We start from the raw sequence: 72,089 nt of genomic DNA, 5'->3' as shown, positions 1-72,089 counted from the left end.
ATTAAATGAATTTGTCTGAGGGAAAGACCAATTTAGAATAAAGCAAATTATAGACAGAAACCGTTTCAGTGAAGCTACTATATTAACGTCCAAAAATATAATATGTTTGACAACTAGTCTTTCATTCCAGCCAATGCAAACACCTAATTGGGCACCATGGAGCAACTGTTTGCAAAAAGCAAATATAGCTACCACAGTGGGGTTTGTGCAGAAACATCCGCTCATACAGTATATGTGAGGCGAAAGACGTACATTCAGGGGGCAGCCCACTGGAGACGTTGCACACACTCAAACACTCCTCAAGATTGCCCCCAATAAACGCATTCACAGACATTCATGCGTTTCCGCATCTGCAATATTGATCATGTAGCAGAGGCGGGTCGGAGGTTTGAAAGCTTTTACAGTGAAGGGAGCTAAAAATGCCTTGTGGGCTCCTTAAGGTGAAATGCTGCACGTCGCTTCAAAAACGAGCCTTTCCCATCCCAGAGGCCCCAAGAGCCACGGCAGCAACTCTACACGAAATGCTCAATTAGAGCGGCACATCCAATATTTATCCAGTACACTGCCAAACTCGCAGCTCAATTTACTAGACACAGCGATTTACAAGGCATGTCCTGGTTCAGCCATTCCTGAGAATTTTTTAACTGGTTTGTTTTTGTTTGTTTAAAAAGTGAGTTTGTGCTTGCTTTGCTGTTATTGTACATAGATACTAAACTCACTGATTCAATTATTTTTGGAACTTAGTTACACTAACGCATTAATGTTATTTATGTTATATTTATGTGGGAGGGTGGGGATCATCTTCAGTTGTCTCCAGTCATCTCCAATCTTTCGCCTATTTTTAATTCTTCTACACAGTCACATCTTCATCCCTGAAACCTAAATTGCACCTCTGTACAATAAATGTTGCAGAGAGAAGAGGGGAGTAATTAGTTCTTTTAATAAGCAATAATTCATAGCTCACTCTGCACCCTGTCAGATGCAGAGATGGAGCAAGCCACCGTTTTGCCTCGGGGACTGAAGGCAGTCTCATTAAAAGTGCATTAAGTGCTCACACACACACACATGTGAACATGGAGTTATTTAGTATTTTATGCACTCTCTCATAGATACTAATAGAAGTATTTTTCATTGCGTGAATGCGTTGTGACAGCGTGGTTACAGTTATAATTATAGTAAGTAGTTTGTCTGGGATGAATTTGTGCAAAAAATGAACACATTTGTGTTCGGAGATCCTAAACGTTATTCGATTGGTCTGTGGCGAGGAAGAGTCTTTTGCACTTGCACACATGTTTGTGTGGAAGAGAATGCGGCAATCCAGGACTGTTCCACTGAGCGCAGTGCTGACGAGAGCTGAACAGACAGGCCAAAGCAGGAAGCCCTCAAGTCATGCAAAATGCAACACAAATGCTCCTCCATGAAAGCCCACTGATGGCACAGATACTAATACGCGCACGCAATAAGTGAGTCTCAAACACATACAAATATTCTCCCTTTCTTGCAGATCTAAACACATGAACAATATGATGATTCTGATGAATTTCACACTGGTACTGAACTGAAATGAACCAAGACTTAACTGACTTGAGCTTACTAATGACACTATTGGCTTCTCAGAGCTGCTTTACTGCAGAATCTGGTTTGTCTCCATAACTGAGTTCCCATAACTGATTCAGCAATTTTACAGTTTATTACTGTAAAGCAGCGTAACAATCTGTATTAAGTGCTATAGAAATAACTGTGACTCGACTTCATAAAAAGCACACACACGTACAGATGTACAAAGTTATAGTGATTCATATTAAATAAATACCTGCAAATAATCTTTCACTTGAAATGTACATAAAATCCTTAGCTTGATGCACATGGCAAAATGCCTATTTAGACTGCTCTACATTACGCAATAAAAGGTCAGTATTCAGCAGTTGGGGAGCTCCTGAAATGGTTATTGAGGCTGGAGAAATTCATTCAAAGACATATGAACAAAGGATATGCCTTTCAACCTCGGGGGTGTAAGTTTGGAACCAAATACAGTTTGATTTTTTAAAGCATTTTATATTCATCTGTGAAGCTTACATTCTTGAGTTTTCATAAAAAAAGTACCTTGTTTATATCATTCCAGTATGTGCTAGTAATGTTTAAAGGTATAGTTCACCCAAAAATGAAAATTCTGTCGTGAATTACTTTATGTCATTCCCAACCTATAAGACCTTTGTTCATCTTCGCAACACAAATTAAGATATTTGTGATGAAATCTGAAATATTTCTGACCCTCCATAGACAGCAGTGCAACTGACAAGTTCTCTGTAAACCCTATAGAGATGGTTGTGTGTGTGAAAATCCCAGTAGATCAGCAGTTTTTGAAATACTCAGACCAGCCCATCTGGCACAGCCATTCCACGTTCAAAGTCACTTAAATCCCCTTTCTTCCCCATTCTGATGCTCGGTTTGAGCTTCAGCAAGTCGTCTTCACCACATCTAGATGCCTAAATGCATTGAGTTTCTGCAATTGAACAGGTACTTGTACCTGATAAAGTGGCCAGTGGGTGTATATTATTTTTTGATTACAATAAATACTTTTATCAATACATTTGAGTGTTAAGAGAAATATATTCTTGTTTGTAAAAACATTATTTAGACTTGTAAGCCATCTTGGATTTATTTCTGCACTGAGCTCATCAGAGTTTGCCTGCTCTGCAGAGGATACATGTACAGCTGCCTGACCAGAACGGGGTATTGTAAGAGTTAACAAATGACCTCAGATGCCTTATAATGGTATGTATGCAATACAGTATGTTATATAACTGAGCAAAATACTTTGTTCGTTCATGTGTCACATTCATTACCCTCAGCCTCTCTCTCTCTCTCTCTCTCTCTCTCTCTCTCTCTCTCTCTCTCTCGCACACACACACACACACACACAAAAAACACCACATATATCCACTTCTCCACACACAATTTGGCTGGAAGTTGTGGTTTCCACACATCACTATCCGGTGGTGTCTGTTTGTGTGTCTGAAGGTGTTTGAGGACGTGTCCATTGTGTGCAGCCCGTAATGGAGAACATTAATGATTTAGACCCACAGAGAGGGAGAGAGAGTGGGTGGTTATGGCTTTATAGTTAGCACTGAAACACAGTGGGATATCTATAATCTCTATTGTAGATTTTGGTCAACTGATTGCGATGAATTATGCATTGCTAAAAGCCTCCAGCTTCCACGGTAAATCTCCTTTTTTGATTCTGTTGTTGTTGTTAAAAGGCTGCACTTGCAACAACCACTTTATCAAAATCCCTGAATCCCAGCATTCACCTCACTTACTCACTACAACATGCAAACACACCGACAGAGACAAGCAAACAATAACCTTATTCATACCAAACATCGGCATACTCTTTGATGGTCAACTTAAAAGTTCTTCAAGACACCTAGCAGAGACCTAACGCTCTATTCCTTTCTACACCTTTCTACTACATCATCCTATATACAGAGTTCTGCTTTCCTCACACCAACAATGCTCCTAGACATCCACTCCAGTCCTCAGGCTGCTCTGAATTGTGAATCTCAGCTGAAATCAAAAAGTTGGACAGAGACACTCCCAGTTGTTACTGTTTGGCATCTACAATTCATCTGGCCAACATGCTTTTGGACTTTGGACAGAGTACCTCGGGAGAACATGCAAACTCCACACTCTCAGAAAACAAAATCTGTCACTGGGGCAGTACCTTTACAAAAGGTACACCTTTGTACCAAAAGGGTGCATATTAGTACTTTAAATGTATGTATTCATTTCTTAAAGTCTACCCCTCAATGACAGCTTTTGTATCTGTTTTTCTGAGATTGACAGAAAGGCCTCTCAAAGTCAGGACTCAAACCAGTGACCGTCCTTCTGTGAGGCTACACACTGGAAAGTGCGCACCATTTTTTATTTATATATAAAAATGTATTCAGAAATACCATACAATGCACTGTATACTACATATATACTAGTATGAGTATGACACCTCATTTCTTATGTCCTCAGGTTTGACGAACTGACAGTAAAGCTGCAGTGCCTCAAGAACCGAGATGCTGGGGAGAAAGGTTAAGCCTCCAAAGTTCCAACACAACCATTTAGCAGAGACCACTTCACCTCACACCAAATTAATATTTCAGCATTCAATCTATATTCATTATAGAACATTCTGCCTCCGACCGCCTGTTCTGCGGCGCGAACACAAGCTTTTATTTCTTCGTCTTATTTATTTATTTTGTTCCCTGAAGCAAGTCGACATGCTGCAATTATTGCTGACTATTAAAGGGCACTTAAAACATCTCAACCGTTGCTAAGGGCACAACAGCGATGTGAACTGAAGAGACTCCTGGATAGGGGCAGGTGGGTCTGATGTGAAATGACAGGTAGAAGTGGGTAGCTGGTGCACTTCAATTTAACTCTTTAAATGTATCTGCTTGTTCACTTGAAGTGAGTTTCTTTGTGTCTTACTGACTGGGTTTTATATGCGATTTAGACATGAGACTTTCAGAGTCCAAAATGACGAAGAATCACAAAATGACTTTTCAGAATAAGAATATTGTCCAATCAGTGATATTTGCTCTGTCAGTCACATGCCCACAACCACTGCTGTTTTACATATAATTACAACTTGGTAAATCTCAGGAACAGACTGTTCTGTTGTTTGATAAACAACATAAAGAATACAAAAATTTGAAAGGCTAATTAAAAACATGTATAATTTTTTTTACTTCCTTTCTTCTCCACAAAAAGACTGATGCAGATTTGTAAGCATCTTTACAGATTTTTACACATCTTTACCATCTTCTCCTCTTTGATTTGTATTATTTGTATTCACTCGGCTAAGAGGTCACACCATGATGCATTGATCTTTTATTGGTCACACATACAAACTCTCAGGTCAGAATTAATCAAACTTACAGTAAACTATGGAATGCAACAAAATTTGCATGATCTTGCATTACCAGGATTCTGCCTTTAAATGTGAATAAATGGAAGTCCGTGGAACAAAAAATATGGTGTGACTGCTCCTTTGAAGGAGTTAGTTCACCCAAAAATCAACATCCTAGTTGTATATGACTTTCTTCTGTCAGACAAATCCAGTCAAAGTTACTGTATATTTAAAAATTCCTTTGATATTTCATGCTGTTTAATACCTTTTTTTTTTTTTAATGGATGGGCACTTTTTATTTCACTTCTTTTGGACTGATGCACTGCAACACCCGCTGAGTGGAATTAAACAGCTTGAAAGATCAAAGACAATTTTTTATATAACTCTGAATGAATTCGTCTGAAAGAAGAAAGTCATATACACCTAGGATGACTTGAGGGTGATTATGGGCTAATTTTCATTTTTGGATGAACAAACCCTTTAAGGACTGTAACAAAGTGCAGGAGTGAAATATCATGATAAATGAATGATAAATATACAGGTTTGAAAAGTTTTCATGTACATTGTTTTTGTCTCAACAAACAATAATTTGAAAAGAACACCCTTAGTAAACATCCTGCAATTTCTCAATGTTTGTCAAATGAAACCAAAATTTCTCCTTAGTGTTGAACTTGTTGGTGTTTTCAGGTTAAAAGGCATACATATGACACCCTATCTTCTGTGTATTTTTTACATGGAGGTGTCTCAGCTCGGGCTGCAGAGAGTCTCTCACAGTTGAGCTAATCCCTGATCAGTGCAGCAGACAGTGACACAGTGCAGTGTAAGCTGTCTCTGGGGCCTCTTTCTGGAGCCTGTCACAGCTCTTGCATTTGGGTCACCTTTACTACATGCACATTTGCTTTGGCCATCACTTCTGCTCCATTGCCCACCCTCGTACAAGCCACAGCAAGCTGACTTTAGCTGGCAACTCCCCCTGGTTTATTGCTATGTGTGTGTTTGCATGTGTGCAAATTATATGTGTGCATTTGTTTTTGGGTGTTATGGTTTTTACATGTGCATTCAGCGTATTATTCTCTTTAAATTATTTAATATGTGGTTCCAAAACAATGTAAAATTAAAAGCATCATTGTATGAAAAAATAATTATTAAAACATATTTGGCCCTGCCAGCTTCATCCAGGTTGTCAAGGTAAACAGACATTTCCATCATAGGTTTATATCTTTACAGATAATTCTGAGGCCTTTGCATAAAAAATGCTTAGGAAAAGTTCACCCAAAAATAAAAATTCTGATATCATGTACTCACCCTCAACCTGATCCAAACCTCAGTGAGTTTATTTCTTCTGTTAAGCAATAAAATATATTTTAAGAATGTTGGTAACCATAAAGTTGATGATAACCAATGACTTCCATATTTTCACTAGCATTATTAAAATTGACTCACACTCACGTTGTTCCAAAACCTGCATGACTTTCTTTTGTCTGTGAAAAAAAAAAAAAAAAAAAAAAAAAAAAATTAACAATTAAAGTTGGTTTCTCCTGCCAATTTATAACTATTTGACATATTGGCGACCTCATTTGTAAAATAATTTGTACAATCTGTTCACACCCTAACTGAGGGTTGGGTTAAGGAATGGACCTTCATGCTAACGTTTTTACAATTGCCAAAAAAAAAAAAAAAAAAAAAAAAATTATTATATATATATATATATATATATATATATATATATATATATATATATATATATATATATATATATAGTTCAATTTGTTTTGAACTGACCTTCACTGTTCATTTCTTCAAAATATCTTCTTTGAGATCCACTGAAGAAAGAATGTTATACCGGTTTGAAACACAATGAAGGAAGGTAAAATAATGACAACATTAAATTTTGGGGGAGAAATACATCTTTAATTGTTGTCAGATCAGTAAAAATACTCTCAAACAGTTATAAAATATCTCTGGATAGTAGGTTGAAATATTCCACTATGGTTTTCTGAATAACTAAGGGCCAGCTGCTTATTAAATATGCCAATGTTTGTCTGTGTGAAGTGATTATTATGTTAACAACCAAGTGCTAATAAACACTGATAAAATTGTTATAGTCGTATAAATCACTGCCCACTTTATCTATCGCTTATAAATTAACGCACTCCCCACAAACCCAAGAAGCACACAAACACTCAGACACACACACTGTGATATTGTGAGTTTGAATGAGCTACTAAAAGCAGATTATTGATCAATGAGTGAGAGCAGAAGAGGACAGGAAGGCTGAGAGGAGACGGATTAGATGGTTAATCTCTAGAAAATAAAGAAGCCGCGGCTGGATCATCGACCGGGAATGGATGAGTGGAGGAATGAAGGACTTGTACTAATAATCATGTGAGTGAGAATAGTCATGCAGATCTATAAGTCCAGACACTGTCCAATGCCACTTGGGGCAGACTAATGCTAATATTCACTCAGAAAGAACAGCAGAGTCAATACACCTCCATTAGTGAATAGACACCCCTTTACTCCTCTCCTCTTTTATCTCATGCTCTTTCTCGCTCTTGCAAGGCCAAGGAGCCCCTTCTGCACCCATATAAATTTCACCCGTCTCTCTGCTGTTCACACACACAGTCTTACTCACAAGCGCACTAGTCACTCAATTCATTCCCCCATTAGTCTCAAGTTTCAGCACCGCTGTGTGTGGAACATTGATTTTGTCTTTTCTGTCACACTAAGTGAGCAACAGACAGCGGTACTGCAATGGGTCTGCGTACAAGTTTTTAGTATGAACATATTTGAAACATCAGACCATAAATTTGTGGCTTCATTTGATAGTTGATGTTTTTTTCTTTTTGAACATCAGCATATTGTGTTTATAATCCATTGGTCATCACATATTTGTGTAGTTGTAGTAGAGAATTTGTTTATATGGAACACCATTCGCTCTCTCAAAGTGGTCGCTAAACTTCCTGGGGTTTGCTTATGTATTAGATTAAAATTTATTTATAAATTAAATAAAAAAATAGGGATGAAGCTGCAATAACTGAAATTGTTAAATAGATATAAAATATTATGAATTGCACAAAATAATTACAAATACAAAACAAAGATCATTGTAAACATTGTTTACATGATTTTGATGAGTTAAATAAATTATTTAACTCTTTTAAATAACCTGTGAATTTGTAAGTGTATATGTAGATATTATATTTTTGAATGAATATGCGATTTTTGTTTGTTTTATATTCTGATATGTTATTGCATTAGTGCAGGTCTAAATGTTGTTAGTTTTATGTTTTATTGTGAAACTTTTTGTGCTGCCTTTTTGGCCAAGATATTTTGCATTTCAATGGGACTATCCTGTAAAAAAAAAAAAAAAAAAAAAAAAGGATACAAAATATATATGTATAAAAATATACTTTATCTACTTAAAATTGTTGGTAAGCATTTCCCAAGTTGCAGAAGCTCTTTATTCATAAAGTTTGTCTTTTGACACTGTAAAGCCAAATGTCTCATGCTCACTTGATATGTTTCATACATCAGTGTGTTAGATCAAAATAATTACGAATATTAAAAATTGTGCACTGAATATTTGGATGATGTCATGTCTTTTCCTGACAAATTTGGTGGAACCTAATGCATAAATCAGACACCCGAGCTCCCCAGATAGTCTAAACACATTTAGCTTTTCACCCTCTCCACTTTCAACTAACACACACACACACACACACACACATGTGCACATAGTAACAGATAACTTACAATCAGACAGAGAAGCTGCTGCTGGTGTTCATACATATGTGCTCCTCCTCTCTCTCATTCTTCTGCTTCACCGATCTTCTTTTCCAAAAGGCTCATTGTCCACTAACCCCCATTCAATTTCCTTAAGCGCCAAGCATCGCCCAGGCCACAGAAGTCTACTAAATTAGTAGATCAATAAGCTATCTGAAACTCTTTAGGGGGTATTGAAAAGCCCTGTTCTCTTCTCCAGTTGCTCGTCCTAACGAATAGGATGTTGTTTATGTTGTAATGTGCTGTGTCATGGAGTTCTTGTTACAAGTGTCCCCCTGGACCACTGGCCACTTCAGGGACTCACATGGCTCACTCTCAAATTCAAACTCATATTGGTTTATTGGCGTAACATACTTTTTTATATATGTATTGCCAAAGCACTGCAGATAGAAAATAATAATGATGAAAAAGCAAAACAACAAGAGGAAGCAAAGGCAAGAAAACAAAGATTGTGTGATTTTGATCTTGAAAAGATATGGATTGAGTTTAAATATTTTTCGAAAGTTAGTGCCCTTAACTTGTTAATGGATTAATCACAAAGTGAAGTTCATTTTCAGCGATGGTTAAAACATGGCATGTTTAAAAAAAAATGATGATGCTCTTGACTTCATTTAGGCTTTAATCAACAAATATGGACAACGAGGCACTGACTGCGAAAGAAAAGAAACATTGGACATTATTAGGCCTATTTGACAAGTTCCAGAGGGGATGCTACAAAAAGGAATCCGTTTGGGAAAGCATCACAAAATAAAATAAGGTAGGCATGTGTTTGAGAGCGAGTGTGTGAGAGCATGCAAAGAGAACTTTTTGATTGCCTTTGTTTTATTATTCATTGTCACGCCTAGTGTGTGGTTGCTTGGTTAGGACAAGATGTAGGCTATTGCTTAACATTGCTGCTAAAAGTTCCTTATCGTAAAGACGAATGGCTTTGGTTTGTCTCGCTTTCTATGTCTAACTCGCTCTCTTTTACCTTTATCAGATCTCTATATTTTCAACCATATTTTTCTTTCTTTATTCAGTATGTTTTTATAGGCTGTGTTCTTCTCAACCACATCTCTTTGTTTTGTCCTGTTCTAATGTTATATTTTTCTTCTTATCCTCCCCCAGCACCATATTAAGGACCCTTTGTGCAATGAGTGGTCTTACCCTCAGGCCAGAGACACAACCTTTACTCTCTGCGGACCCCAAAATCCTGCACACACTCTGTCCGACAAAGTCTGTCAACCCTTTTTCATCTTCTTCAAATCACATTGTCTTCAATTCATTTTGACGGTTGTTTTTGTTCAAAATTACACCCATTGCTGTGAAGTCAAATATGATGGAGTGTGTGCTTAGAATAAGCTTCAAACTCACTTAATGATTCTGATTATTTGATTGTTCTTTGTTGATGACAATTTAACACAGTCTTAGAATTAGTCAAAATATGTACTTGTGAATTAAATAGATGTCTGATGGGGCAATATGCATATGCACTGTAGAATTAGTATGAAAGTTAGATATGTAACAGAGTTAAACAAAGTTAACCTACTGTGCGATCAAGGATCTAGTGACGTGGTAAGGAGCATTGTGTGCCTACAGTATTTAAGGTGCTTTCCTTCAAAACTCCTACTTTTTCTGGTGCCTTCCTTCCAGTTGCCATTGGCAACGACCTCTGTCAGAGAACTGAGAAAGGCCTTGAGGTCAAAGTACTTGGAGGACCCCCAGAAACACAGGCCACTTCCTAGTCAGGCAGAACGGTACATACACACACATGCACACAGAAAGTGGAACAATGAAGACAGATGTACAAAGACGCAACCACTAACCCCAACTGAGGCTACTTGACCCAGAACTGTGCGGAACAATGTGGACAATGGAAGTTCATAACAGAATTGCTTTCCACACTTCTGCCCACTTTAAATTTTTAGTATTTATTAATTAAATTTTTTTGTATGCATGCTTACAAGTTTGTGTGGATAAATAAGGTAATAATCAATATTATATATATGATTATATTATATTATATATATTATTATATAAAGCATATTTAATATAATTTATAATAATTATGTATAGACGTATACATGCTATTATTATTATTAATAATGAAAATTTTTGATATGTGACATTCCCTTGGTGAAAGTTCATTTTGGTTCGATTTGGCAAGTGACTCCATAATCACTTCTAAATGGTCAGCCACACCTCTTCCTGTATCAGCTGTCAATCATGCAGACAGCATGTCTGCTTCCAGAGCTCAGGTGCCTTGTGGACTGCTGTTGTCAAGCGCAAGCACCAGAGCACTCGGAAATGTGAGAGTCTCTGGCGGCCGACAGGAGGCCACTTTAGGAGATGCTATCTCAAGGACCCAAACACCCGACACACTCACTAACGCACACACACCTTTATACAGACACTGATATTTGCACCTATGCGCACACACATAAATGCTCTTGGGTGTACCTGGGTAATTCAGCTTAAGTTTTAAGGGTTTGAGGTATTAATTGCATACTCTAGCATGAGACCAGAACCTGAAAATAGTATTTTAGCCTTGGTTTCTGTCAGATTGTGTCTTTTTATAGTGCTGTTATGTGTAACATTTGTACGTTGGCTTAGATAATAAATTTAACCCTTAATGTAATAAAGACTGACCTGTGTTTTTAATAGATATCAAAATAAAACAAAAATATTATAAATAAATGTAAGTGTGTGGAATATATCTGTTTCACATAAAAAAACATGTCATGTGACTCGTGTAACTCAAAACCATCATTTATTCTACAGTTAAAGGTGCCATCAATCAATACTATAGAGACATCCATAACTCGCTGTAGTCATTGATACCCTTAAACCTGTACATATGGCATGTTTGTGTTGTGGCTTCTTTGATCAGGTCTTGGTTTTAATGGATTTTTCTTCTCCTTTTGGCCATGGGACCAGAGAGGGCAGGGATATAAAGTGGAGGGGTGGAAGGTCATTTGAACCTTGTGGTTTTGGAGCAAAGTGCAGGACGACAGAAGGTGTTCTTGCTGTATTGAGACATCACTCTCTCACAGAGACAGGAAGTCTGCCCCCCCCCCCCACTTACACATACGCAGACTCTTCTAGACCATTAAAAGATCCCATGCGTTAATGGGCAGTATTGTAGCAATTGATGGATGGAGTTAGGTATCCAATACTGAAATCACAGTGATTAGCTTGCCACCTCAAAACCAAATCAGAGTGCCTCCCTGGTTGAAAAAAAAAAATGGCTTGAGTGAAGTGGACAGCATCACTGTACTTTGGCACTTTGGCCCTAAATGTCCCAAGTGCTTGGTTACTTCACAGCCGTATATGCAGAAATATGAATGTGTTTATGAGACTGACAGTGGTGGTCGTAGAAGTCACTATTGGCCAGTGGTAAACCAGTATGACTTTATCCATATTGTGCCGTATTTAAAACCGCATTTTGATTATGTGGTTACATTATTGATACAAAGCATTCAACCCATTAATGCTTATGTGTGTATATAGACCTATATAAAGATTGAAGTATAAAGCGTTTTTCCATGTGTGAAAAGGCTGCATGCTGTAAAAGAAATAATATGTCACATTATCCAGCAAGTTGTCAAAAGCTTCCAAAGTTTTATTTTCTCCATTCAGATGGTAAAGGGCATTGAGCCTTCAGTAACTTTAATCCATGATATATTACACAACATTCTATTTAATTGAAATCCACATTTACAGTAATGCGATTTATATTAATCCAGATTAATAGGTTTAAGTATATAAGTAACATTTTGAAATTAACTTTAGATTAGCCATTTTTAATTTTTGTAAATTAAAAAAAAATGATTTGAATTAGTCGTTTTTCAACTTTGCTTTGCTATTGTTGAAGTTCTGTTTCATACGGGTTGGAAGTGTTCTGTGAGAAATATCATTTCATTGACAGAAAACATTCCAACCTTTTTGTTAATAATCATCCCAAGATCTGTGCGACTTTTTTAAATGATCATGTTGTTTGAGAGCCTGTACTGTAGGCTACTGTATAAATAAAGCAACAGTCAAGACGTTTTATTTATTTTTTCTTACATGTTTAATTTTAAAGTCAATCTGGGTGTATTGTTTATCATTTAAAAATCTTCTAGAATAAAAATGTTGGAATGATATCGCTGTTTTCATATTTTTATATGACTGAATTGTTTTGCTAATTGCTGCATTCGAGAGTATGTAAACCTGAATCCGCAATGGTTTGTCGGTGTAAAATGAGATTATCCTACAGCGTTTTAGCTTGTTTACAAACAACTACTTTTGCTGTTATCCAGGAAGCTGTTGTTAACTATCTTTGCTGTTATTTAATGTTTAATAAAATTAAACAATTTAACCTAAGGTAGGCCTAGTATCTTATCCTTGAGCCAATAGCGTCTGTGAACTCTATTCCTTTTCGGGAGAACAAGTAGCTATCTAGCTTAGCTTTGTAAAACTTTAAGAATGACTTACCTTACTTATTTAATAACTTTTAGTTATTATTACTGCGAGAGAGAAAGAAGAGCAAGACCTCGTTTGCCACGTTTTCAATTCGGCGGCTGAAAGAATTAAATTAGGTCAAGAATCTGTGAATCACAGAGCTGACGAGCAGGACCCAAATGACAACAGACGCCTTCTTAAGATTCATTCTTTCAGTGGAAACTGTACCTTGGCCTAACATGACCTCACTAGAAATGAGAATTTGTGGGCCTAACCGTTACCAAAATTATTCTTTTCAAGGTATAGGCCTTAAATTACAAATGTATGTATGTATATCTCACAACGATGTAAATTAGGCTAATCTAAGCTATTCATTTTAAAATGTGTTAATGGACACTGAGTAAAGTTTACTCCAAGATTAGGTTACAACGTCAAGCAGGCTGATTTATATTAATAAACTGAATGTAAAATGCATGTTTGTAAAACTTTGTAATGCCTATTTGCACGAACGTTTATTGGCACTTTAGTTAACTGTTAGGCAATGTATATTTTTTATGTATTTATTTTATTTTTATTTTATTTTTTTACATAGTTATTGGATATATACTTTCCTCAGGTGGAATAGGAGGTATGTAAAACCTAAAACGTGTTCCGAGTATAATAGGCTTGGTCTTCGGAACTTTGTTTTCCGGTGAGATTTTGTTGGCTTGTTATAGATAATTCCTCAAGAACATGAGACTCTAAAGATTGTTAATGAGACTCACGTGTTTAATAAAAACCCGTGAGTGTGACCTAATTTGTAATGATAGTTTTAACTGATTCAGTATCAAAACACTATAGCGTTCTTAAATGGATAAAACCCAACAAGTTACTAATAGCTACAAAAAAGCCAGGACACAAAAGTTTTCTTTTGAAGCAAGTGTAAAACAGAATATTTAATGACACTCTGGTAGTATAGTCTTCTTAATTGGCAAGGTTATGCTGAAAACGATAAAAAGGAATAAACATACAAACATGCGCTAAATGTAAAATAACCAATACATTCACTTAAATACGTTTTAATTGCTCATTTTGAAATTAGAGGGCCATTTAAAATACAAACGCATGCATCAATAATCGTTCTTTGGCGGAGATGTAAAATAATAATAATAATAATAATGATAATGATAATGATAATGATAATGATAATGTAAACAGTAAAACATTTGTGTTATAATGTCCTGCCATGTGACAGAGTGATTGGCACTGGCAATTCTGCCAGTATGGCTGCTGCACTGTAATCGGGTTATAATATGCTAGGTGTTATTATTTAGGCCTATATAAACTTTTGTACAACATACAATAAATAATATAGGCTTTTGCATAGAAATACAAGCCAGCTTCTTTACTGACCGATAGCTGAACAATGTTCTCAGCAAAACACACAAAAAGGCCGACAATGCTTATCAAAATTTGAGTTGGGCCATGTTGTCAGTTTTTGTTATTAGAGCTATGCGTCCCCTGTGCGAGGGTCTTTTCTAAGTCATATATCTCCATCAAACAGGCTGAAATACTTGCTGGCGTTTGAGAAATAAAAGTAAGGCGCGCTACCTCCAGGATACACGACTGGTAGAGGCATTGGAAGCACGCACCTTCCGAGCAGATTATTCTCTTTAGTATATAAAGTTGGCAGCGGCACCGTCTTTCCAACATCACTGAAATCACTCGTCGGTCCTTCCAGTTCAGTAGACAGTTGTCTTTTTAATTTATTCCGTCGATTCTGAAACCAAATTTTGACTTGAGTCTCGGTAAGCTGCAAAGAGTTCGCCAGGCACGCGCGCTCCGCGCTGCTCAAATAGCGTTTCATGTCAAACGTAGATTCCAGTTGGAAGATCTGTCTTTTTGAAAATATAGTGCGCGTTTTCTTTTTCGTCATTAGTTTACTCTTCTTGCCGTTGTTCTTTTGTTGCCCGTCGTCGCAGCTGTCCGCGCTCTCGCTGCGCGTGTCGACGGTTTTGAGCGCGTCCACAGTCCCATCTCGCTCTCTGTTGACTTTATCTGAAAGCCAGTCAGATGCTATTGATATTTGTTCAAAATTACAGTACAACTAATAATAAATGAATGCAGATTTGTGCCAAAGTTAAAAGCAGTATCTTACCAATGGTGTGCAATCGTGCATCAGACCCTTCTTTGCATGGACCCTCGCTCTCTCCGGGATGATGCAGACAGCCATCCCGACACACTACGAGCGATGTCTTTGAATGACAGCTGTCAAAGTTTCTGCTGCTCGACTTGGAGTTGAGGATGTTGTCAATGGTGAACTTCAAAGAAGCCGGCCGACATGACGCGTCCTCCTTGCTCATATTCTCCGTTAGATGCGGGGTCTTTGTCGTCCGTGTCTCCTTTTTGCTGTTTCATAAACTAAGGTCTCTAATCACCGAGCACCATCGCTCCACGACTTGCAGTGCTGCTGCGCTCGCGTAGACTGTTAGTCCACTGACCGGAAGAATACGATTCTCCATCGTTTATTGGTCACGAGAATCAGACAGCGCGACGGCCAATGGCAGAGGAGGGTGGGAGCTAGAGCTCAGACCTATCCCGACATCTGGCACACATACTTCAATATGTGAACAGCACCACTATTTTTAATGAGAGCTCTTAAGAAAAGGAAAGAGATTTCAGCTTTTTGTAAGAGGCGCGTATTTTGCCTCTTTGGCCTTCTCTAGCTCCTTTGATGACGCTTGCAAAGGGAGGGCAATGTAGCTTAGGTGATTAATTATTTTTTTTTTTAGATGAACTTTCAGTTCTAGCAACTTCATCGTTAAATTTATGATTTTGCTTCTTGCACTTCATATGTGTGCGAGATAATTCCAAATGTTGAAATATGTGTAACCTATTCTCTGGTTGTTTAACAAAGTTTCGCTGTATTTTGCATTTAGTATTTCAATAACTGTTTTTATTTTATTGCGGTGTTTGTGGCAGAAACATCCTGTATTATTATTTTGAACTATCTTGGCCGTGCAATTAATATTATAAAAAAATGAACGATACACTTTACATTTTCCATAGTGATTGTATAGTTAAGTTGATATTTCAGGGGCATTTAATAATTTATCTAATTCTTGAACACTGAAAGCATTCATGGACGATAATTTTGTAATAAATATTATTTTTACTGAACCTTTAGTCCGTCACCACAATTAAGATGTCATTGTTATATAATTATATGATTTTGTATGTCTTAATGTAATAAAATAATGCCCTAAAATTGCTAAATCGTATTTTCACATAATTATTCTTTCTGTTGTTAAATAGGAAAGTAAATATGCCTGGTATAGTTGCGGGCCTACTATTAAAGGGATTTATTTGTATATGTAGCCTGTATATTTGATATTTAATTATAAATATTGTTGTGTTCATGTATTATCCATCAATCGGTCTCTTCCATGCTTACGATATCCAGAAGTAATTCAGTACACCGTGTTTTCTGTTGTGTTGTGGCATTTTGAAACCACACATTTTTGTTTGTGAATAATAGTGCTGCACTGATTTACTGTGAAAATGTAGGCTAAGAATTTACATTTAGAAAAGTAATCGAGATAATCTTGACACCTGTGGAAATATTTTTGCTTGATACAAGATTTAGGCCTATGGTTTTCCCCTGTCCCGTAAAGTCTTGACGTCATCTAGCATGGTATAATCTCTAAGTAGAACCTGTGTACAAGACAACCATACTTGCGTAAAAGTGATTCGTTTATTTACATTTATAATGTGGAAAAAGTGTCAAAACTTACAAATCGGTGGTTCTGAATAAAAATATATTTGCACAAAGCAAGTGTTGCCCTTATATTTACATACACGTGAGGGCCCATGCACAGACAGGAAACAGTGACAATTAACACAAACTTGTCATTTCTCATGTGATTTTATGATAGGTGTTTTCTTTTCTTTGGACACAGGAGACATCAGTTTCCAGCAGGATATAAGTTATTGCACCTTTCAGAATGATTAAAACTGTCATTGGACCACTTGTCAATTTACTTCAGACAATCAGACAAGGCCTGTCATTTGCGATGCCATTAAATTCACTGAATGAGAAAAAGGTGATAAAGGATAGTTCACTGAATTTGAGAAGCCCATGATTGGTGGCGAGACTTGAGACACGTTAAAACTGAGAGTCGACATGGGTGTCGTTTTATCGTGGTACAAGATGGGCACCCGTACAATCCGCTGGGAGCTGTGGTTAAAGTGAACAGCCTCTAAATCCGCGGTCAGTTGTCTCTTCCATTTGTTTCTGCGGTTCTGGAACCAGATTTTCACCTGTGTCTCGGTCAGGTGCAGGGAGGCCGCGAGGCCGGCGCGCTCAGAGCTGCTGAGGTATCTCTTCATGTCGAAAGTGGATTCTAGCTGGAAGACTTGGCTTCTGCTGAACACAGTTCGGGTCTTTTTCTTCCTGGCCGAGCCTAGCTCCGAATTGTCGGGACCGGAGCGCTCGTCGAAAAGCTGCCGAGCATCCTCACCCTCATCAAGCACACACTCGCTCGTTTTTCGGTCCACCGCTCGATCAAGAAGCTCAGAGGCCACGAGGCTGTTTCTGTCGCTGCGGCAGTCTTCACTGGAACGGAGGCTTTCTCCTTTTGGACCTGATAAAGTAATGATTGAACGTGTAAGTGTTGGAGAAATGCATGTTTATTATAACCTAATTGATCAGACAGATGTTTGCCAAAGTGATGTAAAAAATGTGCTCTAAATCTGGCACGTTCCCAAATAGCTAGCCTTTGCAATATTGGTGTGTCTTCGCTTCCAACTCTCTTCCTGTGGCTTTCACAGCTTTACAGAGAATCAGACAAACCATTTGCACTCTTAATCCTTTAACGAGTTTGTTAGGTTTTCATTGCGACCCGGCTGTTCCGCACCTCCGAGTTGATTTGTTGGTTTTACCTAATGAGGCTTAACACGTGAACCTGCCAGTAGCATAGGTTAATTGATGCTGTACACCAACACGGAAATAGCCTAATTATTCAGTTGGAAACTAACAATGCGCAATTTATCCTATTCTATCAAGAAGAATCAAATCCATTGGAGCATGTATTCTCATTTAAATTAAATAGACTAGGCCTATTTAATGTAGGCCTTAGATATCAGTTCAGACTAAAAATCTCTATATTATTTTCATTTACGATGTTTAACATAATTCTGAGTTTTATACGATATCTGTGTATCCCGCAACTTACTCTCTGATGTTTCCCGTTCATGCCACTCCAGAGGTGGTTGTGTGCTCCGACACATGTCTGTCTTGAAGCCTGTGCTGGATGCTTGACTGCACATTTCCTTGCGATGCGCTTTAGTGCCGCGCTTAAGACCCATCTCTCGCTCCATGCCATCGTTATCCTTTAAAGGACGGGCGGACTTTTCTGTCCTACAAGAGCCAAGTAAATTCTCGATAAAAAACGACGAGCCCCTGGATGTGGTGGAGGTATGCTGTTGATGGCTTTTGTCGTGCATTTCTCGTACAAATATAGCCTACTAGTCACAGCAATAGCCGGGTGAGTCGCGTATAGCCTATTTCTAAGCAAAAAGTAACGAATCCTTCCTCTCCGGATATCCCAGCTCAACCATCGCTTCAGCAGGATGAAATCCTTCCTCCGTCAACGGCTCAGCACAGAGAGAAGCGGGTCTGTGGTAAAGAAGAATCCAAGTCAAGTAAAACGCTTAACGAGCGGAGGGCATTCTGCTATTGGACGAGCACAATAGCAAATGGGATTACTCGTGAAAGGGTAATACCGGCTTCAATTCGACTTCGCTTTTGATCGTGCCTCAGGGCCGGTGGAACCCCTGTCACAGTGGGCTTTATTTGGGTCAATTAGGGAGCAAATCAAAATACAGATAGTGGTTCAGCGCATCGCGTCAGCCGGGGATCTCGCAGAATCGGATGCTGCTCCGTCTATTGGTCGGATCGCTCGCTACATCACAACGTTACAGCAAACGCCACTGTTTGGCAATGAGACAGCCTTCATCGGGACATCCCAGGATATGTTGTGCTCGCATAATGCATTTAAATATGTCAAATAATATGTTTAGCCACAGTTAAAATATTCAGGATTTTTGGAGCTCATATGTAAAACACCGAGCTTTATAGATCAAGCCTATTAGAATATATTTTTTTCGAGCGTTAACAGGCTAATTTGCAATAAATATGTTCCTGGCCCTGACAGTATAACTGGACAAATAGCCTACATTGATGCATTTGGTTTTATTTAAATCAGAGACTTGAGAGCATATAGCCCATATGGCATTTTCAAGCATTTGTAGACACAGAAAATAGAAAAACAGAACAGTTTGAAATCATTTAGATAATGGGGTTGATTTATTGGCTATGGCCTAAATATAGGCTTTTTTTTTTTACAGTAATATCGAGGTTTTGGGCCTGTTAAGCGCTGAAAGCATGAAAATATTAGGCCATGTAAAGTCAAGTTCTTTTTCTTTAAAATTGTAAATGGATAGCTGTTACCTGATTCTTAAAAAACGCTTCTACTTTCATTCGGTGTAACGTGATATTTGTCTTGTTTCAGTTAGGCTATATTAAATACTGTATTTATCTTAAACTTGGTTTTAAAAACCATGTGATTTTATCACATGACAGACATTTTTTTAGGTATTTGACTAAACATTTTAAAGCATCTTTGTGGATATCAACCTTTACAATAATTGTAGCTACATGAAAATAAAATATAATTATGATTATGATTATAATTTTATTTTGTAGTTAAATTTTTTTATTGGTTATATTCTATGTAAAACAGGCCTATCTGTAAATTGACGTCTGTGATCGTACCGTTTCTGGAGAGCAAATACGTAAATATGCTAAATAACGCTCTGGCTTAAAACCCAGCATAAACTTAATTCAGTAATTATTTAGTGAGTATACACACCCTTATCGTCTTCCGTTCTTTTTAGTAATTTTTCATTTTTAATAGAAATTGAGAACTGTAAACCTGCAATTTGAAATGTGTTAGCACTAGGAGAAGTAGCTATAAAACACATACAAATACACAAAATTGTATATGTATATATATTTAAATATAGCCTATATTTTTTTCGATTTCAGTGTTTTGAAAGTGAGCTTATGGACGATTTCTTAATATCTAAGGGTTATTTATTTATTTATTTTTGCTTTCTTATACTGCGACCTGTTAAATTAATTAATTAACTATTTAAAATAATTGTTATTGGGATAGGCTCGGTATAGTTTAATATTTATTTCAGGAGCCTTTTGTTTTCTTTTTTTTTGTTTGTTTGTTTTTTTTTTTTTTGCTATGTGTTTCTAGTTGTTCATAAAGACATAATAATAAAATAATAATAATAATAATAATAATAATAATAATAGGATAAAGGTGCTAGCTCACTGCCTATTATTTTAGTTACAGTTTGAACTATAGTTTAATTACGTGACGCATAGTTTATTTCGTCTGATGACAAAAAAGTATTAAAAAAATTCTGTAGGCAACACATGCATTTTAAGATTTTCGTATACACGTAACAAACTTAACAGTTTTCAGTAGCCTATATAAATCACAGTGTTGACGCGCTAAATTCCCTTTTACGTCACTGCTATTGATTAAGGGTTTTATTAAACAGATTTTCTAATTTGTTTTTTAAAGTGCAGGTTTCTATTTCCTAAAATGACCAAATTTAGAAGAATCGAATTTTATATACACTAGTTATAAACAGTTTTGTCAAAGGAGTAGCGTATATTCCTGCTTTTCTTTTACAAACAAATATATAACATAAAAGTAGCTACAGTAGTTGTTGTATTCGTTGACAAATTGTAGTCGTTGTGAAATAATAGTCTCAGCAAAAACTAATCGAGTAAGTCTTCTTAGTTTTTAAATTAAGCATTTTTTTGTATATATTTTTCTTCTTTATTACTATTATTTTTATTAAAAAAATATTGTATACACTGATTGGATTGATATCCTGCAGCAGGCATCAACAGAAAAGGCAATATCACAGGCATTTATTGTAATTAAACAGGCTTCAGTGTTTGAAAATCCACAGTGTGATACTTAATTGTTAAATTATGTCTAATGTGTACTTTGTGGACAGTGATGCCTGTTTGTCTTTAAACAACGGACACAAATCTAACCCGCTCACTGAGGTTTTGATGTATTGACTGTGGTTGACTTTTCACTTCTCTTCTTTCCTTACTTTCTGCTTCTTCTTTAGCTTGTGAGTGAGAGGCAGAGATTATTTAGCTCATATTACTGTGTATTTCAGCACTCTCTCTGATATGGCACCAAGTCCGACCCCCTGTATGTGAGGGCAGACATCCCCTGGCCTCATGGGCACATAACACCACTGATCCTTATCCAGACTGGCATGGCCTTTTCACACTGGTGACCAGTATTCAGACCTTTAATGCTCTCCTCTCGCTCTCCCCCTCTTTTTCTTCTCTCTTTTACATTTTCTTTTTTAATACACATTATCTTTCTTCCATTTATTTAGCTACCCTTTGCCCTCGTTGTCATTCACTATATGTCACATTTCTTTCCCATCACATGAACTCATCCCTCATCCATTTGTCCTCATGTTCACATGAGGTCAGTATTCTACTAATAAGCATGAACAATATTTGTTTTACCACATGGTATAACCATGTTTCCTGCCTAGGATGGGGCACAAAAGGAAACCAGGCCAAAGGAATTGTAATCAAAGAAAAGGTATGGTTTTCCACTGTGCCTTCATTTCAGCCTCGGTTTGTTAAGCTTCTTGTGTATTTTCCTCTGGGCATGTTGTGATGGTTCAGTCTAAGGTCTCCTCAGGGCCGTACAGTATTATATGAATCGAGAGTATCAAAAGGCTAAAAGATAGATTAGCATATGACCCACTTCATGTTGATTCTTCATCCAACCTGTCACTCAGTTTCATCTTGACACAGAAACTAAAGGTGATTTAGCACTGTATGATCTTTAGTCTCCTCTAGTAATCCAGTCAGGATATCACTATACTGCTATAATGCTACTGCTATAATGAATATAATGCTCCCACAGCTGGGTCATTTTTACAAGAGCTACAGTATTTACCATTTAAAAAATACTGCATAATTTATACAAGATGTTAAATAAATGCAACTTTAAAGGGTTAGTTCACCCAAAAAGGAAAATTATGTCATTAATGACTCACCCTCATTTCGTTCCAAACCCGTGAGACCTCCGTTCATCTTCAGAACACAGTTTAAGATATTTTAGATTTAGTTCGAGAGCTTTCTGTCCCTCCATTGAAACTGTGTGTACGGTATACTGTCCATGTCCAGAAAGGTAAGAAAAACATCATCAGAGTAGTCCATGTGACATCAGAGGGTCAGTTAGAATTTCTTGAAGCATCGAAAATACATTTTGGTCCAAAAATAACAAAAATTACGACTTCTGTTGTGAGCGCATTCACTGCAGTGCAGTGATATCCTGAATCAATTGATGTAACCGGATCTTCTTGAACCAGTCCACCAAATCGAACTGATTCGTTTGAAACGGTCTGCGTCTTCAATAAGCATTAATCCACAAATGACTTAAGCTGTTAACTTTTTTAAAGTGGCTGACGCTCCTTCTGAGTTAAAACAAACCAATATCCCGGAGTAATTCATTTACTCAAACAGTACACGGACTGAACTGCTGTGTGAGCAGTGTACGTTACATATGTGGTGCAGCACGAACTCGATGTGCTTTCACACAGGATGCGTTTGCAGTTCGCTACTCGGTACGTAAACGATCAATGCACTGCTGCAGACGCAATGCTCCTGGAGCGCAACGGGAATCCGTTAACATGGGTGCGTAAAAAAATATGCAACGCATACGCACTGCAGATGGAGTATGTGTGAAACAGGAGAAAGGTTGTTTGCACCTTGTGCGATGTGCAATTAGTTTACAGCTTTTTCAAGCACTTTGTGATGCATTTTGGAAACAGGAGATGAGCCCCTTTTCTAATGCACCTGATAAACCCCTTCTCAAAGACTTACTGTTTGTCAATTTTATTTGGGTAACACATATTCTGAATGCCGCCGGCAGAATTCGAATGAGCCATTTTAATCTCACATTGAGATTAATCTAGATTAAAAAAAATTAATCTATGCCCACCTCTAATATATATATCACAATTAACACATTCATAATGATTAATATGATTAGTATTCCAATCTCCCCAATCATGTTGCAAATTATTTATTTTTTAATACTGTGGCGTGAAAATGTTTCTGCCCCCCTCCTGTTTTTTTTTTTTTTTTTAGTTTTTGCATATTTGTCACACTTAAAAGATTCAGATCATCAAATTATTTTAATATTACACAAAGATAATGCAAGTAAATACAAAATGCATTTTTTAAATTATGATTTCATTTATTAATAGAAAAAAGCTGTCCAAACCTACCTGGTTGATCTAAAGAAATTCAAGAACAGATAATTGAAAAAAAAAAATAAGTTGACGTGTCAGTCTGGAGAGGGATAGAACACCATTTCTAAGGCTTTAGAACTTCAGCCAACCATGGTCCGAGCCATCATACTCAAACGGAGAAAACTTGGAACAATGGTGAACCTTCCCAGGAGTGACCGGCCTACCAAAATTACTCCAAGAGTGCAATGACAACTCATCCAAGAGGTCATAAAAGAAACCAGAACAACATCTAAAGAACTGCAGGTCTCACTTGCCTCAGATCAGTGTTCATGATTCAACAATAAGAAAGAGACTGGGCAAAAAACTGCATCTATGGCAGAGTTCCATGGCAAAAGCCACTGCTGAACAAAAAGATCACAAAGGCTCGTCTCACATTTACCGAAAAACATCTTGATTATCCCCAAGACTTTTGGGCAAATATTATATGGACTGATGAGACAAAAGATTAACTTTTTGGAAGGTGTGTGTCCCATTACATCTGGTGTAAAACCAACAGAGCATTTCATAAAAAGAACATCATAGCAACTATTAGCGGCATCTAATCGCCACATAGAGGCTAGTTAGTGGGTTTGTGACTCGTTCACACTCCATCATTCCCATCAAAGGAAAACAATGACAATTTTAACGTGCTTTCGCTTTTTATTAAAGCATATAAAACATGATCAGACCAATGCAATACAGTCAACAGAAAGTTGGCTCTTGCTCCTCACCCCTTCCCACCTACCAAACAATCTGACAAAGGAAATAATAACGAAAACGGAAGTGATCACCTGTGCCCATGTGACCGTAAATAACCAATAAGAAATAACAAACAATTGATGTTCTTACAGCAACAGTCAAGCATGGTGGTGGTAGTGTGATGGTCTGGGGCTTGCATCTTCAGGACCCGGATGACTTGCCAAAATTGATGCAACCATGAATTCTGCACTCTATCAGAAAATCCTGAAGGAGAATGTCCTGCCATCACTTTGGCAAGCGTACTTGGGTTATGAAGCAGGCCAATGATCCCAAACACACCAGCAAGTCCACTTCTGAATGGCTCAAGAAAAACAAAATTAAGGTTTGGGCAAGTCAAAGTCCGGACTTTAATCTGATTGAAATGCTGTGGCATGACCTTAAACTCTCCATTCATGCTCAAAAACCCTTCAGTGTGGCCAAATTAAAATAATTCTGCAAAGAAGAGTGGGCCAAAATTCCTCCACAGCAATGTGAATGACTCCTTGCCAGTTAACGCAAACACTTGATTGCAGTTGTTCCTGCAAAGGGTGGCACAACCAGTTATGAGATTTAAGCTGCAACTTCTCTTTCACTTAGGGCCAGGCAGGTCTGGACAGCTTTTTCCCTTAATAAATGAAATCATTATTTCAAAACTGCATTTTTTATTTACTCGGGTTATGTTTGTGTGATATTAGAATTTGTTTGATGATCTGAATCTTTTAAGTGTGACAAATATGCAAAAAAAAACAAACAAAAAAAAAAACAGGAAGGGGGCAAATACTTTTGCACGGCACTGTATGTAAAACCATTAAATTTGTTTTGTTTATGCATCTTAAACTCCAGTTTGCCCTGTTATATTGAAATTTGGTCTAAATCATGTGATTTGCTAGAAGTTACATTATTATTATTTTTTTTGGAGGCAAAGCAACTCCAAGAACAAAGTATTAGTAATAATCTTTTTCTCGTTTTCTTATTTTTAGAGGACTTATCTAATAATGTAAAACATGTCCACCCTTATTGTCTTCGTTTATACTTGATGTGAAAATGCTTGTTTATTTTTCTAAATCGATTTTACATATCTATTAAAATTATTTTTAAATGTCAATCTTTTGCTATAGCATGTTGTTCTTTCATTTACTTTGAACGTCCACCATTATACATTGCACTGTAAAATGTCATGTAACAGTGTGGATATGTTTTCTAGAATGTGAAATGTGAAATTATATTTCCCCCCTTTGACAACATTAAAAATAACCTTTTTCCCTCCTTTACAAATCTCCTCACTCTAGAATCCATCAACTATATTTCTGCTCTGTCCACTAATGCAAGTATCAGTCTTGTAACAATGCTGCATTTCCACAGGTCAATCTGAAAAACTCTAGTATCTGTCTTGGCTTTGAAGGGGTAGCATAAGGGGTGACTACAAACCCCATCTATTGGTGTGGTTACAGTAATGCAGGTCAAATATGTGTAATTGTTGTTTATCTCACTACAGATATTGTCATTGGCACATTACCAGAAGAACACATTCCCATATGAATATACTACAAAGTCTGAATTTCAGAAATTCTTCATAAGCAGAAAATCAAAGAGAGGACAACTATGCTAAAAGAATGCAGAACCATCCAGACATTTATGTTACTCTGCTTAATAGTGCGTAACACACCCTAGGCTGTTGAGGCTGTTGAGTATCTTAGTTGGGCTTGAGTTGTGTGTGGATCTATTATTTTATTAAATAGAATTTTGTGATATAAAAACATTTATAAATAATATTTATAAATGACGTTTTTCTGCATAACTCTGCTTATTGTTTGCACTACATAATTTTGATCATATCACATTGCAGTTTTTTTTTGTATTCATTTATGATTATATTGATATGCAGTGACACATTTTTGTAAAAAAAAAAAAAAATCAATATTTTCTTTTTTCAACATTTTTCAGCATGAAAACTAAAGTGAATCTACAGTTAGCTGAAACATTTTTATTTGCTAAGAAATAATAATAATAGATTAAAAAATACTCCTTAAGAGTGTGTTTTTACTAATTAGGACATCCCACTATTTTGACTATTATGCCCCTTCAAAAAATATAAAATTACATTTAGAAATTTAAAACATGTTTTAAGGAGGTTAATTCAAATCATTGTGTATGGGAAATTAACCTTACATATGCTATATAAATGTAAAAAATAAACATCATGACACTTACCCTTGTAACAAACGAAAAAAATTACTGGTTAATACGAAGTTCTTAAATAGAATAACAAAAAGTGCAGCAATGGCTATCTATAACTTCTCTTTTGTAGAATAAATGTTTAAACCTAATCTTGAAGCCATAACAGACAAGTGATTCTGCAAGTTTTTACAAAGACAAAAAGATTCGTTTTCATATAAGCCAAGTTCAGCACAGTAATGTTGGTCTCTATGCTCGGCTGAACCGATGGATGGCATGCATCATGTTTGTGTACAGACTAAAGTTCAGTCAGTCATGACTTTTGTATGATCGTTAAGGACTGTTTACTGTTTTCTATAAAAGACAGTAGCTGGGTTCAGGTTCACCCTGCTATGCTTCTGTTCCAGGGACCCTTCATTTGACCCATTAAACTCCACATTGACATCAGACACATTTAAGGTCCAGGCATCTGCTGTCGCTCTTTAGTGGTGCGGTCAGCCTGAACGCCCTCGTGCTCTCTGCGGTCTGGACCTGGATTGAGTCGTCACCGTGAAATTGGAATTGATATATGGGCGGAGGCACAGCTGAAGTTTTGTGCTGACTTGCCTGTGTGGTTAATACAGCATCAGTCTGCAAATGTTTAAAACAAAGGCTTAATAAAGAAAAATATATTTCAGAATTATTGCTAAAGGAAACATATAACACAATTTGATCCCATGCATGGTTATTTATTTGATAGTATATGATAGTATTTCTATAATCATCCAGCATGTTTATCTATGTTCATCGTGTATTGAGGCCATGTATTAAGATTGATGTGTGCAAGGCATGTTACTCATGATAAGTCATATATCTGAATATATCTGAAACAGTAAAACAATTTTTTTTTTAAATGTGTGTTTGTGTCTAAGCTTATTTTAATGCAAATAAAATGAGACAGTAAGCATTGCACAAACACTAATTATCACACACAAACACACACACACATACAAAACAGTATAAAATGAATTCACACATCCTGTAAAATCCTCTAAAAACGACTTACTGATTTTTATAGTTATTGCTGTAGTTATTTTAAAATTTGTGTATTTGTTCAACTGAACACACCTTCTGCTACATTATTATTTTATAGAAGAGTAAAATAGTAGCATACTCTAATAACATAGTCAATGCATGATTTTCATTATTATTTCAGCTTGGCCTACAATGTCAGTTTATCTTCTTTATCAGCTGGAGGTTTTTAATGAAGAATGTCTGTTTGCTTAACCTCTTCATGCTACGTTGCCCCCTGTCAACCCCAGCTCATCATGCTGCCACAAAGAGGTGAAAATGTGAGGTTTTTAAATACAAACTAAAAATTGCAATGCTTAAGCAAAATATGTAAATGCATAGAAGAGAAATATATATATTTATTTATATATATTTACTAAGTATGATCTGTGTTGCAGCAGTTATTTTATTGTTTTAAGTATAAAGTTTTTGAAAAAGCTACAGTAGCAGTCAGAATTTATAGTTTAGTTTTGAAATTTTATATAACATCAGTTTGAGCTTGGCTAGGTTTTTAATTTATTTCAGAAAAATGCTGCACGTTGACTATAAGAACTGTAAGTGAATGCAAATGAATAAATAAATCCTTTGTAAATAAAAAAAAGCGATTTTGCGGTATTACAACTGAAATAATATGCTTATTTACAATTAGATCGTTTTAAAGGATTTGCTAGTTAATACCATTTTGCATAACACTTTGCAATAAGAGAGAATTTAGACAAAAGAGAGATTCTTTTTTTATTCTAATGTTTAATACTTGTTTTTTTTTGAGTGTTATGAAAAGGCATTTCATATAAAATATATCAAAACCTCTAAGCTGTGGCATTTATTTGTGTGTGTGTGTGTGTGTGTGTGTGTGTGTGTAGTATTTCTTTTCACATGTGTAGCAGATCCACACGTGAACACGAATAATCAAAAACCGAAGATATATTCTTTTGCAGGGCATTTGATCTAAACCACATGTACAATCAATGCCTTTTGATGTTAAATATTAATATGGAGACTTCACATGGATTGTGCTTTAAAATTGACTTAGCGCATGTTTTGTCATTTTTCATGTCTGATTTATCATCCCAAGCCCAGGTTCTGATTTCTGAGTCCATCTCCTTGACTGAGTTTATTTGATCTGACAATTAACTGGTTGTTGCATGGGGAGATGCAGTGCACGCTTTACTGAACTGCTGCTGGATGAAGGGATCGCGTGAGAAAGCAAAAGAAGGAGAAAGAGGATGTGAAGACGCAAGGTCATACCTGCAGCTCTTATAGTTAATTAGCTTATACCTCTTTACTTCTCACCATGCCATTCATGGGAGCACATGACACCATGTGACCTCAACAGACCATTTTTATTTTAGTTTTTTCCAGAACAGGTTATTGTAAGCTGTTTTCAACATGCCTTCAGTTGCATGGTTTGGTCACATCACTGGCTTTGAAGTTTCCAAGGCCAAGGCCATCTGTATTGACTTATAAGTAACATCTATTTTTGAGAAGAAAAGGGAGGTTTTTATATGTCAGGAGGGATCCTCTTTCAGTCGCCAAGTCTAAAACTAATGGGCAACTTTATTCAAAAAGACAGAAGAAATGACATTACCTCACTGTATTAGAGGGCCTGATGGTGAATCAGTATACTATATAAAGAGCAACCGAGTCATTCCTCCATTTCTGCTTCTTGGGGATGGATTGCTCAGGCCTGGCCAGCCTAACTGTGGTAATTGGTGAGCCTGTTTGGGGAGTGGTGATTAAAGATGGATGTGGGGAGTGGAGGCAGGACGGGGTTAACAGAAAGCGACAGAAAAGATGAAAGGCAGTGGTATTAATGCGTTGCCCAGAGGAGAGGAGCCCAGCCTGGAGACGCTTGTTTTTCACTCTGTTTGTCACGCAAGTTTCCTGCCCCGCCCAGTTCGGTCGCTGATAGGCCACTCCCCTCTCGCGTTTTTCTTTCTGTATCTCCTCACACAATCTCTGCAGCTTTGCGCTAGAGCCTTCTTCTCGCCCTGTTTCTTTGGGTTTTATGTGTGTTGTGCATCTCTGTTCTGTGCTCTGTCTACTTCTCTTGTCTTATATCTTGTCTTTGTCTTTTTGTATGTTTTGGAGCTGTCTGTTTATCCATGCAACATCATATCTGTGTGAATCTTTCTATCACCCCTCTTTGCTGCTTGTCTTTTACCTCTTGTAAGGAGAATTGTGAATAATTATATATATTTATTGTTCGCCATGTAGGTCAGGCAATGAAAACAACTGCTGGTTTAAAGGTGCTATAAGTGGTTTTAGTTAATTGATGAGAATTTAAATACTTTAACATAACTTCCAAACTTTGGCTCACCATTTTCTTTCTCGCAGTAGAATTTTACTAAAGTAGCGTTGGTGGATGAGACTTGCTTTGTAAGGGCCTCTTGAGCAAAAAGACAGAAAAAATGTGATGATCTAATCTTCTAACCCAGTGGTTCCCAACCTTTTTCAACTCGCGGCCCACACAACCAAACACATATGTTTGCGCGGCCCACTTCAAAAAAATTAACTGACCCCGCTATTGTTGGGTTAATAACTTAGTACTCAGAAACTAGATTTTAAACTATATTTATTGAATAAACTAGGGCTGTGCGATATGGACAAAAAAATTTTTTGATCAATTTTGCAATTGTGCTTTTACAGTCATAAATGCATTCAGGATTAATTTGAAACATATTTCCAAAAGAAAACCAATCAAAGCTTTATCAAAAAGTTGTAACATCTCTAGAACAGACATAAGTCAAAATTATCACTATAGTGAAGATGTAAAAAAAATGTATAGACTTAAAAATAAATCCTGTATACAGGGACTTTTTTTTCTTTTTTGCCATGCATTGTTCATAGAGCTCATTAACTGTAGCGGTGCCTCAGGTGTTTGCAGTGTGTATACTGTATGTGTATGCGCTCAGCAGTGAGAGCGCATAAATATAACGCGAAAGCACATTAAAATAATGCACGAGTGCGAATCTGTTTGCAGCAGATTTCCTTTGCTCTGTCACAAAACCAGTCGTGCTTGCTCAGATACACGCTGCTTTGCGAGGAGAGAGTGTGCACACTTAAAACGTGTCTCCTCTCACTTAAACTGCATCCTGTTCACTAACAAATTCACTCTATGCTCATGTGTTAGACATGAATTATTTTCGCACATTTTTATTTCTAGCCTTTTACCGCAGTGAGAACGCTCTGATCCGTCAACATTGGCTCAGAAAAAAGGCGCATCACAGACAGTGTGTGAACCTGGAGTTAGGCATATGCGCACGCTCAAATCGTGATTTTAGGACGTTTTCTTTTAATCGCACAGCCCTAGAATGGACTGGAAATGAACAGAAAATAATTGGCGGCCCACCTGCAATACCACTGCGGCCCACTAGGGGGCCGCGGACCACAGGTTGAAAACCACTGTTCTAACCTCTTTGAGATTTATGTATTTCACTGTCATGGAAAACACTGAAATAGAAACATCCTTGTGGAGCAATTGAGTGGTATGATATAGATAATGGATCAATTAAATAATAATAATAATAATAATAATAATAATAATAATAATAATAATAAAATGTTAAATAATGGAAATCAATTAAAATAATATATTGAATTATATTAATAATAATAATAATAATAATAATAATAATAAACTTAGACTTCAAGCATCCAAAGCAACATTAATTGTCATATTAGTCTCAACAAGATATTATTTTCAATTCAGAATATCTGCTGGGATTTTTAGTTAATAATCTTATTGACAATGGAGCCCACCCCCAGCAAATCATTTGAAAGGACAACATTTAATAATAATAATTAAAAACTTTTTTTTGCAAATTGTACAACTATAAAGGACAACACTAGCCTAATTAATAACAATAAAACCTTTTTAAGGGACAACATTTCTAGACATGTAAGCATTCTCATTTGGTTAACATTTTCATCTTCTCAGATCTTCTTCAAGGTAATACTTTTTGTAATTGTTAAAATGTTTTATATGTTACATTTATTACATGTACATATAAATAATTACATTAACCACAAAATAATTTGTCAGTTTATAATATAACCAATTTTTTTATTTTGTACAAACTAGTTTCATTGTTTATTATTATTATTATTATTCATACTGTGTGTTTTTCCTTCACATTAATGTTTTTTTTTTTCTTTTCTTATGTCTTAATGCTGTTTTAACTGACTTAAGATTTCCTGCGCAACATCTAGCAAAACAAAGTTTGATAGCACTTTATTTTAAGGTGTCCTTGTTACACTTCATATTCATACTTACTATTATAATAACAATAAATTATGCATAATTACATGCAAGTAACCCCTATGCCAAATCCAAGTCCTGTCCGTATAGTAAGTGCATGTTGATAATTAATATTACGCTGTATTTAAATATATAACTACACTGTAATAATGACACGTTAAAATATAGTTTAACCCAACGTTTGATTACTTCTAATAATATTTTATTACATGTGTAATTCGAATATTGGAAACTTTGTCCCTCTTAAATGATATGTACATTGTTTATTTGTTTTTTGAATATGTTTATTGATTCATTACAGGCTAATAAACCTTTTTCCCTGAAGGATTTTATTTTATTTTTAAATAATATTCTGGAAATACTCTGGAGTGGTTTAACTGAACGCGTAAATTACATGTTCTTGCCCGATCTGAATTTGGGGTAGCTTCAGGTCAGTGTGACATTAACAAGCAGTAGCAGGTTAGTATTTTCGACTGGTCAATGAGGCATCTCTAATTCTTGAATCATTTTACTAAATTAATGTATGCTGTATTGACTCTAGTTTGCTTAGTCCCTAACAGAAACTTTTTTGCTTTGTAATATATAAATTATGTATGTTTCCTTCATTGCCTTTACCATTTATATTAAATTGAAAATTATTTATAATGATAAACTAAAATCTATGTACTTTCCTTATGGATGTATACTTAAAATAAAGCTTTATAAAGGTGCATTTTCCATGGGGGGGATATCATTAACCTCATCTTGGTACTCCTCATCAGCCATCATGCAGTGAGGTGTAGATTCCAATTTCAGTTTTCAGAAGGAAAATTGTAGCCATATATATCAAAGTGTTGTAAGTGCTGTCATTAGTTAAACACGGCAGTGCCTCTGTTCTCTGTGATTTTGAGGCTGGCGTACAGAGGTCTCCATGAGGTATGGATGTTGTCAGCTTCTATTTCCTCACTATGACCTTTGGTGTTTGTGTGGGGTCACTGAACACTTTTAGTTCCCCTGCTCACATGCAGAGTCTCTGTCTCAAATAACAGAAGATATCAGGAATAAACAGGAAATACAAATCATTCATTCTGAAGACGATCACTGCAGTGTCAGTATCAGCTCATTCTAGGTGAATACTTTTCTGTTTTCTGTACTTTCTTTCTTTTCTTCCCATAGAATTCAGTACCATAAAATATGAAACTTTAGATATGAGCTAGAACAAGTAATTGCAGGTTAAAAAATGCATATTTCTTTTTTTATATATATATAGACAAAGAAATTTTCTATAACCCCTGTAACAGAGTTGCTGTTTTGTCAGTTTGGAAAATAATCAGCGAATGATGTAGAAAAGTATTTGTTATGCTTTTTGAAAGTTTAATAATGATTTTAGGTACATTCTTCTAATGGAAATTATTTTATCTGAAATGCAGTGAGACATGAAACTTGAAACTAGGTTAATTATATTTATGAAAAAATGGTTTAAAGATTGAAATATTATATATCAACTTTTAGCAGTTTGCTTAATATATAGATATATATATATATATATATATATATATATATATATATATATATATATATATATATATATATATATATATATATATATATATATATATATATATATATATGGTGTAATAAAATGACAGTAAGCATTCACACATACATAGATGATACAGATATTTTTGAGACAGAACAGAAAATGTTTACTTGTTATAATATAATTTTAGGTTTATGAATAATGTTTTTATGCGTATTGTATAAGTATTTCCAGAACAGAAAACATGGATTTGCTTTAACTTAAGGTATTCTGTTGCCATTCAATTGCCATCTATTCAATGTTTTTTGGTTATTTTTAGTTTCTAACAACTGATAAATGTCTTTGTAAATCATTAGAAATGTATAAAATGTTTATGATATGCTTAGGTTAATACTGAATAAATGTTATATTTAAAAACATATTACACATTTATCTTTCTGTGGTTTTAGTTCTTACATGTTCATGACCCACAAGATTTGAGGATTTTAAACAATACAACCATAATAACATACAAAAATACTTAGATGAAAAATACTTGTTGTGAAGGCAATCTGCAAATAATATTTTTAATTAGCGTTATAAAAATCAATATACAATATGCAACATTACACTAAATCACAATGTGTAGTTAATAATAATTTGTTTGATATCCAGGTTTTATTTGGCTAATGTTTAAAAGCTGATATCATATTTAACATTGCTATTAACATTGAATGGACTGCCAACCCACTCTAAACCCGATTTACAATATTGATTGTAGACTGTAGTTGCATTGTGTTAAATCGACCAGGAGAGGCCAGCAAAGTTCTTCAAAGCAAATGTCACTCATTCTAGTTCCTCATCATTGGCAAAATTATTTTTCTAATCTTAGCTACTTTGAACAGCTGACGGGGGAAATGCTTACAGTAATAGCGACTGAATTGCTTCTGCTTCTATATTTTCCGACTGAAAAATAATATTGTTAAACACAGTGCTGTGCCATGAGCATGCAATTAATTAATTTCACTTAATCATTGCAATCATTATTCAAGCAGAAATTAACTAAGTGAAATAAAAATGCATTGACTCATTCTTTCGAGATTCCCATTCTGCCTTCTGGTGTCTTTGTCGCTTAGCGTTCAATAGAGAGGAACATGCCTTCTCAAAATATTCTGCCTTTGTGTATAATAGGCTTCCCATGGGCTAGGCCTATAGCCTAGAAATACAAAAACAGTAGGCTAAGTTAAAGTTTTTGTCAAATCAAGGTATTAATAAGGTATCTGACTTGTTACTGTCGAATTACAGTAGGCTATACAATTGGAAAAATTAGTTAATTGTGTGTAGGATACAAACATATTAGATATCAAGTATGTTGACATAATTAGTCAGCGTATCAAGTTTGGAAGTGGGTTTTAAGAGAAACATCCATCAAGGTTTAATACTGGATCAGTGTTTTCCTCCGATCCTAAACGTCCTAAATCCTAAAATCCCTGCATGTAATATGCAATAATAGAGGGTGGCGCTGTTGTCTAAGAAATGCTTTGAAGTGACATTTCCTGGAAGACATTTGTTAGATGTGGTATGTTTCTGTTCTTGACTTTGGATTTAGCTGAAAACATGAAGTAGGGACTGTGTAAAAAATAAATGTAAAAAAAGTTTCTTTCTTTTTTTTTTTTTTGGCTTTGATGGCTTATCACACATTATTGAAATTTTGCATAGTTTTGTGACTAGTTATTGGGGCCATGGAAATGTTGTGTTTGTGTGTGTGTGTGTGTGTGTGTGTGTTTGCCTCATCTTACATGACCTATCAATCAAATATAATTCATAAAACCTGGAAACCCGCAAAGAATAGATGAGATTGTGAGACATTAAAAATTATATTGCAATCATTGATCAATATATCTTCGGCAGTCTTGTCAGTGAGACGAAGCACGTCTATTTGAATGGCTTTTATATGAATCTGCTAATGACTTGCAAGTGTTTAATCAATCAACTTACACTGAATAAATTATGAGAAAAAAAAAAAAAAAAAACAGAAAAGAAACCAAGCTTATAATCATCAAAAACTCATACGTTTATACTGTGCAGCAGTAATTGCGTTATGTTACTGCAACCAACCACATTTCCATGTTTGATGTGCTTATAGCTTATTCCATCTCTCTCTCTCTCTCTCTCTCTCTCTCTCTCTCTCTCTCTCTCTCTCTCTCTCTCTCTCTCTCTCTCTGAGTTCAGTTCGATTCAATATGTGCTTTATTGGCATGACAATTGTTACAATGTATTGCCAAAGCATGGTGTTTATATTAAATCTAAAACAGATAAGTATTATATAAGACCATTTTCTTTCTGTGCTTTTATAATTTGGTTGGGCCGAATTTTGTGGATGAATATTTCAGAGTCCTGATGCTGGATGTTGTTAGTCGTGTCAGTTTGTATCTGCAGCTTCAGGAGCATCTGAATGAGGAGACTTTTTCCAGGGTTCATTTCATGGCTTTTAAGGGCTTTAGAGTGGTAAGAGCTGTGGTCATTCATTTTTAGGTGTTTCCAAAATTTGATGGCTCGTTTCTCAATGCGCATTAGCAGAGTGTATTGGCCTAATTCTGCCCTGCATGCGTTGTACGTAGTATTCCTCTGTACTCTAAGGATACACTTACAGAACTCCAAATGCAGGGCTTCAATAAGATTTTTGTCCCATTTTTCAAATTCGTGATTTAGGACCCCACACTTAACTGCCATATAATGCAATAGGTTCTATGACTGGTTGGAATATTTTGAGCCAGATTCGAATTGGTATTTCAATTTGGATAGATTTTTTGATGGCATAAAAGGTCCTTCTTGCTTTCTCTTTCAGTTCATTCACAGCCATATTTAGTTTACCAGTTGCATTTATCTTCAGCCAGAGGTAAGTGTAGTTTGTGGCATTTTCTCTCTCTCTCTCTCTATTTATCTCTCTGAGAGTCATTTGTAGTCATGGGTGCTCCACACTCAGACACGGCAGAAGGAAAGAGGGAAAGACTTCAGTATCTCTAGGTGTAAATGTATCTCTAGGTGTAAATGATTAAGGTGTAATGGATGCATAAATGTTCAGTTCTCACTGCATTTCCTTCTCCAGTCATTCATTTTCCCTCTAATCCACCATGAAAAGGTATCAGTAATAGTTAGAAAGGGTTTCAGTAAAAGTAAGAAAGAGTTTCCATCATGATTCGAAAGGGTATCACTAATAGTACAGTAAGTGGGCAGCAGAAGTGGGTAAGCCTTTTACCCAAAGAAACCTTATCAAATCTTTATTATTGGAAGACTAGCATGTAGACTGCAGGAGTATGATTTACTTATATGACCATGATAAACTAGTTTAAAATATCTTAGTAATAACAAAATTATGGATTGGCTTTAGACAATTGCTGTATTTACAATAAAAAGTGTAGAGCAAAAATTTTTTTGAAATTACAAGGCTCTTAATTTATGACTTTAAATTTATCGGCCAAAACAATAAGGCACAATTAAATGATGTAATAAGAAAAGTCTATTTTGAAATATTTAAAAATAGTCTGACAATTATTATTCATAGAAGTCATATACAGACAACAAAAGCCTTTTAACCAGACAGCCAATAAAAATGAACTCGTGTGCTCTGACATTTGACAAGGAACAGGAGATTAATGAAGGTGTGGAACAAAGAGCAGTTTTTTCCCAGACATATTTCCACAATCACTGTGGTGAATCTTTCATGTCAACAGAACTGTTGCTTCATCAAAGATGCTGCTATAAAGATCTCTTTGTTTGAAAAAACCAACCCCCCCCCCAAAAAAAACCTTTATATTTGATTTATACAGCTGTGTTTGGCTCAACTCAAGTTATAATGCAATTTGAGATTGAAATTTATTATAGTCAACATTTTATACGCAAGATTGCAAGTAACAAAAAGAAAGATTAATGAATGGGATTCATTTTACAAATCCTGGAAACTGAGTTCCTCAGCTTTAACACTACAATGCTATTTTTCAAGGAATAAAGTCTCATCTCTACAAATCTGAAAATCAGCCCTTTTCGGCAACACTCAAGGTAGTCAAAAAAAAAAAAAAAGGTTGTTGAGAATTAAACATGACATCTTTTCTGAAGCCTGGAAGAGAGCTTTAATGCTCACAGGCTCTCTCGCGGCGAACAGTTCTGTCCATTGCTGAAACTTCAACATGGAATGGAATTTCACCACTGAAGATAATATATTCTGCTGCTGGCTCGCAAGCGCACTGCAAAATCATTTTGCTTTTTAAAGATGAACAGTATTGTAGATTTCTCTCAGAAACTCCAAAGAGAAACTTCCAGAGGTGGGGAGACGTTTCCCCTTCCCATCTGTCGGTCGACAGGAATGATTTATTGACATTTCAGCAGATAAAAGAAAGGATTCAGGTGTGTGTGAAGTAATGACTTTGCTTGTCTCCATGGAGATAAACCTTCAAATATTTTGCAGATATTCTTTTCTTTCTTTTTTCTTTTGGTCAGTTAAAATAAAAAAATACCCAGTACTGTTCATTAGAAAAAAGTGGTGATAATGTTATCCTCAATAATCTGCTAACCATCCTTAAGGCACTGCAAACCAATATGCACAGATTATCTGCAGTGATGCAAACGGATCTGGATTGGTTGAATTAATATCTTCTTATAGTGCCCAGTAAGAGTGTGTGCCATTAAAATTAAAAGCAATGATTGCTTCTTTAGACTAATTATCCAGGAGTCTTATCTGCTGCTTATTAATGAAAATGCCATTCAGGATGCTGTCAACCTTTTAAAGAGAAATATGATTGACTTTCTTTTTTAACAGACAGCAATACACTTGTTTTGCATATGTACTTGTCTGTTGGTGTGCTAGTCAAATCTAAATAGCCCACAAGTTACAGCATGTCAATTAAAATCACATTACAGGCTTATTTTACTAAATTATGCAAATGTATCGGAATCAGAATAGCATATTACACTTACATCATATAATAACATGATATAAATAGTAAAGGTATTATGGTAGTGTGCTATTCCAAATTCAATCTGAGTACACCTTTTAACAAGACAAATTACCGAAGCACACCTCTACATAAAAAAAAAAAAAAAAAAAAAAAAAAAAAATCTCTATGACCTTTTATTTAGAATCTCTAATAACTCCATGGCATAGTTTAGTAGTCGGGTCTCTGATCAGGGAGTCCATTTTTAAGGGGTTGTTTCAGTTACTTGAGATGGAAATCCTTCTAGTGCAATAAAATGTTCAATCCCTGAAAGGTCCCACAATGCAATTCTGTGCCTGAATATGATATTCTGATTCACAATAGGGAACTAGAGAGCTGGCTGCTATGTACACTGTGTGTTTACTACTGACAGGTTTCAAGCATCATTTCTTGTTTTGGTCTAGCCTCTTATTGTATTTTGTTGACTGGAGAACTGTTTAGAAGATGTTATCAAGGGAACAGTTTCGGGCTGTTTTGTATCATTAGTTTACTTGTTTACTTGCACCATAAAATCCGACCATATTTTCCCCTTTCAAACAAGAACAAAACTCTCTGGTGTTCTTCTTCTTAATGTGTTAGGCTCTATAGGAGCTCAAATCTTCAGTTTGTAAGACGTTGCTGATTCTAAATCTCTGGAGTATGTAGTGATTGTGAGAGATAAAAAGTTATCTGCGAACAAGCACCTCAATACAAATCCTGCTTCTCTAGAGTGTTACACCAAAGCGTTAGAGTCTTTAAAAGTTTGGTTAGGACAACATGGATAGAATATAAATCGCCCTAACTGTTCTCTCACAATTCATCACAACAATTCTTGGACACCTCAGGTGGATAAAACCAATGGATATAATCCATAGATTTACTTTGAGCTTTCGCCAGCTCTGTAGTCAGCTACAGTGAGCTTTAAAATGTGTTCACCATCTCCTTCAAAGCTACATGATGTACAGGTCTTTGAGTCCATTCAAATAAATCATATAGTATTCTTTGGATTACCATGTAGATATCATGGTAATTAATATATATATATATATATATATATATATATATATATATATATATATATATATATATATATATATATATATATATATATATATATATATATATATATATATATATATATTTAACAGAGTTATTTCTTACTAAAAATAATTCAGATCTAACATATTTACTGACATATCACTCAAAAATGACTAATAATAAAATAACAATTTATCTGCGGTACTTGTGCACAATGCATATTTCTTCTTTTTAAGCCTAAAATGTGTTTTAATGTCAATATTGAGGATTGTGTGATTTTTGAATAATATCAGTCTTTAAATGCAATATATTTAATCCTGAAGTATACTTGCAATAATTCCACTTTAGTACAATCAAATATACTTCAGCATATGTTTAGTTGGACTTCAGCACTACTTTCCGCACAATGAAAGTGCATGAAGTAAACTAGTTGTTCCAATTTAGCACACTTTAAGTATATCAGTTTTGTATACTAGTATACAATTGCAGGGTATTCTATTAAGTAAATAAATATGTACAGTAAGTGCATTTGTAGGCACAAACTTGAAACATTGTAAAAAGTAATTATTATTATTACTTTGTAAAAAAATAAAATAATAAAAAGGTATTTCCGCTGTCTGTTGCAGGAATTAGAAACTCTCTCCTACACATGTTTTTCAGTTATTTACATCATTTGATAAAAATAAAAGAGAAAAGCTGTCATGTTTTTGTGGAACTGTGATATTTGTATCCTCCCACAAAACCATTTCTGTGTCACTTCTATGCCACGGAGCCCAGTCTTAAAACCCCTTGACCTTCAGAGAGTTTTCAGATGCATGTGTTTGTTCTTCTGCTGTGTGGGATGCTGTGACCCTATAATGCACGTTTTTGGTGAGTTCAGTGTCATGGTGCTGTGGAGGAGAACGAGCGGCTGAGTGATGTTTTCTGTTGCTTCACTGCATCCATTTTAATAGATTGTCAAACAGTTCAGAATTCACTTTCATATCTTCATCATGTGTTTTATGATCAAGCCAGAGAACAACAGAAATACAACTCAAAAATATTTTTTCTCTCTCTTTTTTATTCACGAAATATGGAGAGAGAGAGAGAGAGAGAGAGAGAGAGAGAAGCCAAAAGTGTAGTCCTTTGGCCCATTTGTGAAAAATGATCTTGTATTGTAGAGATATTATAGGGAATATTATGTTCCCTAAAGTGCATCTGTAAACTAAGATACAGTATTTGCCATGAGGAGATGAAAATCAAGCCATTCTTATTTTTCGCTGGCCATCTGGACCACACACACACACACACACACACACAAAGACCCACAGTTGCTATGGTGACGAGATACAGTACTTTGACAAACAGCCCCATGTGTAGATAGATCAGTGAAATATGTACATACAGTAGGGCTGATAAAGTCTTCATGCACATTCCTGAATCAATACCTGTAGCTAGACAATGACTGGAGCCTCGTGTACATCAGTGTTGCAGGTCTAGAGCTTTAGTTTCCATTATTGGAAGGACTTCAATAGTATTTGGTGCACTGCCGAAATCCTCCCCAGAATCCACCTACAGTGAATTGGCAACAGTTGGTGTTGTACCCTTCCACTGAGGACTGTGGACCTCTTTAACAAACAAAGACTGAGTCCAGGGTCGCTCTCATAGGAAGACTAATAGAAAATGCCATAAAACCAGCTGCTTCTACTCATTACAATTGTCCTGTACTGCTGTTCTGGCGTATGGTTGTGGCTGTGGTCATGTTGGGTGCTGGAAGGACTGAACTGTTTTAATTTCTCTTTCTGATACAGAGCCTTGCAAAAGTATTTCATTGTTTTGTTATGTTGCAGCCTTATGTTAAACTGCTTTAAATTAGTTTTCCCCCTGCAACAATCTACAATCCATAAACCTGAACAACAAAGCCAATAACAGATTTTTTTTTTTTTTACATATTTTCAAATTTATTAAAGATAAAAGTATCATACCCTTATCTTGGACAGTTGAAATTTAGCTCAGAAGCATACATATTGCTTGTAAATGTAATGACATTTTGAGGGAAGTTAACCTGTGGCAAATTCAACTGAACGGGTATGATTTAGAAAGGCACACATGTCTTAATAAAATGTCTAACAGCTGAAGATGCATATTAGAGCAGAGACCAGAGCAAAAACCTGTAGAGCTCAGAAACAGGTTTGTGTCAAGCCACACATCTGGAGAAGAGTTCAGAAAACAAAACTGCCACATTAAAGGTTCACAGAAGCATGTAGCCTCCATTATCCATAATGGAAGATGCTTGGTACAACTAGGACTCTTCCTAAAGCCTAGCCAAACTGAGCAATTGATGGAGAAGGTCCATTGGTTAAAGTAGTGACCAAGAAGCTGATGGTGACTCTAGTGGAGCTCCATGAACATATGTGGAGACAGGAAAAACATACGCATGTAACACTCCACCCTTGCCTTGCTTTGGTCCAAACGCCTGCTTTCCACGTTTACATCAATCAGTGTTGCCAAGTCTGCGGTTTTCCCGTGGAATTGGGCTAAGCGCACTTAATGTGATATTTAGCTCCTTGAATGTGAATTTTTCTCTGGGGAACCCCCTCGAAACGTGATTGGGCTAGGTTTGGGCTAATTCTGAGTAGCAATTGTGCATTGTTGTTTTTCTGTTGTTGTTTTTTTATATATAAACCTGGCCAGTGGCAGCCCTGCTTCACCTACACACATGAAAACACACACACAACTCGGCTGTCAAGTATATTTTATTCACTTTAACATCGGATGATGTGATTATTTTCTCTTTAATACAGATAATTCGATGAGTGCGCTATTTTAGCAATAATAATATTACCTGTCTGATGAATAGTAATAATAATGTCTACAACAGACACAAACTCTGTCTCGGCATGACCACAACAGCATGAAGTTGTCTAATTTGGGACAACCTGCTTGCAACAATGAAAGTGGTACGCCTTTTCTCTGTGTATACTTATCCTTACAAGTAAAAGAGAAATTTTATATTTATTGCCCACCCCCTACTGTAAGATGAAATTTACGCCCCTGGCTTATAGACAACTCTGTGAATGTCCTTGACTGTCCCAGCCAGAGCCTGGGTTTGAACGCAATCAATTATTTCTGGAGAAACCTGAAACTGTGGATCTGCCCCCATCCAACCTGACAGAGATTGAGAGGTGAAGAGGATGAAGAGGTGAGGAGAAGAACGGCAGATGATTATTTGATTGATGTGCAAAGCGTGTGGCATCATAGCCAAAAACACTTGAGGCTGAAAAGGTGCTTCAGCTAAGTACTGAGTTATGGATTTCAATGCTTATGGAATATAATTATTTCAGTATTTTTTTTATTATTTTATTTGTTTATTTTTCAAATACATTTACAAAGTTGTGACAGTTCTGTTTTGCTTTTGCATTATGATGTAAGGAGTGAAGATTGATGTTGGGGTGGGGGAGTAGCCTAATTTAAAGCAGTTTAACATACATAAGGCTGCAACATAACCAAACAAATGTGTTTGAATACTTTCGCAAGGCACTGTGTGGGTATATATATATATATATATATATATATATATATATATATATATATATATGTATGTATATATATATATATATATATATATATATATATATATATATATATATATATATATATATATATATATATATATATATATATATATATATATATATATAATAAAAACTCCATAATCATCGGGAAGAAGGAGGCGGGAATCGGCGGATAATCAAAATGAAACTTTAATTACAAAATAAACACAAAACAGCGCATCAGCCCCTCACGGATGACTGATGCGCACAAATAAAAAACACAAAATAAAATAAAGCCCAGGCCTGGTCCTCTCTCGTCCTTCACTGTCGTTGCTCCAGTTTTATATCCTTCCATCTCCTCTGTGGGACTCGAGACTGGTGGTGGGTCGAGCAGGTGTCGCTCATCTCCAATCACTCCACCAGCCTCTCTTTGTTCCCACGCCTCTCGGCCCCACCCCACTCATCACAATATATATATTAGGGGTGTAACGATACATGTATTCATAAAAAAAATATTCGGTACGAGACTTTCGGTTTGTATTACAAACTGAACGATTCTTTGGACTAATCCTATTACATCTGGAATGCGATAACTTCCCCGAAACACAATGATCTTTGACAATTGCCAGAGATATTGCCAAAACCATCAATTCATAGCAATATTAAGAGGATTTAGATTTCCATTTAATGTTAGGCCTACACTGTTTTTCTTATTAGGCGTATTAATTATATTATGAGGTGACTTTTATTATTAATTTTAAATTGCAATTGGGCTATTTATTCAGTGTGCGAAAGGGGGTGGGGGGTTCCTGGACCTCCCATTAGCATTAAATTCTCAGTTTTGCCAGGTATCTTTTCTGTATTTATGGACACATATGCATTTCTTGCTTATTTTTGCAAACTTAGACAAGATTGGTGTCTGTGGAAATATCACAAATGGATTGTAAGCCTATATGTTTAAAACAACAGAATATTTGTTAAAACTCAACACTCAACACTTTAACACTCAAATGTAACGTATGTGAACAACTGACAACTCGTATGGATCTTTAACTTGTGTAAAAATCTTTGGGGGGAAATAGAGAATACTTATCCAATTTTCTACCATTGTGTGCCTGTATGTGTGTGTGTGAGAGAGAGAGAGAGAGAGAAAGTGAATTGTTTGCCCAGCAGGATCTATGGGTTTCTGTCCTTGGCGTGTACAGGTGTGGAAGAAATAATGGAATTGTATGTCTTGATTCACACTATAGATATTAGAGATATGGAAGAGAAAGGGAGTGAAAAGGCAGAAATAAAGTATGAGAGGGAAAATGTTTGAGTGATTTGAGGCCAGGGGAGGTTGTGCCTTTCATTGAAAGTTCTCTGAGAAGTTCTTTTGATCTCTCCCTCACTCCCCCCTTGCCATGGAGACCTTGCTGAGATGCTTTTAGCACTCAGTGGCTTTGATAATATTGTACATTATGTCCAAAAGCCGCGTTCTAATAATAACATCCATCAGATTAATAATGCAATGCTAACACATAATTATATCAAATTACAAAGTGCAGGAATAAGTGAGATTTCAGTTCAACATTAGCATTCATACTGTTGTCATAATACACTACTTTTACATGCTCTTTGCAAGCAGCTGGAATTAAGTCATCTATTCAGAAGTCATAATATTTAAATGACTCCCTTTTAATAAGAATAAGAGAATTAAATGCTACACAGATATTTTGTCTGTATCATGCTGTATTCCTTTGAAGGCACATTATAGTGCAACAGCTTAATATGCAGTTTTAATCAAACATATTTCATCATTTGCTCTTAAAACTCTCCCCAATGTTAGAATAAGCACTAGATGAAATCTAAATCAAGTTAAGTAAAAACCTTATAAAGTGTAATTAATGACCTTTGAAGCATATTACTCTCAGAATAAACATTGTCTATTAAACATAGGATATTTACTGTATATTATAATCAAAGGGCAGCAGCTAAACAAGTCTTTGAGTTATTATAACCGGAAGCATAATGCGTCCCCTGATATAGCAGATGGGATGGGGGCACAAACAAGTTGTAAACACGCAAACGCTCAAAGCAAAGACTCCTGCGTGACCCAAATCTGTCAGATCACAGAGGTTCTCAACTTCTGTTTTAATTACACCTACAGGAATTAACTTGGGAAAGAGTTCAATATGAAATTCACACTACTTCTGGTTTAAAAAAAAAAATCTTCAAAAAGACATTCAGAAACACACCCCAGCTGGAAACCTTATGAGAAATATAGTTAAAATTATTCATGATTGCCTTGTAGCTCCATGATGGTTTTTTGGTTATATGGCCTTTTTTTTGTGGAATAACTTTAATGTTTTAATGGCTATTCACGAAGTTTCTAAGAAAGCAGAAATACTACTATTACAGATTACCTGCATTAAAGTGGCCTCTTTTTTGGCCACTACTTGACATTAGCTCTATCATTTAGTGTGTAGTATGATGTCAAGCTAATTTTCTAACCATACTCAGTATAATCTTTTTGTTTAATATGTTTTTATTTATTTAATTTGTCTATGCAATTTAGCAGTATAAACAGTTAAAATAACAGCATGTTGAGTTGCAGGACACATAAGTAAATAAATAAACAATGTTCCTGCATAATCCCACATTCAAGCTGTTTTTGTTCGACTATCCAGATTTTTGAGGAAAAGCATGAAATCATCAGAAATTCAGTCATGATTTTCAGACAGGATAAGCTGCCCGAGTTCAGAGGGACATTTTAGCATGTCACAGTCAATGTTGAAGTGGGTGAAATTGAATCAGCTCTCTTCTAGACTGATGGCAGGTGGCCCCTGCCACTCCACTGTGATTTCCTTATTTCCAGTCTCTGGTACCCGAGAGGCATTAAGCTTGTGGGCGAAAGGGGGAAGAAACAACAACAACAACAAAAAAAACAGGGACCAAGTCTTTCTTCAAAGCAGCTGGCACAAACTACTGACAGGAACATTTCACAAAGTACATGGGCACAGCAGCATGTGTGGGAGAAAACCCACTGGCTCACTCACCAAACTTCATCATGTGGCATTTACAAATAGGGCCAAATACTGTACAGCCTGCTGTATCTGACTGTGGCATGTTGGCAAAGTTTATAATATGAAACATACACATCTATACACAATGTTTAAGGAGTGGCTTTTGTTTATTGGATAGTTTTTTGGCATTGCTATTCCGTCTGCACTTATAGTGATTGCAAGATTAATTTCACTGGCGAGGGTCTTTCTTTACTTAGTGTCATTTATCAACATGTTACATCAACATATGCTCATCGTCCAAGCTCACTTTCAATGAAAAGAATTTGAATAATCAATATTTACGTATAATGCCTGGAATGCTAATACATGGTCAATTCAATGGCTCTTTGTTTGTGTACAGCAAAATAAGCACTTATTCAGTCAATTCAACTACAAAAAATGAAATATCATGCTAATTAAGTGTTTCATTACAAATACACATTTAAAAGAGATAAAGAGAGGTCTGCATTTAGTCAGAAGAACTGTCTTTTCAAAGCAGCCAATTATGATTATAATTCTTAAAATACTATTAATGTTGTTCTTAATTTCACAGATTGAATGACATCCTTTTGTACATTAACTGATTAAATCAATGAAAAAAAAAGAAGAAAAAAAAACAGGATGATTAATGTCTCATTCTTGAACATTTTTTATGACATATTATCATGTTATGTCTGAAATAGATTTTTCACTAGACTGACTAGACTTTTCCAAAGTTTATGAAATGCATATCCTTCAGAGAAGAATGCAGCATTCTTTGAATTCTGCACTTTTAATATTGTAATGTACATTCATACAGTCGTCAACATTTGAAGTGGATCAAAAAAGTTAATCAAAATTGTCCTAAGGCAAGAACGGGTATTGTTTTGGTTTTAGGACAACTTTGATGAAAGCTTTTGATCCACTTCAAATGCTGACTACTATAGATCCCTGCACTCTTGTGTTATGTCTTGTTTTCTCTTGTGCATCAAAGTTTAGTGTGCTGCCCCCTGCTGCACAGGAGTGTAGACAGTGGCTCTTTAAACTGTGCAGTTTTAAACCACTGAAAGTTTCAAAATGAAAATGAATAAAATCTAATCCTTTGAGTCTTTCTAAGGTGCTAAGATGTTCTTTGCTACATACTGGGAGCATTCGGCAGGCGTCAGACTGGCTATCATCACATCTCTGCTGAAAAAAAAAAGAATCTTAAAATGAAAATGGACCTTTTAATGTTATCGTGCAAATGTCAGTACAATTTTTTTAAATTATGTTTTTCACACTTTACAGCCTTCAAATCAGTCCAGACATATAACCCTACTGAGGAAGACCTTCCACAATAGAAGAAGGTCATCCACAATAATAAACTGCAACACACATGCACACATTCACTGCCTTTATCTTTTGATTTTGAAATAGTAACACCTAGCAGGCCTATTTCAAGTTTTATTCGTAAAAGTGGCAGCATGCACTTAATGTTTAGATTTTAAATGTTATCATTAGATAATCAAAAGCCTCGGTAGATATTATTTTACTGCTTCTTTCAACATGCTTTTAAATTTATTTTTAAAAGGGGTTTTCTGTCTCTTAAATGTGTGAAACCATTACTACCATGTAAGCAGTACACTAATTATTCAAAATACAATTCTCCCGCTTTTCTACCATTTTGTGATTACACCGTACTGCACTTTTAGAGTCTGTGACACTGCTAATATTGCTGTCTCTACATGATTTATTGCTTGTGTTTGAATTTTTTTCATAATTTCTCAGTCAGCTTGAAAAGTTTCTGCTAAATGATTGCATGTACATTTATTTAAACTGCTCTGTGCTCTTTCTGCATGTCAAAAGGGGTTCATTGCCATTTCTTACACATTGCAGAGAGGTGAAAAGAAAATGTGGTTTCTCTAAAAATGCCAAGACATTTATAGTAACACTGTAAAATGTAGACCTATACATGTTAATACATTTGGAAAAGGAAGTAATATTATTTAACACATACCGTATGGCTGACATTATGTAATGCTGGTGCGTAAAGACATATCCTTTAATGGTTGAGGGAAAATAACGTCAACTTGTTTAACAATAGATTGTGTGGGTGTGAATACTTATTATTGCTTACATAAAACAAGCCCTTGAAAAAGTTTATTCACAGTAGATAAAAATTTCGGAAAGTTACGCACATAGGTTCTGCAAAGCGTCATGGGATGTAGGAATAAGATGGTTTGAAATATTGTTTGGCGTAAGCTGATATATTTGGAGCCATAACATTTGCAATCTCATGCTGCTATATCCAATCACCCGTGGGCAAATCTTTGTGTACAGCTGAAAGCGTTTACTGAACACTCTCTCAGGCTTTGTTTTTACAAGGACAGTAATTTACCACCTCCCTTTCTAGGCTCTTGCCTCCTCAATACACTCACTCACTCACTCACACACACACACCTTCCTCTTCACCATGGCCAACAAGCTTCCCCATGATCTGACACTTCCTCCTCTTCAGTCATGGAATGATGTCTTTAAATAACCCTTCCACTCAGACTTGGCACATACATGTTCTCATATGTCCGCCTGTGTAAATGGAGCCTCTGCTAATGTTGTGTGTGCTTGCCCCAAGCGCTGTAATTACAAATATGTAGCTTTGTTGTTCCTGTGATTATTAGTATAGGCTGAACTAGGCATCTGCTGAGGCTCATCTGGCTGCCTGTGCATGGGAGCAATTTTGAACAGCCAACACAAGTTTAAGACGGACTAAGTGAAGTGTGCACACACATAAGTGTATGTTCCCATGATTTAACACCCTACATTACTCACCTAGGCTTTTCTTGCTTACAACTTCTCACTCTCTCATACACCTGATATTCTGTTACTCGAAGGTGTTGCTCCACACATTGTGGGATCTCTTTACAGAGCACTGAATGTCATGCAGAAGATGTGTTTTTCCGTAGATTATTATTTGAAAAATCAGATTATTTTGTCCTCTGACTGTCTCAGATGACTTTGGTTTCTTGCGTAACAGGCTCTCAGATTTGATTAGACTGAATCTAATGCTGTCTTCTCAGATTTTCTTTCCACTGATCGGTCTGCTCATGGGACAGAAGGACCTCAATGCAGTGGCCTTTTGATATCCCCTGTATCTCCAGCTCCTCTGGGCTTAGAGGAAGTCATTAGCCCACTTTATCTAAATACATGAAATTAAAGGGGAGCAATATCATGTTTTGGGGGCGTAATGTCAGAGAGGAAATTAAATATGAGCATTTGTACAATCTACGTGATTGATATCTGCAACAACGAGAGCCGCTGACCAAAGTAATTGACGATCAGAGTAGCTATCTTTCCTCTGACTCAGACTTTACTTATGGCACACTGGTAAAAAAAAGTAACTTTATTTATGACCATGTCTCCACACTGAAAGTGGCTAGGCTGATTTAACACAGAAACCCAAAGAAAAGTGCTTGAGTAAATCAATTGCGGCCATTACCGCTGTATGCCGACCTTGTCATTTGAACTAAGGGATTACGGTTAGCCATTGTTTTATCTGGTTAGACTGCTGCATTGATTATAGCTACAGAGGAGAGACCAGAAACAAATATTCCACCATCACACTGAGAAAGAGAGGCATGGGAAGATACAGTCCAATTTTCTTACTTGTTAGAATCACCTCTTGGTAAGATCTTGAAGAAATATGACAGATTCTGAATCTGTCAGTGTTTCATACCATGTATCCTAATGAGGGAGACAGAATTTCAACCAGAGGATAAATTTTTTATTACACTGATAAAAAAACAAAACAAAAAAAACAATAAGAAATTCCCAGTAGTTGCTGTGTTAATGACTACAAAAATAAATTGAGAATCTTCCCTCTTTTATTTTATTTTTTATTTTTTTTAAGCAGTGAGATGTAAAAAGGGACAGTTTTTTTGGAGGCTTTAAAAGCAGAAATGTGAAGCACTCACATCAATTCTGTTAAAACTCATTTTATGAGTTATTAAAATTGACATTTTTACATTACATTTTGTCATTTTACATTAAAGGATTTACAACATTACAGTGTTATGTTGGAAGTTGTTGTTAAATTGGATATGACTTTACACAGAAGTTTAGCAAGCTATTTTATCACACAGAATCATAGATTTGGCTTAAAGCATGTTAATATTTACAAATAAGCCCTATTCACTTTAATTTTGCCTCACTGCAACCAGTTAAAAAACAGAAGTCATAAATCAAAATGTATTTATTTAAGTAGCCCACTTTAAGTGGCCTCATAAAAACCTGAAATATTATTTCAAAGCAAAACAGCTGCAAGTCTGTGAGCCCAAACAAGTAGTCACCCTTTGCCTGTACATTACAGTTCTCCATTACAGTTCATACAAACATAAATTCAGTCAATGTGAAATTATTACCGGTACTGAAAATGTAATGGTGCTGGGGTTGGGGGCATTTATAGGACAAAACTGTGTTGGGCAAGCTTGTGATATTGGCTTGGCTTGATAATTCTGTAAATAGAAAATCATAAAATGTATTTTACAATCTTTAAATTACGTTTATTTTCTTTTTCTCTATGGGTTTGTTTTATGTGGAAAAACTTAAGTGAAAACACTGGGAACATAGCTTAGAATCAGGCCAGATATGAAGAATGCCTTCTTTGCAGGATGTGTACGTGTGCACCTTCATGGATTTCTGCATTGATATGATCCCTGAGGCAAGGCAGGAATAAAACTGAGGTTGTAAAACATTCCCTTTATTTTGTAGCCACCAGCTGTGCAATGTCACACTGTTCACAACGCATGCATATGAATCGTGACAAGATTCAAGGCAAGTAATTTCCCCACAAAATCTAACATTGTCAAGCTGCTTACCCTTAATTTAAAATCTTTAATGATCAGTCCTTTAACCAGAATAGGGTTTTTGGATTCTTTCATCTGCTGTTCACTGTGTCATTGAGCATGCAGAGAAAGTTTTAGCAATTTAAACTCAAGCAGCATGTTACGAAGCACTAGAAGTTAACACCCACTCTTACTTCTTACACAATCACCGACAGTGATTTTCTCTCCTGTAGTGTTCGTGAGGCTGTTTCGTGAGAGGTTCTGATCTACACGTTGACAAGTTACACAGATCAGAGAATCCCACGGCTTACTAATGAAGGGGAGAAATTAGCAGGAGAGGAACGATTTCAGATTGGACTCTGATGTGTTGAGAGAGAGAGAGACTAAGCTTTTCTCAGTTACAAAGACTGCCTAAGCTTTTTTTTTTTATGGTTTTAGTGGAAAATGTCAAATGCTGTATTTTTGAAACAATCCGTCCTTCCCTTTTTCAATCAGTTATGAAGCATAACATATTTGTGAGCAGTGCTGGGTAGGTTACTTTGGAAATTTAATAAGATACACCCTATTTAAAATGTAATAAGTGGTGTAACTATGTCAATTACTTTATTAAAGTAATGTTACTGATTAAACTAGTATAATTTTTTTAAATTAATGTTTTCAACTTTTAATCATTTTCAAACATTTAAAGCAGGCAGGGTTAACCTCAAGGTAATACTCAACATTGATTACTGTCAGACTTTCAAAATCCTTAATGGCTTGAATTTAAGATTATTATAATTTTGAAGCATAGCCACCTTTAAATCAGACTTTAGCACCTCTTTTGTACTTTGAGGTCGTTCTGAGGTTAAATATAGATTATAAATCAAAACAAGACATAGTTTAATAGCTATGATATTGTTTTTAAGATCAAATCTTTAGAAAACACTGGCATCTTAAAATGCTTCGGGGGAGAAAAAACAGTAAATCTCAAAAAATAAAGCATAAACATAAACAGGACATAAATCAGTAACTGAATAATCATGTATCCTGTTCAGTTTCCTAAACTCCTGAAACATTGGTGTCTCATATTTTAAAGCAGTCAATGCAATTTGGGAAATAAATCAGTGTGTGTGTGTGTGTGTGTGTGTGTGTGTGTGTGTGTGTGTGTGTGTGTGTTCTTGTTTTTGCGACACATCAGGACACCATTCTGTATAATGACATGGGTATGACACAGGTATTACAAGGAGAGGGTGACTTATAAGGACATTACCATACGTGACAGAGATGGTGTAATGCAATGTGTTTTATGCAGTTAAAGGTTAAAAGACACATTTTCCCCATACTGTACATTATTATTGCCTCTCTGTGCCCCGCCTTTCTGAAACGCATGGTTTTTTACAAAGCTCATAGGTTTGAAAAGCGAGGTATACTCTGATTGGCCAGCTATCCAGTGCATTGTGATTGGCCAAATACCTCATGTGTGTGACTTTGCAGGAAGTTTGTGTACCTTGAAGCAAAAATGCCACAGCAAATTTTCTTTTCTTTTTTTTTTTCTCTGCCACTTTCTTAACAGACTCCCCTCCTGCAGAGTTAAATTCCGACTTATCAAGTATTCATGTAGAATTGAAAATTCCATCAGGTGTTGAAGCTTAACTCAGGATGGCAGGTAGGATCATCTATGTTTTATATTTCTCACATTGCATATACACTTTCAAATATCCTTGTGTACGCAGGGGGCATCAGTTCACACACGCAAGATTCTAGAACTGTAGGATCATAAATCTCTGTGCTAAGCTCTAGATACTGCCATTTCTTTTACAAAGGGCTCCTGCATTCTTTTCTGTATAATGCTTTAAGAGAAAATACACTTGTGCACCTGTGGTAAAAAAAATAATTAATATTATATTAATATTAATAATAATAATAATAATAATAATGTAAGTAGTCTGTTATTATGTCTGCTGAGCCCTTGAGGGCCACATAGTATGAAAACTGTTTCAGTATTTTTTACCCCTGTAATCTCTCATGCTCTGATGTGTTCATGCTAATATCTGGACTCAAAATGGCTTTTTTTTATTACTCATGATGTGTGTGTTTATATATATATATATATACTAACAAACTAATAATAACCATGTTACTTGTGCATCAAATTAGCATATTAGACTGCTGAATTTCAGCTTTGCCATCACAGAAAAACAAAATAAAAAATATACGTATAAAAATTTAAACAACACAAAATAACATTTCAAAATATTATTATAATGTTTCAAAATAAAATGTAATGCCTTTGTGAGCATAAGCATTCATACTTTACATAAAAAAAAATCGTAGACCAGAACCAGAATATTGTATACTGTAGAAGCACGTAACCACCTAGAAACTGAAAAACACTAAGGAACACACAGAGCACCTCAGGCAAGAACTCATGTATTCTTTCTTTTTCTTTTCTTTTTCTTTTATGTAAAAAATAAATTTTCTTCAATCTGTTTTGCTCATTATTGAGTATAAAATGCTCTCTCTGAATCAACATATTTATGGTCTGTTGAAATTCAGAGCATATATGAAATTCAGTTGCTGTGTATGGGCTCTTAACAGTCTGTAATGATGGCTCATTTTAGAGAGACTAGTCTTTGAAAACCTCATGCCATGAGTCACAGGATATTTAGGCTTTGGCTTTCTTTTTAAATCCCATGAATCAGTCAGGTTTGGTGACAAATCAATTCATCACACTAGTCTCTATAGCAACAACCAGACTAGGTTCACTTGGCTTGGTTTGATTCCCAAGTAAAGTTCTGCAGCTGACATGAAGTCATTACCGATTTGATTTCGAAATGTTAATGTGGCGGACAAGTTCATCCAAAACATCATTGCATTCAAGCTATACATTTTTGCCATGCATTCTCTGGAAATCAAACCCATGACCTTGGCATTGCTTGTGACACAGCTCTACTGTTTGAAAAGCTCAATGTCAATGCTAAATCAATGCTCCATGTTGTTTTGTTGACTGAAGTGCTAATTTCTAACTGTTTAACAAAATACCAACATTGGAATTTCTATTATCACACTGTGATTACTAGGCATTTGTGAACATTATTAAGTGCTAAATAGGATCACTACATCACTAAAGCATATTATTGGAAACAGTGAATCAACAGACGAAAAGAGCGGTCTGTTATTCAGCGAGGTCAAAGAGCCATTCAAGCCAAAAGGCCATAAATACTCAAGCATCCTTTACTTAACCTGGCATGAAGATACGTATCTCTGAACTTACAGCAAATTGAACCTTGCAAAATGAGCAGCAATAGACACTGTTAGGGTCGGCTAAGGTTAAGACTTTAGAGAAAATGAATAGTAGAACTGGGAGGCTTGCAATATAACCTAAATAATAAACTATAAATAATGACTAGTAAATCCTTGATAAAAAAAAGATGCAGTCAGGTTTAAAAGAAATAACGTGTTATTTATGTTGTGTAAAAAAAAAAAGTGTTTGCATCAAGTGTAAATAAATACGATTAGCACCTTGTTTCCACTAGGTGCAAATAGGCAGATGAATTGCTCAGACAAAAGCATCAGCTAGACGAAACCAACACAAGCTAGATTGTTCAATCTCAGATGAAGAAATGCAATATGCCATCAGAGTAGTTTTATTGAATAATGAAAAAGGATGCTACTGAATCCACCACAGAGCAAAATAAAGTCTATATAGAGTTAATCATTTTCGATTCTTTGACATATGGCAGTTCTAATTGACAGGCAAGAAAGCAGAAATGTTTTAAGCTTCATGTACTCATTCCCAGCACAGCCATCGCTAAAAGCAGAATCAAATCATTTACATCGGTCAAAGGCTTCCCCCTCTGAACCTCCTAGAGCTTGGACTGCACTAACAGTAACACAGCACCAAAGGCACAATTATTTATTAACCTCTCCTCTCCTCTCCTCTCCTCATCTCTCCTCTATGGGGTTTTGACAAAACATTCAGAGCCCAGTAGAAAACAATAGAATAATAATGAATACTATTCAGAAAAGCTTAAAGGTGTGTTGTTCTCTGTCTAAACTAATCTCAGCTACATAACATTAAGCAAAGCTTTTGACACTGAATGCGTTAGTAAAGGTTTGTGGTGGAACATGACATAACGATTTTGAATCAATTACAAGTATTTTCATGAAAGCTTGTAAAGGCGTCAGTGTAATGTAATCTGTTCAGTATGATGGTGAAACAAATCATTTTATCTCCTCCTCTTTCAAAAAAAGAAAATAAAAAAATAATAAAGAAAAAAATGAACCAATTATAAAATATAAAACTTGACAGTTCTATCACCAAGACGTCCTTCCAGTGGGGTGAATAATGAGTGAATGTTTAAGATTTTGAATGTGTAAGTATGTCGAACTCAATTTATTTTTCTCATAGCTCTGGTCAAAGTGGAAACCATCATCCAGCAGGATCAAAAAAAAAGAAAAAAAAAAAAGAAAAGAAAATTCACGAGGAGACTGCTTCAGTTGCACTACTCATTCTCTGACTGACAGTGAAGTTTCTCAGCCTTTATCTGTCTTGGACTCACTCTGGGGCGAACAATGGTGTTAAATATCTCATGGAATCAGTGTGGGTGAAGACAGATTCCTTGTTCATTTCTCTTTTACAAGAACCTTTGAATGATTTGAATAGAAACTCAATTTCTACTCTTCAGTTCTGAACCAGCTCTCTGAAAATCAGTGTTTTATTTTGCTTTAGAATCGGCTTTAGATTCTCAGTCACACTTTAGAATGGAATTGATTTGTTTACAATCCCAGAATATTGCTATTTTGCTGGAAACACAAACATTAAGATAGGGATGTGGTACGTTATGGAGTTAGAAATTAGTTTGAGTATAAACAATTCAAAAGTGCACCCAATGCCACTAAACAGTTATCATCAATAAGGGCTTACGTAACCTAAAGTAGATAAAAACAATCCTTACAAGCCCTGTGATCAGAGAAAGTCAGCAGCTGCTCCTGATCTATTTGAATTTTACAAGCAGAGACGCTGTGAACTGAAAGCTGTAACCCCAAGAATATATTTATTTATCTGTCTATTTGAAAAATCATCTGTTTACAATATCTAAAATGATATTTTTCTCAATAATGATTTCTGAATTGCTCTATTATAGGCATGCATTCTCTTCTTTAGGGCCACAGATTTGACAAAGTTACAGTATCTAAATGTGTTATTTTCCTACAATTGTATTTCTTATGATATCCACTAAATTAAAGACCTGTTCTTTTGTTTTCTGTATTTTCCCCTCTATGGTTAACAGTGTTTAACTATGTGTGCCAGAATGTTGAACTAACAATACTGTGCAGCGCTGCATAATCATTTGAGTCACGTTGAAGCATCAATGTGAACATCATTCCAACTGTTGCAAACAGTCTGGGACAATTACATTCAATTAGTTCAGATTCTCCCTTTATTTTGTTCCGTTCTCAGCTGAATGGAGTATTGTACCTGCAAAATGACAAAACCTCAAAACAATATTTAATCACAGTCATTTCTAATTATGATAAGCCCACTTTACAGACATGAAGAGTAAAATATAAAGTCTACACCCCGTTCACAGTAAAAAGCGAATCCAAGAGAAGTACAATCCATTTATTTGTTCATTTTCTGTTTGATCATCAGCTGTGCTTGTAGTGACCTGTCAGTCATTTTGGAGATATCACAAGTATATGGAATAAAAAGGGAGAGAAGCCCAACATCCATAAAGACAGATGTTTCATAATATACAAAAACAACCAAAAAAAAAGTTGTTTTGCTTTTAAAAATGTACAACAGCCTTATATATATTATATTTGCATTATATCACTATGATATTTTGAACAAATGGGATACACTTTACAAGCATAGCCACAAAGCTTAAATAGTTCATTATCTGATAAATAAATCCTGTAGATAAATAAATGTATCATTATTTATCATCATCACCGTAAAACCACTTACAGTTTCTCTTAAGTCTAGTCCAGTAAACACCTCTTCTGTATACTTGTTATGGCATGTTAGAGAGCAGCAGTACAGTGATTCATTTCACTGAAGGACAGTTATAACAGTTTGTAATATAGCTCTGATCAGTAAGGGCTTTGCACCCTGAGGATGCAATACCCAAGCACATCAGGACAACACTCTTCTTCCATCTGTCATCCGGTGACAACCTTCTCATACTCCCTATCCAACAGGGTCCGTTTTGTATCTCTCCGCTGGACAGAAACAGCACACATTTTGGTAATTCATTTCTCTTGTTAGTCTTTTTTTTTTGTTACCATATAAAAGGAGACTGCCTTTCATGTTATATAGCTCTCTAGTCACAATGACACAAGCCATATGTGCAAACTCATCATAAAAATATCTCTTGATAACTTCAGAGTGCCAGCAGCCATAATAAAGATAAGCCTGCTTCCTCTAATGCAGTGCAGTGCTTCCCAATTCAGGTGTTTTTTTTTTTTTAAGCCTTTGGTACCACCTATGTGACCAGCGTCTGTTGTCCTCAGAGGCTCATAAAGAGCATTACACAATGAAGTAAGAAAAAAATATCAATCTCATTGTTGTGTACAGATTGTCAATGCAAAAAGAGAGGGGCAGTGGTGTTTTTGAAAACGTCTTTTCCTTGTCAACCACCTGTTCATGGCACTGGATGCTGCAAGCTGTTCTCTAAAAAGACCTCTTCCAGGACTTGCACAGGATCTTCTGAAAAGCTCGCCGGAAGTCCTGGTTGAAGATGGTGTAGATGACGGGATTGAGGGAGCTGTTGCAGTAACCGATCCAGAAGAAAAACTTGAAAAGGGTGTCATGGATGGCACAGGGCTCCCGGCAGATCCCATACAGGCTGTAGCTAAAGAAGAACGGAAACCAGCAGACCACGAACACCCCCATGACCACGGCCAGCACGAAGGTGAACCGCTTCTCTCGTGCCTGGGAAATCTTTTTTCTCGAAATGGTGTTCCTCCTTTTTCTGCGGGAGGAAAACAAGTCCAGGGTCTTGCTGCTGGCTCGGGACTTCCGGCTGGAATGCTTGGAGCTGGAGCTGTTCTTGCGGCTGGGCCGGCGGTCTTTTCTCGAGGGCGCCGTCTCGTTTTGCGTCCGCTTGGCCTTCTCATCAGATGAGCTGCTGTCCTCCAGCTCGGCATCTGGGTCATCCTCGCCTGGTTTGCGTTCCCCTGGTGGCGGCGAGGCACAGTGCCCGTTTTCCCGCCTAGAATCCTCACGGCTCAAGCCGTTCTCCAGCCGTGGCGTCCCTGACCCACCGTCCGGATCACGCCGCTTTTCAGACATATTTCGGGTCCTCGTCTTTGCCACCTGGTAGATTCGGATGTAAACAAGGATCATGATGACACACGGGGCAAAGAACGACCCGATGCTGGAATACAGGATGTACCACGTGTGGTTGTTCAGCTGGCATTGTGGTTCGCTGCTGTCACCCTCGTTATTCCGGTCCATGGAGATGAGCGGTGGGAAGGAGATCACAGCCGCAATTAACCATACCACCACAATCATGCCCTTTACCCTGCGAGGCGTCCTCTTCAAGTTATACTCGACCGCCTGCGTGACAGACCAGTACCTGTCCAGACTTATAGCACACAGGTGAACAATAGAAGATGTGCAGAAAAGAACATCTAGCGCAAGATAGATATCACACCAAACTTTCCCAAAAAACCAGTAGCCCATTAATTCATTGGCCAGAGAGAAAGGGATGATCAGGGTGGCCACCAGAATGTCCGCACTGGCCAGAGACACGAGAAAAAGGTTTTGTGCTGGCTTGAGCGCTCTGCTCGTTAAAACGGCGATAACGACCAGCACATTCCCCACTATTGTAAACAAGATGAGGAAGCTCACCAGCCCCGCGAGCCCTATAATGGTGACCGGAGAATAGCGACTTGTAGAATTCCCAGAGGATGTTAAACCAATGTCAATGTAAGTGTCCACTTCGCTTGCAAAGCTTAAGTTATGCATATTGATTTAGAAAAGGCTCTGCTGTCCGATAAATCGTCCACGCGCGTCTTCGCGAATAGCCTACTATCTCTCTCTCTCTCTTAATTTCACTATAAGTTATTTGCAGGTTCCTCTATGTTTCTTCTTACCTTGTGTTCTTAATTTAATCCCGTTCGCGTCTTTTTCTTGTCCGCACAATTCCTCTTACGGCTCATTTGGTTGCGTCTTTGAAAAAGAGACCCATCCCGTGGTGAGTTTGAAGTAAGCATCACCTTCTCTTACATCCGTGCGAGCTGCTCGTCCTCTCGCGGGCGTCTCTCTCAGCATCCACCCGAGCGAAGCACCGCCGGGACTCAACTATCCACGTGCTGAGAGCATTAAACTGATGGAGCGCCGCCCCGCCCCTGGAGAGAACTACCGACTGCTGAAGTACCGTACTACCGTTCAGCGCCGTTCTCTGTCACAGTGAACATGTTAAATCAGATCAGAGCGAGATTTTATGCATTTCAGACAGACAACAAGAGCGGTAACTAGGGCAAACATGCGATGGGCATTACATTTCATGTATTCTGAGAGGAAAATACATTTTTTATCACTAGGCGTTTTCAAGAATAACGTTGTTAAGATTTGGAAAAGGACGGTGAATTGATGAAACTGTAGCTTACGGCATCTTTGCTCACTGGGTGTCACTGGGTGTCACTGTTGTAACAATGTCATTGTGGCTTTAAATAATGTGAAAACCTGTCAGTCAATAGGCTTATACAGCTGCTTTCCTCACAATGTTTCTCGAACATTGCTTTAAATGTTTTTTTATTAACTTTGAGATTGATTGGACAAGTAGCCTAAGTGTTAAACTTAAGTCTACTAATCTCAAAACAGATAATCAATAATGCAGGCTAGTTTCCCGCCCCAAAGATTTCAGCATATTTTCAACAGGCTGCATATCAATCACAATGTGCATATTTCTACCAAATGTGTTTTACCTTCCATTTAAATAAATTCTCCTTCTTTATTAAGAAATAAAATATTGAACTTGCATCTGTTCTCATTTTAATATATTAGCCTACAAATAATTTGGTATACTCCCTGTTTGCAACTGGTAATTTTTGTTTTATTTTTTATTTATTTTTTCAATTGCTTGTTCAAAGCAATATATAAAATTAGATTTGATTAGCCTGTAGCATTGCCATTATGTCTCAAATGTATTTCTAATACGTTCAGTGTGTATGTGTGTGTGTGCGTGTGTGTGAGAGAGAGAGAGAGAGAGAACGCACTTGTAATTTGTCAACACACTGCAGAGAATGCATGATAGACTGCAATGGAGAGGAACTAATCAATGATTTTGTGAGAGACCCATCAGAGAGGTCAGAGAGGTGGTCATGGGTCCCGTTAAAGAGTTTGGCAAATAAACTCCAGGCTACTTTTTAAAAAAGTGCCATGTGGCAGAGGCTGCTAAATTACTTTAACTCACCTTGATCTGAAAAGATTAACTACAGTATCAGTTCATTCAGACTGTAAGGACATTTTGTTAAGAGAACCAGTATGTTGTTGCTATGGTAAATGGCATTACTCTATATTAATGCAGGTACACACAATAATTAGGCTATACTGTTTGAATAGGCACAAAATCACATAACAGTGTCATATTTACTTGAGTTGTACTAACACATAGGATTTATGGACTTTATGTCAGTTTGGTTTGGTAATGTGTGTTTCCTACATAATATGATGACTGTAAAAAGGAACTTTTTCTGTACAGCAAATTCCATTTCAAACATGTCTCTTGATGGAACAAGCTGCCCCATAATGTTGGTGCTGCCTTCTCTCTCCAGACGTTTAGGTCTCATCTATTCACTTTGTTCTCTAAATAAATCATTTACCTCTCTGCTTCTCTATTGCTCAACTTCTGTTCATATGACATATGACCACCTTCTTGATGTAATTGGTGTTTATTCATCATATGTTTGTGTGTCCCCTTGATGTTTAACTTTAGATATTTGTTGTCAATATTTGTTTGTCTGAATGTGCCCTCGGATTGTCTGTTTTTTTTCTTTTTTGCTAATGGTTTGTATTATTTTGTTAAATGTCCTTGGGTTCTTGACTGTCTGGTGTACTTTGCTTGCCACTTATATTATTGTTTAACATGTCCTTGGGTTCTTGAAAGATGCTATAAAAATAAAACATATTATTAAATGGTTTGCTATTGAATTAACTCATTTTAAAAGCTACCAAAATGAAAAAGAGCATTCTGTGCCTCATTTGTAAATCTCTTTGGTTAAGAGCATCTGCTGAATGAATAAATGCAAATTATAGCATTTACATGAATAACATATTGCCAGTTTGAACTTTTGTACCCATAATATTTAATCCTTTTTTTTTATTATTCTAAATACTAAATCTGATTAAAAATATATATGGTAAGTCAGTGGTCGAGATGACTGATGCTCTTCTCTGACCTATCAGAGGTCCCAAGTGAAATGCTGCTCTTGACATTTTATTATTATTTTTTTAACAGTGAAGGGACATATTTTTATTTAACATTAGAAAATGAAATATGCTAATGAGGTTAGCATGTGACATATTTGCTCAGCTTGAAGTGAAATTAGTCTACAAATGAAAAGAAAAATTCATGTGCTGATATTCCAGTGATTGAGTAGTGGTTGTCACATGTCTGCAGTATTAAGTTGGGCAAGTTACTGGAGCTAAATAACAGACTTTAGATATAATAAGAACGCAGATATGAGATTGCAAAGGTTAATTCTAATGTAAACTTTGATGACATTAAATAATGCTTTTAATGTCGACTGAGTGACAGCTGGTATTTAATTTGAGTGATAAATCGGAGTATTGGGAAAAGAAAATAACTATCGTCTGTTTTTACCGTATAATATATACAGTATAATGTGTTGAGGTAGATTTAGTTATTTATTTGACCAATTAAAAAAAAAGTATCTGATTTTCCTGTCCCTCTTTATATGGTTCAGATCCTGTTTCAAACAGATATTTTGTCTGTAATGCATGGCTATAAAATCTCCAAACTTAAAGACTTTTGACATTTCAAACAAGGCTTTGTCAATTCAAAATATAAACTTTCCTTTCTAGTTAAACGTTTATTGCAGTTATTTAACATCCTTTTTGTCAAGTTTAAATTAAATGAAAACTCTGGAATTAAACTGGAATCTAAATACATATTCTATTAAATTCTGCATGCTGCACCTTGATAAAAGATGGAAAATATTGATTGTTTTGAGTGCTCAGTGTTTCTCTTCAGATGAACAGTGTAATTCTAAGAGTTTTTGTTGCTGGGCACTTGAGGTGGACATTTGTGGCTGTGTGTGCACATATCTATTCATGCTGCTGAATATAGTGCCTTTGTGTGTGACACATATCATGCTTGTGTTTGTTGAACGGATTTATGTGTATGATTTTTTCAACAATCGATTTTGTGATACACACCTATCTGACTGCGTTGGCTTTCTCTTGCTCCGTTTCTGTTTGCGTGTGTAAGTTGTAGGCGGGCCTACAATTCAATGCTGTTAAGAGCAGCAGAAGCTGACCCTCAGGCTCTGCTCTTCTCAAAGCTGATTTGTATTGAGTCTTCCTGGCTTGTGATCATTACAGGTTCCCCTTGGGTTTAATTGAAGTGTGTGTGTGTGTGTGTGTGTGTGTGTGTGTGTGTGAGTGATCCACATCATTACCTTGAGTTTATCCTTCCTTTCTTCCCTCGTCCCATGTTTCATTCACACTTGAGTAATACAAATGTAAAATCATGTCAAGCTACCAAATGCACAGTTCCAGTACATGAACAGTCTTGTAGAAATCTGAGATATCAGTTTAATACTGATATCATCTGTGGTTGCTGTTTCTTTGTTCTTTGTTAGTTTTTTTTAAAGCATTTTGCAGTGATAAAAATATGTGAGCATCATATATATATACATATATATATATATATATATATATATATATATATATATATATATATATTTATTTATTTTTGAAAGACATTTACACAAAGTTTTCATCAAAAGTTTGGAATAATTCAGATGTTTTTGAAACGTCTCTTACATTCACCAAGGTTGCATTTATTTGATCAAAATAGATTAAAAACAGCAATATTGTGAAATACAATGAAATATTATTAATTTTAAAGAACAATTTTCCATTTTAACATGTTTTAAAGTAAAATGTATTCTTGTGACGGAAAAGCTGAATTTTCAGCATCATTGCTCCAGTCTTCATTGTCACATGATCCTTCAGAAATCATATTATATCATATCAAATCTAATCTACTGATTTGCTTCTCTATTATTATCAATGCTCAGTTATTAGTAATAATGATTCTTATTATTATCAGTGTCCAGAATGGATTATGCTGATTAATATGTCTGTGAAACATTTGTTTGAAACATTTTTGTAACATTCTAAATGCTTCAAACTTTAATTCATCATCAAACACAGAGCCTAAATATTTGTATTCTTTGACTACTTCTACCTGATGTCTCTTAATGATGGCAGGCAGCAAAAGTACAAAGTTCTTCTTACGGAAGTCAGTGAACATCTCTTTTGTTTTAGAAGCACTAACGTTTAAAAATGAAGCATCACACCACTGAATAAAACTGTCTCGCACTGCACCATGACTCCCATCTGACTCAGTGAGGACAGACACAATCACAGAACCATCTGCAAATTTAATAATATGTCTCAGCTCAAAAACACTAAGAAAATTACTGAAAATGAGGAAATGATGAAAAAAGGGGGGAAAGGGGGAAAGGCAAGTAGAAACATGGGTTTTGAGTACAGGGAAACACATATGAGGATTGATTGAAAGATCGTAGAAAATCATTCTAGAAACACTGTGATTGCATGTCACAGTAACTGATGACAGCTACAAAGGCAAGTGTACAAGGGTGTGTGTGTGTGTGTGTGTGTGTCATTTACAGGCCCACACAGTCAGATGCCACTAGACACTGTGGCGGGTTTGATTTTAATTCTCTAGTCAGCGGGTGCACAGTGGGAATTGTAATTGGCCTCAACAGCAGGATTTACTACAATTGAATTTCATTGCAGCAATGACAGTTATTGGACTGTTTTATACAATGTATTATTGGGTAATATAGTCAATGAATTAAATATTTTATGTAGTTTACACTTCATCCAAATCAACTTACAGTAAATAAAGTCACTCCTAAAGGAATTTGTGAGGGAACAATGTGAGATGATCTATGCATATATATTATTTCAGAGAATCTTTAGTTAGTGTCTCCCATGAAAATGCTAAAGACTGAGGGCAGATCTAATAACATAAATTGTCCTTTGTTGTTGCAGTTTGCTGCTGGACAGATTTTGATATAAGTGAGACTGGCTGTTAGTAAGCTAAATCAGCTTAAGACAGATGGCTGATGTGAGTTAGAGAGAAGGAGAGATGGGAGGGAAAGGCTGTCATGTTTATGTCTTGGAGGATAACAGGTCAGAATGTCCTCTTGATGTTCAGTAGCTGAAATGGCTTATCATGCACCACAGTTCATAGGCGCCTCTCACAAAACCTGTCAACATGTTCATCACAGAGCAGCAAGAGAAAAAGAAGAAAGCTTTTTCCTCAAAGAATATATATTTTTTCTTTCACTGTGGCACGGCTTTAATTATTTTCAATCTAATTGTCTTTAAAGAGATGCTAAATTTTATTATAATTTAATTATTTTTTAGTAATTTATTATTTAATTTTATTTATTTAATTTTTATCATGTCATATCGGATTTAAGTTGCACTGATTTTGAATTAGAATATGTTCAATAATATTACATTTGTTAACATTAGTTAATACATTACATTACATTAGTTCACACAGACTATTATACATACTTCTGCTTCTAAAGCATTTATTAATCTTGATGTTAATATCAACATTTACTAATACATTATTCAAATCAAAGCTTTATATGTTAATATTATAAAACAAACAAATTAAAATTTGTAATTTTATTTACTAATGTTAACAAAAAATAATAAATAATGTAACAAATGTATTGATTATTTTTTATTTATGTAATCTATTGATTAATGTTACTGTCATGGTGCTACTGTGTTGGAGCGAGGAACTTTACAATCTTTAATTAACTAAATAGCAGGGAACAAAGGGCAAACAGGAAACACATGCAGCACACAACACGAAGGTACAAAATGATGTTAACACCAGACAAAGACAAACTGAACAGACTAGAGCTTAAGTAGGGAGGCACTTGAGGATAATTAATAGAACACTGGTGAACAGAATGACACAATCAAACATGAAGGAAAACTAGGGCTGCATCCAAAAACTCCTTCGGAGGCAGCATTCCAAGGTAGCAAGGCATCAAGGCATGTTTGAATCCGAATTCTGCAAATTCCAAAGTCTCCGGAGGTACTTTCTTCTGATCGAATTTTGAAAGTAGCATAGATGTATCCTTAATATCATATGTATGCAATATAATAAAATTATATTATATTATATTATATTATATTATATTATATTATATTATATTATATTATATTATATTATATTATATTATATTATATTATATTATATTATATTATATTATATTATATTATATATCTGAGTTTTCTGGAACACAGCATTAAGTTAACATTTTAATTAACCGAGCATGCACTACAATTGTGCTACATTGTATTTTGAAAGAAACACACGTGAAAAAATAACGAAGGATCGCAAAATAACTCTTAGAAAACACTCTTAAGCTCTTAAGATCAATTGTTATCGGGAAATGCAGCCCAGGTCCATAAGTCTGACAGTTACCTAATGACCTTATTGTAAAGAGATACCAAAAAAGTAATATTAAGAATAATGGGATTTATATGTGATGATATATAAATGATATATTTATGTAATATCAAATTATTTAATCATTATATATTATTTTTACTATTATTTTGTATTATTTTGGGGTGAAATATGAATTGAACATGTTGGGTTTTATAAATGTAATAGTACAAATGAGATTCACCTTCTTAGTAGCTTAAAGGTGGGGTAAGTGATTTCTGGAAGCCAATGTTGATATTTCAAATCACCAAAACAAACATGCCCCTACCCCAAAAGGGTCATATTATCTTACTTTTTGGACACACTTTGGGAGCTGACGGTTGAAAGACAGTGAAGGAGGTTTAGACGCTGCAGGCTTATAGGGTGTGGAAATGAATGTGTCTTTATCATAGCTGAAGGGAACGACAATACAATTGTGGATTAAAAAACAAGCGAACATGACACACAAGCATATTCAAGCAAAAACCAACATGTATAAGTTATGTGAATCAAAGCAAAACCAATGTTACTCACCTATCGAGAAGAAACAAAGCAACATCGGCGTCTGATCGCAGGCCTTCTGCACCTTAGGTTCTCTCCAGCACTGGAAAGTTGAAATATTAGAAATATTAAATATTTGAAATATTCATGTTTGGACATTTTAAAGTGCCAAGTTTTGTAATACTCTTTACCTAAAAGTTGTGTTTTGTGTGTGATGTGCATTTTTTTTTTTTTTTTTTTTTAATCGGACACAACTTATCATGTCTCTAACTGACCAATTCCAGTCTCTTTGCAGACCGCACTGACCGTTGCATTTTGGAAATAACCAACTGCTGCGTCATGCACCCAATTTTCCCCACCCTTGGCGAATGCTCTCTTTTCACATCAGGAGATGTTTGAGTTTTCAAATGCTTGAATTTTGAATCCTGGTACCCTTTACCTGTCTTGTCCATTTTACATTGACAGTAACAGATGAAACTCATCAGGATACACAGTTTGCCTTGAAGTTAATAGACATTGCCCTACTGAGACTGCTGTCCCTCATTACTAGTCTGTTATATATGGCACAGAAACTTCCACCTAGATACTCACTAAAACTTCTCTGCTGTTGTTTTGAAGGACATGTTACTTTTCCAAAATCACAAATGTCATGCGAATGAGATGCATGCATATTATTAGCCTGATGCACAGTAATGATCAGTAAGAATAAGCTGAGATGAAAGCAGCAGCATAGAAGTAGGGGTAGATATGAATAACCAGTTCATTAGAAAGCTCTGGAGGATTGACAAGGGCAATGTGTGAAAAAGAGAGGCATTTTAATGATTGAGCGAGCAAGCATGGAATCAGACCCTTGTGTGAGTTTGTTGTATCTTTCCTTTTCTTGCAAGTTAATGGGTGATGACAGCATAGAGAATGAAAGAGAAGATGGTAGAGAGGAAGAGAGAAATAATGTCAAAGGGAACAATTTTGCATGTTCCCACTGGGACTGGTAACTTGGGTCTGAGAAATTCCATAAAACTGCCAGTATTTATTTTTAGATTTTATTGCACCTTTATGGTAAATTATAAGGCCATAGAATTAATATATGTCAATATTTCAATTTTTTGATACATAAATTTGCTCTTTGAGTCTTTTGTCTCCTTTTTTTTTGTCCAAAGTCATGCCTTTGTTTAATTGCATATCAAAAATGAGCAGGTAATTCACTGATATAATTAAGAATATAATTATAGGAAGTCACAGATGGGAATCAGAAGGACCTTGTCTGGTTATTTTAAGTCCTTACCATGTTAGCGGCATGGAGTTGATTGGAAAGCACCAGACTCGGTGTGATTTTGCCCCAGGTTTGCTGGCTGATAATTTGAAATGGTTGATTGCTGATCTTCTTGCAGCAAGAATATTTATTGGCATATTCATGATGCTGGACTGTAAGGATCTGAATTCAGTTCGGTGTGCACTCACTGAAAAATATGTCAGAAGTAATCAAGCTTTATGTAGGTATATTGCAAAGCAATGACAATTGGCAAAGCACATTTTTCTCAGGCCAAATCACAATAACTCAATATCTGAAATGCATTCCATTTATTGTAACAAATTTGAATAAATATTGGAATAAATCTGTTTCCTTCTGCCATAAACATTGCTGCACTGCCAACTGAATATTATGAGGTCATGAGTAATGCCTCAAATAAATTCTGCATCCTCATCTATATTCAGCCAAAGCCAAATTAAGACTGTTATAAGCCTGTTATACCTCTAATTGGTCAGTTTGGAAATAAGGTTCTCTTTATCCCAGTGATTGTTTGAGCTGTTTGACTGATTTTGTGAACTCAGGCAGAGACTACATGTTATATGCATGAGCTGTTCTGTGTGGAAGTTCATCATGTCACTCACACTTCCTCTCCTTATTGTTCAGATCAATACCCACAGTTCTTCATCATGCTCATATTAAACCTTTTATAACTCTCCAACTTCTTATTCACACAGACAGGACTGCGTTTTTTTATTGCACGTGCTTGCTGCTGAAATTGCAATGCTTCAACTCCACTTGAATCTGCTTGATCTGTGTTGAGTGTTTGTAATTGCTACATGACCAGTGTTGGGCAAGTTACTGATGACTGATTAAACCTACTTTTCACGTTACTGTTCTGATTACTTTATTTCAAAAGTAATTAGTTACAATACTAATTACCTTACCTTTTTCTGTAGGTGGCGCCTTCTGGAGCAGAACCTCCTGAGGTGGCTTCCACTCATGAACTCTCTGCTTGTCCTGTCATGGTCAAGGAGGCCGTCCATGAACTCATAGTATGTCCATCTACAGCCATTTAAGGCTGTCCATGAACTCTTTGCCTGTCCTGTCACTGCCACGAGGTCCATTCATTAACTATCTGCTTGTCCTGTTACGGACGTAGAGGCAGTTGTTAACCTTTCTATGCTCTGTGTTCCAGTCCTGCCTGATTTACCGTGGTAATTCCCTGCGCCATCAACTCCACTCAAGTGGTCATCTGCTCCACCGTCGGGGTCTTCGGCCCGGTCTGTTCTACTGTGTGTGTCTTCAGTACCGCTGACTAAGCCCTGGCTTCCTGCTCCACCAGTTGTGACCTGTTGGTCATCAGTTCTTCTGGCTCCGCCCTGGCTTCCTGCTCCACCCTGGATCTGACCTGGTGGTCTCCTGGTCCACTGCTGTATGGTCTGCCTCTGCTTCTTGGCACAGGTCCTCCACTGTTCCATTGTCTGCAAGTGTTCCCTGGTCCAGGCCAACCACTGATTCAAGCCTGCCTCTACTCTATGATCCCGTTCCGGCTCCCTTCCACGGGCCTAGCCCCCCATCCTGCCCCCTGGACCATCACTGCTTCGACACCCTCCTGGAAATTTGGGATTTTATTTTTTTTTTTAAGGGGGGGGGGTGTTTTTGGTTGTGTTGGCATTCATGCTTTTAGTTTAGTTTCTTGGTTTGTCATGTGATCATGTCATGTGCTACCCTTGTCAGTGTGTTATGTTCTGATTGGTTCCTTGGTTCATGTGTCATGTTCTCATTGGTTGTCTTAGTCATGTGTCATGTTTCTTGGTTCTTGTCATGTGACCATCATTGTTTGATATAAATAGCCCTCATTTGGTCTTTGTTCTTTCCCTAGCTTTGAACCGTGTAACCTGCTGTTGGTGAATTGTGTTTCTGCTTATGCTAAGTCTGTCTCTGGTCAAGTCTGTTCATGCCATGCCAAGTCAAGTCTATTCTAAGTCAAGTTTCAAATAGTTTGTTAAAATCAAGTATTTGTTTGTATTTTGGATTACACTCTGCTTAATAAAACTGTGCTTGGGTTCATCTTCTACTCACCTTCAGTGAAATTGTTACAGAAATAAGCATTATCTATGGCCTTATGGATGGCCTAAGGGTGAGTACATTTCTAGCAGATTTTCATTTTTGGGGTGAACTGTTCCTTTAAATACACAAAACAGGCTCAATCATACATGTACACTTATGCTCTTTCAGACTTAAATCCCAGGTGGTGAGTGGAGAATGTAAAATATAGAAAAGAGGGTCAAGGATTTGCCACTTTACTCTTTCCCTTGCTGTCACTGTTGTCAGAAGTAGCCACCCAGTCTGAGCATAGGCTGTCCTCTGTGTGTGTCAACAATTCTTTCCCTTATCCAGTCCTTAAATTTAGGATGATTTAATGATGTTACATATTATTTCTGTATTAAGCAGAATTAATTTATTTAGATGTAACCTCATGACGGACATTTTCTTAGTCTAACAAGAAAATGGCTTGTCTGTAACTCAAGGTAAGATTTTATCTACATGTAAATTTCACCATTTTTGATTTGTTCTTTGTTATATTTAACTAACATCATAGTGACAAGGTTACCTCCATGTCTCATGAATTTATATTAATCCCATATACAGCAAGTTCACATTGATGTACTTGGTTGATGCCTACATCTCTGCAATCTCCTCTGAGTTCGTATATGACTGCATGGTTTCTTGGATCACTTGAATGAGGGTAAGCAGCTGAATGCCGCTGTCCTTGGTGCTGACATTCATTTGTGTGGCAGTTTTAGCTCAATGTGAAATTCTATTATGCTATTACTGCATTTTCAGCTGCAGGGAGCTGTTTGGCTTATTAAAATTAATGTATTCTCCAGCATGTATTCTCAAGTTTTAATAGTTGCAGGATGCAATTTGAGGGTTTATAATTGTCATTTATTTACATTTAGAGCAAGTATTTAAATGCTCTTTTAACATGGTTAATGATTTTGTTACAAAATATATCACCCTATGGTGAATCAATTTTCTAGTGCATACCTTTGTATGCATTAAAATATCTATTCATTACTCAGGTTACAATAAAGGCATATACATACACTTGTGGAAAGGCAGATTGCTGATAAGGAAATGGCTTATAGAAATGTATGCAAAGCAATGGTATGTCAGATGGAATTTAATCAGTAATCTAAATTCCGACCACTCTGCAGGTTATTAGTGTCGGGAGGGGTGGGCATTTTTATTATTTCTTAATGGTATCAAGACTTATTTCAACATATAAAGGGTTAAACTTTGTGTTTGCAGAGGGTTGTTGAAACCTGCTTCTAATAATTGAGAATTCGTTTGTTCCATAGTAGCGCTGATCCAGTAGTCCAAGAGAATCATCATAAATAATTGGCTCAAGACTGCATGGCATGGTTACTGCAAAATCTATTTCCTTGTGTATAAAATGACACATAATTTGCATTATTTATATTACATTATTCCAATCACTTTAAAATGTTTTGACAAGAATTCAAAATTAAGCGTTAAAAAGTAGAAGTAATTGTATGATTAATTATTTCTTAGTTTGTTATGAATAATCACTGATATCTGGCTTTTAATGATGGCACCATAAGTGATGGCAAAAGTCTTCTTAATTCTTTCTGGTCACTTCTAGTTCACATAGTTACAGACAGTTCAGCTTTACTGAGCACAAAGTACTGTACACCTCCAGTATATCTCTATGAAATAGATTCATTGCTGTGCCACGTCTTCATGAAATATGAAAGAATGGAAAAAGATTATTAGAAAAAAAGAAATTGTGTTAAAGGCAATGTGAGTGTTCAAGTGAGGACGTTCCATTTATTGAGCACACTTACACCTTATGATCTTTGACATGCAGCATAACATCTAAAGTGTAAGACCCATTTTCCAGTGGCAAGTGGCAAGCAAAGGTTAATTTGAGAGCAGTAGTAATATTATATTGTATATACCTACATGCTCTTTTCCATCAAAATAACCCCATTACTTTCTCATGGCATATCCAGAACTTGACAGTACATGTCTTGTCATGAAAAAAATGACTCATACAGGATAAAAGTATGAAGTGTCTGTAAAAATGTGAAGAATAGGAAAATGTGGTGGTACCATGGTACAGTGATGTATCAGGTGGTAAAGTCATAGTACTTTGATATATACTATGTCCATGGTTATAAAATATGACTAAATTGTATTAACCTGAGTACTTAAAAGAAATGTCATGGTACAAAAGGTTCGATAATAACATGGAACCATGTCCAAAACATAATAATGAAGTGGAGGGGTTTATTGGTGGAAGAAAACAACTACGCTACTCAAAATACTATATAAATAGAAAAGTTAATTCACTCTCATGGCAAGAATGCAGTTATCAATTTTCATGACCTTTCAACAATTGTCAACACATCAAGCTACCCTGGAGTCTCTGTTTGTTTTCTGTCTCTGTCTGCTTCCCTTTTCCATCATTAAGACTGATCTGAAAACACATATTGCTTTAACACAGCAGGAGCAGCTATTGAACACTGCCTCTTTTGTGTTGTATTTTTGTTCTTGGGTCCAGACCTGGCAGAGAACAGACTTTGAAAACAGAAAAAAAAAAAAATATTTGCTTTAAATGCTATGTGAAATTTGACCACATGCTCGCAAGTGTTGATATGAATTTCTCATCAGGTCAAACAGTGTCATGTTTGAGTAAGTGCTGCCTGTAAGTGTGTCTGCACACGTCCATTCTTCTTTGATGCTTTGGCAACAAACATGTATCCCAAAGAAATAAGGTTTGGGTAATTAGGAGGGTTTTAGCACAGAATTTCTGCAAACTTTATATTTGCATATGCAAATCATGGAATTTTCTTGCTGGATAGCATGGGTGAATTAATGTTTTGGCAGCCAGAATGGAAAGATGATTAACAGACAGATAGCGAAAATCTGCATAAGCTCATCGTGTTTGCTAATTAGACACGT

General features: G+C 36.1%; 3 protein-coding genes and 1 long non-coding RNA gene across 4 annotated transcripts; 1 reads left to right on the top strand and 3 right to left on the bottom strand.

Annotated features, from left to right (window-relative positions):
• Positions 1 to 13,892: 13,892 nt before the first annotated feature.
• Positions 13,893 to 15,736, bottom strand: LOC113097520 (homeobox protein HMX2-like). Its single transcript, XM_026262748.1, has 2 exons — positions 15,249 to 15,736; positions 13,893 to 15,148 (listed from the first exon to the last, which is right to left on the bottom strand). Exons 1-2 carry the CDS (start codon positions 15,451 to 15,453, stop codon positions 14,634 to 14,636), a joined length of 720 nt encoding a protein of 239 aa, XP_026118533.1. The 5' UTR covers positions 15,454 to 15,736; the 3' UTR covers positions 13,893 to 14,633.
• A 1,098-nt stretch (positions 15,737 to 16,834) lies between these two features.
• Positions 16,835 to 19,031, bottom strand: LOC113097522 (homeobox protein HMX1-like). Its single transcript, XM_026262757.1, has 2 exons — positions 18,325 to 19,031; positions 16,835 to 17,733 (listed from the first exon to the last, which is right to left on the bottom strand). Exons 1-2 carry the CDS (start codon positions 18,593 to 18,595, stop codon positions 17,141 to 17,143), a joined length of 864 nt encoding a protein of 287 aa, XP_026118542.1. The 5' UTR covers positions 18,596 to 19,031; the 3' UTR covers positions 16,835 to 17,140.
• Positions 19,032 to 32,764: 13,733 nt separating this feature from the next.
• On the top strand, positions 32,765 to 69,174 carry LOC113097540 (uncharacterized). Its single transcript, XR_003288890.1, has 4 exons — positions 32,765 to 32,844; positions 52,171 to 52,263; positions 68,054 to 68,149; positions 68,293 to 69,174. It is a non-coding gene; the product is annotated as an uncharacterized LOC113097540 (long non-coding RNA).
• LOC113097539 (alpha-2C adrenergic receptor) lies at positions 56,023 to 59,001 on the bottom strand. Its single transcript, XM_026262777.1, has one exon. The coding sequence runs from the start codon at positions 58,573 to 58,575 to the stop codon at positions 57,277 to 57,279; it is 1,299 nt and encodes a 432-aa protein (XP_026118562.1). The 5' UTR covers positions 58,576 to 59,001; the 3' UTR covers positions 56,023 to 57,276.
• Positions 69,175 to 72,089: the final 2,915 nt, after the last annotated feature.

The sequence above is a fragment of the Carassius auratus genome, unplaced genomic scaffold (genome assembly GCF_003368295.1).
Source record: "Carassius auratus strain Wakin unplaced genomic scaffold, ASM336829v1 scaf_tig00216324, whole genome shotgun sequence".
Taxonomy (NCBI): domain Eukaryota; kingdom Metazoa; phylum Chordata; class Actinopteri; order Cypriniformes; family Cyprinidae; genus Carassius; species Carassius auratus.
The sequence above is the reverse complement of the archived record's forward strand: the minus strand, read 5'-3'. Positions and strand labels throughout refer to the sequence as shown.

What these genes read in the sequence shown, in the direction of transcription:
- LOC113097520 (XM_026262748.1), bottom strand. Translation starts at nt 15,453, where the DNA reads ATGAGCAAGGAGGACGCGTCATGTCGGCCGGCTTCTTTGAAGTTCACC. An exon ending in TGCACGATTGCACACCATTG is followed by an intron (nt 15,149 to 15,248) that starts GTAAGATACTGC and finishes ACTGGCTTTCAG; the next exon opens with ATAAAGTCAACAGAGAGCGA.
- LOC113097522 (XM_026262757.1), bottom strand. Translation starts at nt 18,595, where the DNA reads ATGCACGACAAAAGCCATCAACAGCATACCTCCACCACATCCAGGGGC. An exon ending in TGAACGGGAAACATCAGAGA is followed by an intron (nt 17,734 to 18,324) that starts GTAAGTTGCGGG and finishes TTACTTTATCAG; the next exon opens with GTCCAAAAGGAGAAAGCCTC.
- LOC113097539 (XM_026262777.1), bottom strand. Translation starts at nt 58,575, where the DNA reads ATGCATAACTTAAGCTTTGCAAGCGAAGTGGACACTTACATTGACATT.